General features: G+C 45.0%; 2 protein-coding genes across 3 annotated transcripts; both read left to right on the plus strand.

The window, feature by feature from the left end:
- Positions 1 to 14,812: 14,812 nt before the first annotated feature.
- Positions 14,813 to 43,474, plus strand: tncb (tenascin Cb). 2 transcript variants are annotated; one of them, XM_070903957.1, is made up of 22 exons: positions 14,813 to 15,299; positions 16,083 to 17,303; positions 18,792 to 19,055; positions 19,147 to 19,262; positions 19,803 to 19,956; positions 24,029 to 24,298; positions 24,661 to 24,846; positions 26,923 to 27,012; positions 28,004 to 28,267; positions 32,449 to 32,724; positions 36,224 to 36,496; positions 37,881 to 38,003; positions 38,851 to 38,994; positions 39,153 to 39,272; positions 39,513 to 39,656; positions 39,777 to 39,907; positions 39,986 to 40,118; positions 40,645 to 40,796; positions 40,938 to 41,034; positions 41,357 to 41,518; positions 42,592 to 42,755; positions 43,364 to 43,474. In XM_070903957.1, the coding sequence occupies exons 1-22, from the start codon at positions 14,813 to 14,815 to the stop codon at positions 43,472 to 43,474; spliced, it is 5,082 nt and encodes a 1,693-aa protein (XP_070760058.1). The 2 variants fall into 2 exon arrangements, with proteins under 2 accessions (XP_070760058.1, XP_070760059.1); XM_070903958.1 differs by lacking the exon at positions 36,224 to 36,496.
- Positions 43,475 to 45,652: 2,178 nt separating this feature from the next.
- On the plus strand, positions 45,653 to 48,874 carry b3galt8 (beta-1,3-galactosyltransferase 8). The gene has a single exon (XM_070904505.1). It carries the CDS (start codon positions 45,737 to 45,739, stop codon positions 46,703 to 46,705), a length of 969 nt encoding a protein of 322 aa, XP_070760606.1. The 5' UTR covers positions 45,653 to 45,736; the 3' UTR covers positions 46,706 to 48,874.
- Positions 48,875 to 60,948: the final 12,074 nt, after the last annotated feature.

The following is a 60,948-nucleotide window of genomic DNA, read 5'->3' on the forward strand; positions in this document are numbered from 1 at the left end:
AAAAAAATATCTTTGCCCCCGGACTGTATAGATTTCCTCCCTCTCCCTGGGGAATGGGGATGAAAATGAATTTAAGGCCCCTCAAGTCATTGAATTTGCTTTTTATCACCCGATAGCTGTGCTACATATGTGCCATTGTGCTGTATATAGGATTAGAGAGGATCTTTTCTGCCTGACTGGCTACCGGCTCTCAGCAACAAGATGGAGATCATTTCCCCTGCTGAGAAAAGCTCCACTCAGCCTGGACGAAACCCTCAGCGCACACGCCCCGCCGATGTTTGGTATTTGGTATGGATCCTCACTCACACATACCACCGATCTTTATAAAAACGGGGTATTTGAGATTGGGAAATGGTATTTCCCCAAAGGCTGTTTCACATAAGTTTGAAAAAGGTTAATTTATTAATATATATCGGGACCCTCATCATTAGCACCTTTCGAAGTTTGCAGAAGAAATGACACATCAAGCAAAAAAGAAAATCTAAATCTGTGAAGGTCTTTATCCCACCATCATCCCCGCCAGCAAAGCCCTGTGTGATCAGTCTGAGAGGTCATATTCTGACTTAATGAGTGTCACGCCATCCTCCACACTGGCTCTCTTGGAAGATCTTTTGATGCGCATTTCTCTCACCCTTTCATCAAGACGAGGGGTCGAAAGGAGCTATGTGGCGCAGGATCCTCCTGCGCGCTTTGTTCCTGTGTTTATTTGAGGCGGTTCTGCCTGTTTACGTCACATTCTCGAGAGCAGAACGGCTGGTAATTGCAACCAGCGTGCGTTCGGTACCCCGAGCAAACTCTAAAGAGATGGTTACTGAAACCACTGTTTGATTCTACTTGGTGGTGGTCGTTGCCTGAGCAGTTAAATGGATGAGTCAGTGGCAAAGGAGCCACCATTCGGCTATGCCATCAACATAATCATCACACATCTGAATTTGTTGGACTTCTGACATTCGAGAATTGACTATGGTCGGTGAAGGCCAAACAAGTATGCAATTTTCAGAATTGAAGATTTTCATTATATGTGGAGGATTTACGATGTTTTGGCCTTCCCTGGCCGAGTTTATGGTCTTTATGCCACAACCCTTAGGAGGACATGACACTCTTCCTCGCACAATTATTAACATGGCGGGCGGAAGAGGAATGATGTCGTTAGTCCCTGCCACCACCTACACAGCTGATGAATGTCAGCAAGCTACGGTTGGTTAGGGTCCAGAATGTCTGTCATGTCTCTTGGCCTGGTCTCAGCAAGACTTTATGAATCTATTGTCACCTAATCTGACACAGTGACCATCAGGAAAGGCTAATATATAGAAATATGACACGATAAATCCACTCAGCCCATGGTAAGTTGGTCTTCTGTTGCATTTCTGATAGACTTGTCCTCAAGGCATGTTTGCTGCCTTCAGTGGTCGATACACATGCCATCAAACTTAACTCTTGGTACCTGTATTATAGAGGTCTTCATAAGTCACAGTCCAAGACCTGGCCCAGTACCTGTGTCCAGCAAGGGTCCAAATGATGTTTAGTCTGATGGGAAGGTAAATGGTAAATGATCTCACTTATATAGCGCCTTTCAACCTTCACGGTTAAGCGCTTTACAGTTAAGTCTCATTCACTCACTCATTCACACACCGATGGCGACCGAGCTGCCATGCAAGGTGCTGATCTCCATCAGGAGCAGCTTAGGGTTCAGTGTCTTGCTCAAGGACACTTCGACATGACGGGGGCAGCCGGGGATCGAACCCCCAACCCGCTCTAACCAGCTTTACCTCCCGTGCGACAGTGCTAACCACTGCGCCACCATGCCGCCCAAGGTTTGTGATCGGGGTAGATTGGGACATTGTATGGCAGTGGATCTTGGGTGTGACAGTATGTCTAATACAACAAAAGCATCCATGCAAATTTGAAAGCTTTTGAACCCGACCAAGACCTCACTTGGATTCACTTGCCAGGGTGAAATAAATCTGCGTGATCAGTTTGAGCCAAGTTCAACTTCGGTCAACGGTGACACACAAAGTCACACTGTTAGCCGGTAGCAAACCAATCTTAACAGTGCTAACCTTTGAGGGTACGAAGAGCCCACAATTGAGGAGAGTATCATTTCTTTATGAGCTATGTTGCACTGTCCACTTTCATTTAATGCGCCACACGAGTCATGTTCTTTAGATAGGGGACGACAGGTATGTGAGATGTTACAAATATATCGTTTTGAATAAGCTGTGAACTCATTATCCAGTAAGCACCACAGCTAACTAGCATGTTAGCCATTAGCTCGTCAGCTGCAGTAGTTCATCGGCTAGCCCTGCGAGTAGTTGCCACTTTGGCGACACCACTTTCTGGCATAAGCTGGCTTTTACGCGAAACAACAACAAACAAACAAAATAGCAGCAATGAGCAACTCAACATTTTCAGAACTTTCACTTTGGTAACACACTTTCAACATTGGTTCAGAACTTCAATGCAGTGAATATTCAGTGTTTGCTGGGATCTGCATCCTCATCAGTCTCGCAAATGGAGTGAGGCGGTCCCTGTTCACTCCCTGCTTTCAAGTTCTTAAATGCTATGTTAATGCAGGCCCTGCATTCACTCATATCTTGCTTTCCATTGGCTTGCCTGCTGCAATTTGCTGCTAATGGTCCAACCACCCCGCCATCAACCCCCCCCCCCTTTCCTCTCCCACTCTCTTTCTCTCAGTCACTCTCTCTCGCTCTCTCTCCCTCTTTCCAGCCTTGAGGCGTCCCGTTTCAGCTCCTTCGCTTTCAGTCACAATGCTGTTGAGAGGGTGAATGGGTGGGGGTGGGGGGGTGGGGGGGGGGCATTTAAGAGAGCAGTAGGTGGGAGTGGAGTCTGACCGCAGAGGGTCTACTGTTTAAGAGAAAGGGAATTCTCTCTTTCACTCACTCTCTCCCTCTCTCTGCCACTCTCCATCTCTCTCTCTCTCTCTCTCTCCCCCTCTCTCACCCTCTCCCACCCTCTCCCTCTCCCTCTCTCTCTCTCTCTCTCCTCACTGGCTGCACACAACATCAGCCGGCTCTCTAGGTAGACTCGAGTAAACACTCTGAGAGAACAGAGAGAGGAGGGAAGATGACAGAGCTGTCAGCGCTCTGAGAGATACAGACCCGGTGAGAACGTTTGTCAGGGCTGGCTGATAAGGCTCTCCTCCTCAGTGCTGCATCTGCTTCCTTTTTCTCGTCGGTGGAGAGGCTGTGAGCATTGTGCGTGAGGTAAGTCACCTCCTTTACCTGCATGGAGCCTGTGTGTTTGAATGGGAGCAGAGAATGAATGGGAATGATTGCTTCTAATTAAGATCATTGAGGAAACTGAATGACAGAGCTTGGCAACTTGATAACTACATTCTCTCAGCCCCCCCCCACACACACACACACACACTTTTCTATAAGTTGACATTAAAACTTTCTGGAGGAAATATTTTACGAAAACGCACGAAACGCACTGCCGAGCTACAACTAAGGATTATTTCAATTAGCTATTTTTCTGTTGATTAGTAATTATTTAGTCTACAAAATGTTGATAAATTGTGGAAAATGCTAATCACAAGTCCTGAGTGTTATCTTCAAATGACTTGTTTTGTAATATTCAGTTCACAATGATAAGAAGCGTAAGAAAACCTGCGAATCCTCCCATTTGAAAAGCTAAAACCGACCAACATTTGACAGTTTTGCTTGATGTAATGACTACTGATGATTGATTGAATAGCTGTCAATTAATCAGCTAATTATTTCATAGCTAACACACTGTTTGTGACTCCGAGGCTGAAGGCTGTACTCTCATCGCCAGCGAAGAATGTGGGCGATGTTCCCAATAAAAATATTACTTCCATTCATCAAAGCAGCTTCTGTAATTCATCCTCGTGTTTTACAAGCGAGGACTTCAGGGACTGTCTTAATTTTGCTCTTTACTGCATGCACCTGGGTGCCAATTATGTTTTACTGTGAGTTTTACTGAGAGTTTTTCCTCTTGCTGGCTATTTTCTATTTATTACCGGAGCAGGTAAAAAGAGTAGATGTCTTCAGAGATGGAAGTCTGTGATGATCTGTTGAATTATTCCGCTTGCATTAAGGCTGATGATGAGTTGTGGTCTGATGGGATAGCAGAGGAGAGATGGGTAGGGTTAGTGTGTGTGTGTGTGTGTGTGTGTGTGTGTGTGTGTGCTGCTCGCCGGAGTAGGTCCAGCTGTACACTTTATGGTTGCCAGCAGACAGTAGGCTTGTGTAACCCAGGAGACAGACAGCTGCTCTGTATTAGATGCTGCTGGTTGGTTCCTCTCCCAGATCTCCAGCATGCACACTGCCGGCTGTAAACTGGCAGCTTCACTGACACACACACACACACACACACACACACACATACACACACACTGAGTGACTGTTCATCTCCATGTGCCAGTCTCTTCTCTCCAGATCAGCTTGATTTGTTTGTCAGTAGTGTCCCACAAAGAGAAACAGTCAATATGAAGGAGAGGATGTTTGACGGATTAGTAAATAAACTGGTATTCACTGATATGGCTGTTTGACAGCCTTCATTTCTGGATTGCTGCCAATTGCAATTTGGATTTTTAAATGTTCAATTAAAGCCAGCCTATGTAACTTTTGGTAAAGTGTCAATTACGGAATAATGGAAAAAGCTAAAATATGGCATAAGAAGAAGTAAAGAAGAGCCATAGCTAATGTTACTGAGTCAGCAAACTGACTCAGGAGTATCAGTTACATGGCAATATTTGTGTGAATTAGTCACCATAAGCCACCATACCAAGTGGGGCTGTAGTATGACCCCCCCCCCCCGTGTATTGAATCGAGGAAAGGGTGCTTTTGCTGCTTATAGTTTCAACTTTTCACTCGTAAGAGAACTTTCTGTCTCTTTAAAGTTTTTTGGTGGCAAATCTTATTCTTGTGCAAGCCTCCAAAAACTGTATCTAGACCACAGTGGGATTCTCCACTGAAAGCCAATGAAGTCCTTTAAGGCAGGATCTTTTTTTTATTGCAGGTTTCTCAGATTTACACTGTGTACCCCTGAAGCTGTTTGAGGGGAAAATCGTATCCTCATGGTGATATCGCGACTCCTGTGTACATCTTGGCGAGAGAGGGTTGGAGGGAAGGGAGGGAGGTAAACGGGTGAGTCAGTGAGGAGAGAGAGAGAGAGAGAGAAGTGGGTGTGTATGAGGTGGGCCGGGATGGAGGAGACCCACAGGATACCAGGGCAGCGTCTGCTGGATGGTAATTGTGTATGATGAGGAGACACAATGACTGTGCCTGGCTGTGTGTTCACCAGCTGGGACTTCAGGTTCACTGCTGGCTTGTCGAACCACCTCAAATATCTATTGGAATACGTTTGTCTAATTTTGATTTATTCTTTAACTTTATCATATACAGAGTATGTCAAACATGAGCTTCTGCTCACACACCGGCTGCTTCTGCATGACAGGCGTGCTCTGCGATCGTAGGTGGCAGCACAGGCTTGGCGCATTAATGTTTCATGATGCTTTGGCTACGCATATGAGTGGCCACTGACGGTGACACTCGGCATAACGATGAGTGGGAAACGGGCCTTTGTTTGGACAGCTGTTAGCTCCCAACGCCCCATGCGCTGCAGAGCTCTCTGAGAGGGTGACTGTCTTTAACCCCACTTAGCTCCTCCACTGGTGATCGAGAGCAAACAGTAATCGTTTGTGTTCGAGTTGACCCGCGCTGGGCAAGACCCGGGAGATAGGCAGAGATGTTTTTGGTTGGACTAAATGAACGTCACCTTTAGTTCAGGCTCATCCAGACTCCCATTGCTGCCTCCTCTCCTGCCCATCCTTTTGTCTCTCCTCTTTAACATTGCCACTGGTTTCTGGTGAAATGTCTTGCTGGCTCTAGATACTGTATGGATTTGACATAATTTATGGACACATCTTTGGGTGATTTCACCTGGACTGTGCTGCCCAGGGCACGTGACCGCCTGTCGTCCAGATGGTTCTCAAAACCTTGAAGCTAGTGAACCAAAAGACACATTCAGCGCAGTGGACACGAAGATCTGAGGGAGGAGCGCACTAACATGCTAAACTAAGATGGTAAACATTATACTTGCTCAACGTCAGCATGTTAGTGTTGTCATTGTGAGCATGTTGGCCTGCTGACAATAGCATTTAGCTCAAAGCACTGCAGTGCCCAAGTACCATGGATGTATTGAGACTCTTGTCTTGTTAAAACATAGAAGGAAAATCTGGTTATGAAAGAGTAATGCTGTTTTCTTAATTCTAGGATTTGAGGCTGAACTTGAAGGATTGCATGAAAGAGTGGTGCCACTTTTTTTTTCTCTAGTGACTTTGTGTTTAAATGGATGTTTGAATGGCTCGGAATCTGCACACACAAAAGTCACCACGGTCTTTTCCTGTGTCCCACCCCAGTCAGATTAGTCATCTACACAGAAGAAAGACCCCCCTCGAAGAAATCCAGTGGTTTAAGCATCCCAGATGGTTTTTAGTGTTCCCCCGATCCTAATGTGTGATGGGAAAGGAGTGGAAAGTTTTGGAGCTGTAGGATCCAGGATGCCTTTGTATTGCCTGGCCCTCCATTGGAGGCTTCCAATAGACGAACACATGTGGTAGACACTTCGCTCTGACACTTTGGCTCCGCCAGTGACCCCGCGCATTGGAATGCATGAGCCATAATGTTCTTGGAACAAGATGGGGGCCCTTTTGAGAGGGACAGACGATTTAAATTGGGGAAAATGGTAAAAAAAAACGGGGGAAGCCAATGAAGAGCCGACCCCGGGACTGGGGTCATTAGGCTCATACAAGTGTCTGAATGGAAGGCACTCCCAATTTGGACACGCAACACGCTTCAGGCTTTCATCACAGACAAGGACAAACAGATGTCCGGGTATCACAGCCAACATGCTCGCTTCCATTTCTAGTGGAGAGAAGAAAAAAAAATCCTCCCCATCCTGTTTGAATGGAAGTAACCAATAAACCTCCTGTGTAAAGTGCTGAAATATGCAGTCTTTGAAAGGCCTTGCAAAGTCCTCTTATGTGTTCACTCAGCATTCTTTGGACTTTATCGAGAAAATATCTCCTCCAATGTCCATTCTAGACCATTGTAGTCACTATACGACTATATAGACTCTATATAGACTATAGACTCTAATGTCTAAGATATACATATAAATAAGGGGGGGGGGGTTCTATTCTCTAGATTAAAAATAGTTTCCTTTGGTACAAAGAATAAGAATCCAGACAATTCTGGGTGACTAAGTATGTTCGCTGGTACTTTCTTTCAGTCTGTAGGTCAACTGATTCATGCTGTCGGACAAATTTCCACCCTCTGTGTTGTGTCTGCTGTTGTGCCACTTGAGAAAGCGCACTTGTGGTGTTCAGAAGCTCACAAGAAGTGACGCTCGTTCAAAATAATCCAGCCCCAAAAAGCTCTTTTGAGATTGTGTTCTCACCTTGCAGCCGATCACCTGAGAGGGAAGGTGTTAGTTACACGGTAAGTTAAGACGCGTCCCAGAAGTCGACATCAATACCTTTGAGTAGCATTACGACGTAGGCGGCAGCCAGGTACAAGCCAGATTTTATAGTAATTGCAGTGCGGCGTGAAAGCCGTGGAGAGGAAGTGAGTAGAACGGAGGGCTGCGCAATTACAAGTGTCTGGCGAAAAACAGCAGGTGGATGTACTGTAAAAGCTGCGTATGAGGCTGCCAAGCCTCCACACCATGCAGGGGTTAGGCTCATAAACAGTAGGTCACCGGCACCCAGCATGTTAAAAAGCTCATGAACAATGACTAGCATCCAACCTCTCCATCTGGACCCAGCGAGAACAGCAGCACGAGACGGAGGCACCGCAGGGGAAAGAGCCATAAAGAATATTGATGGGCGTCACTGCGAGGCGCGAGTCAAATCACAGTGGAGTTAAAAACTAAATTAAGATTTGACTGTCTGCTGTACCATTGACCTGGTGAGCACCCTTGTTTGCTACACATTTGTTTTCTCCGTATCTTAGTGTCAAAGTCGGAAATTGGTTTTGGTTGAAGAAATAGCCGTTTTTTTCTGGGCCGGTATCAGTCAGACATGTCAACCCTGGCTCCAAATCACTCTGGCGGTTCTGTGAGCGTGATAGGGCTCAGCCTTGGCAGAGAGCTCTCTCCGAGCATTCCAGATAAGTGTTTCTGCCGGTATCTCAGATCCAGCCTCCCCATCCGCCTTATCAGCCGTGAACACACTAACCCCCACCACTTCCACCGCTATCTGTGTCATCGGATCCAATGGGGTCACAGCGGAGAGCCAATGAGCGCAGCCTCGGTTTGATGAAACCAGTCTTCTTTTCATCCATCAAAAACAGCGTATTCCCCATTTCACTTCTGTTTAGCAAGTCAAATTGTTTTGTTTTTTTTACCATACGGGAAATACTGATAGAGAGTGTTGTAGTGAAAATATTGATATGCTTTATTGATTTCACGTCAGTGCCTTCAGTCAGATTTGCTTGGTGTAAGAAGGAATGGAGAGATTTTATTCTTCAAAGGCAAAGAAACCTTTGAGTGGAACCTTTGTCAAGAATAGAATTAGAGTTATTACATACACTCATCAATACAACCACATTGGCCTAATTATCCTAAAGTGACATCAGTGAGAATAATTCTATTGGGCAGCCCAAGCATTTACAGTAAAGTATGGAAGTCTGTGCATTGGAAATATTTCAGTTTCCAATAAAAATAGTCCCCGCTTGTTTCAAGAAAAAAAACACTTAAAAGCACCAGTAATATATTTCTTTTTAGCCACTTAGGGGTAGCAGAACAATCTGTAAACACAACACTGACATATTGTCAGCTCATAAAGGGCTTGTAGATGACGCGTTTAGGGCTGCAGTTAATGATTATTTCCATTCATTTCATTGGATTGATTCATATGCCGATTATTTTCTCAATTCTTCAAGTCAATTTTGGTCAATTAAATATCAGAAAATAGTGAATAATGCTGCATATTGACGCATTAAAAGTCCTTGTTTGGTCCCAAACCCAAGGATATTTAGTTTACTATAGTGACAAACAAAGAGAAGCAGCAGGTATTCACATTTACAAATTCTGTATAAGAAAAATTGCAGTTAATTTTTAGACCATCGACTAATCAGCTAATTGACTAACCAATTCTGCTTTAAACGCGTTAGCCAACAGGTGCCTGTTTACACATCCAATGGACACAGAGTGGTCGTGTCTCTGGTCACCTGGTGAATGCAAGTTCGGTATTCGCTCTGCTGCTTCCTTTTGTCTCCACCAGCTCCTGAGGAAAATATCTGCTCTCTGATTTTTGAGCTCAGATCATATTTTGTCATGGCCATTCATTTTGGCCAGTGAAGCGCGCACTGACCCGCTGGACCTCGCTTGCCTTTGAAATATGCATCTGCCAGACGAGACAGAAGCTGGAAGATTTTCTGAGAGGAGGAGGCTTGCCTTTACCCAATTAGCAGTGTCCTGATGTCGCGGCCTGACCACATCTCCGCCGTAACACAGCCTTGCCTGCTCTGTCATCTCCCCCACTTGAAATGAGTTGAAACTGATTGCCTCTCTGTCTCGTTTCCCAATGCTGCATCTCTGCCAGCCATTAAGCGAGCAGTTTGCTTCTCTGCTCTGCCGTTGGGGTTTTGTGTAGTTCAGCACAATGGCGATGGCAACATCGGTCATAAAAGGCGGAAAGAGAAAGACGGCGTGTGTCTCCCAGAGCGTGAGGTGATAAAATTTGAAAAACCCTTTCTGAGAAGCGGCAACAACTCTGCCATCGATCGCGCGTCGAGCAGTCTCAACTCACGCCGTGCCTTTTCCTGGAAATTCATTTCTGTGTCTGATGATTATAACTCATAGCCGCAGTGCTGTCCTCAGCAACTCGCTATCTCTCTCCAGCTATGACCTTGGCGGAGATACAGGATCCAAATCAATACTCACCTGCTCTAGCTCGGGACGTATGTGGGAGGCTTCTTTCTCCTTGCGGGCGAGTTGATTGTGATAAATATGTTTATCGGCACATTTCAATTCTAGTGGATTTGTGGGACATAAGATTGCTCTTTAGAGCGGGATTAGAAAAAGACATTTATTTCATGATTCCTGACATGGCAGTGAGTGTCCGTGACTGAGGCCCATTTTCTGGTCATTTTCCCCCCCTTACAGTGTGGCAGTGTCTCAAGGTGAAAAGAGCCCCAGACAATAACCCTTCATTAAGTCCTTATACCAGCGACCCACATTTGGATTCTGTACCAAAGAAGGCAAGCTGGGTTTTTGTCATGGGTGACCTACAAAACCAGGCACGCTTGATAAATTCTTCAGAAATGAAAAGAAAGCATGTGCATCCTATCAGACCTGTTTAACATGCAGTCCTGGGACTTGAGTTGTAGTTGGAGTCATCGAATATTTACGGCTTCTACACACCAAGTGGGGCACGCTGCTTCATTATTCAGTTTGTTTGTTGTCGAGTTATCAGACGGATGATGCATTGTCTGTTCACACTGCTGCCATTATCCACTAATAGTTTTCTTTTCCCCTCCTGAAAAGCACCGACTGCATGTCCATGTTGGTCTGCTTTCAAATAAGCACAATGCCGTTGCAGACTGATAACACTTGCCTTTATTTTGTGCCACAGCAAATAACATTTTCTCCTGCGCAGATAACCGCTGCTGAACGCTCACCGAGTAATAGTTTTCTTTCCTGACTTATCTTGGACCAGCCAAGTCTCGGCAAAGGTGAACTACAGTGACAATTAAGTTTGTCAGCATGGGGCCCTGGCTGAGTTGGAAAGAAACCCCCGAATTCTGCGTGTGATGTCTGCAGTCGTCCCCAGACAGCAAGTCTGCTCGTCAGTCTCTCAACCAACTCAAAGTAAAACTTGTGTCTAGAAGATGGGAGACAGTTGGAGGAAAGGAACACTGGTAAAGTAATCATCCACCGGGGATTTATTTATTTCCATTCGGACAGCACTGTCCGAATGGAAACAGGATCAATGAGAAGTGATAGACCACTATACGAAGAAAGACCTTTGCATGCCATGTTGGGTTGGGGGTATACAGTAGCTTATGGGGATTTGTGCTGACTGGACTGTCCTGGTTTTGCCCTTATCTTTATCCCCTTGGCCCTCCTTTCTGTGAAATGAATGCATTCGCTTGATTGAGCCGAGGATTAAGGTTCTAGACTTGCACAACATGGAAGTAAGAAAAGAAGCAACATCTAGGGGACATGCTGAAAAACACTTGTTCTTGCAAGGAAGGAAGGAGTTACTGCTGATTCAGCTGGTCGGAGGCGGAAAGTTTTCTGCATTAGACTAATGGGAAAATCAGGGATGTATGAGACGACATATGTAAAGAGGCACATCTGTGGATTGTAAATTCTGGACTCGCTGTTCCCTCTGGCCCTTACACGTGAACTTTTGTTGAGGAAGGTTTGTGCATACCACTGACATGCATTTTAGCTGCATGTACGAGGCTGTAATAGCATTGGTCGTTTGGTTGTGCACTTAAAACGGCGACAATGTTAACATTTTGCACTTAACGGATGTTAACGAAAAGCAACCTCATGTGGCTGGAATATGCTTCTCCGGACTGCACGTAAGTAAACAGGTTCGAGGGTCTTTTGGAGACACTCGAGTGGCTGTTTCTTTTATAGTTACATAACAGATTTTCAAAAATTTTTTGGCAGCTTGTATGTTTGTCTTTTCCATTTTGAAACCTCGTCCTGACAGGAGTTGGGTCGACCAATCGGCTTGTTGGACGCCCCGGTTCTGCAAACTGATTTGTTGAGGTTTTGGGAGGAAAAAAAATGTTTCTTTGTGTAGACCCACGGAGACGTTGACATGTCTCTTTGGAGAACCAGAATTTCAACCACGTGGTTGCGCAAATAACGAAGTAGCGTGATGTTGTTATGAAGCCACAGAACCTCTTAGGGAGAAGGTTGTGTGGACTGGGGTGGTTGGGTGTGCAAAGCGTCAGACTTGGACACTTCTTTATCCATGAAATAGTGAAATAGTTATATTTACCACTATACTATATATACTCATATGGAGTTAAATAGTTTTAGTTGCTTATACTTAACAGAACCATAGAAGTGGCAGATCAGAAAACCATCATGTGAACCGTTTTTGTAGTGGTCAAATGAATTTTGGAAAACGCTCATATGGGTACATTTTACATATTTAATTTGGGTTGATATATTTTTGGTTTTAATGCATGTTTAGTGAATTTGAAGCACAGATAAAACCACAATGCATTGTTTTCTTGGGCTGGAACAGGGTCAGGGTTACGGTTGAGGGTTGGCTGTTTGATTGGCACACCCCTTCACTTTAATTGCGCAACAATACCGGTAAATTAATTTAACATTCCTGACTATGAGAGACCTAATCACTTTTAAAATGGACCCCAACTGGAGCTTGAAAGCATTTCCAGCTCTCCACTGTGAGTTCCCCTTGCAATCATTCACAACAGGGTAATTTGGATCAGTTGCACCAAATGTGTGTGTACTAACAGGTCTCCCCTGGTAGAATTCACCTCACATTCGATCACAAGGCGGGCAACAAGCTTTGTTGCAGTTTGAGAAGCTAACTATAGAGCAAAACCAAGTGAGGGAATAACAAAACAGCAGCAGTCAGATTGTATCAAGTCCATGTCTAGAGTGCCAGCAACCAGCTGCATTAGCATAGTGCCAGGGCCACAGGGTGCTCATGAAGGAAGTCCAAACAGAGGGATTGGCTCTGCGTTTCTCAGGGTCACACTCAGATTCTCTTATTGTGATTGTTCTGCTTCATATTAAAGAGTAGTAGATGGCAGCTAAGAGCAGGAAAAAAACCCAAATCAGAATCTTTCTCTGACTGGAAGTCTCTTCTCTTCATCTATTTCTGAATAAAGCCTAGTATTGCCAGAGCCACAGATCCTCACACAAAGCCCGCTTTGGTCTCTCAGGGTTGCCTCGCTCAGAGGTCCATGTGGAGAGCAGCCAGCCTTCAAAGTGAGAAAGCCAACCATCCGCCCAGAACTAAAACCTTAGCAGCAACTCAAAGCAATTTTCTGGCTATTTTGTTGATTTAATCCCTAGTTTGTGATGCTTGGGCACAGCGGTGTGACTGTATTGGTGTGTGTGGACATGCATGTGTGACATAGTGTGTTAGAGAGTGAGACAGGAGTGGGGGGGGCACCCCTGAGGGCCCAGATCCTCAGCACTCCCATCAGCAAGCTACATTAGCGCTTTTACAGTCTACCCATCATGGAGGCGCTCATCCCTGCCTGTCTAATCAGGGGGCTGGTGAGGGCTGGGGGGGTTGGGGTGGGGTAGGGGTTTTGAAGCCGTGGGATCCCTTCAAGCTGAGCTCATCTGTCAGCTTGCCTAATCACACGTCAGGCCCGGGATGAGGAGACCAAGCCACCTCTTCCCGGAATATTACCTGCTGACTGTCGGCCTCCCTGTTCCTGCACACATGAAAAGGGCCTGCAAAGATGTCCTGTTTTATGACTGCGTCCACATCAATCAGGTGTAGCGGAGAAAATTAAACTCCTTCATACATATTCCACCACAGGGTTGGAATACGCCATTTATGCCTGCAGTCATGCATTTTCCTGTCTGCTTATCCAGACATTTTCGTGTTGGCTGCAAACAGCTGCTATTAGCCTTTAGAGCAGCCAAGGCCCACACTGGTTTTATTAGGAGGTAGAAAATGAACAACATCAGCATCTCTGACCAGGTGTGGTAAAAAGTGTAATTATATAAACTCTATAAACTCAGGCTGAGCCCGAAACAGGAAGTCTGTTGCTGTGCACAGAATCTATATTCATAAATTTTGTTCTCCCCTTTTAGTTCTGGCAGGCCAAGAAGAGAAACAACATGCTTTAAGAATCAATCCTACATCAAAAATAACACCTGATGTTAGATGGAATGGGCCGGGGACTTGCATACAGCAAGGGCATACCTTCAACCAACCTGTGCATTTAATTTAACTCTGAGATCAAAAAACAAGAAAGAAACCTACAGGTTTTAAGCTCAGCACATTTTTCCAGCAGACCTTTTAGAAGAATCATGTCTCAGAAACGTTTGGAAAGCTGACCTGCCAGTTTGCTGCTAGCAGGGAAGTTTCTGCAGACCTCTGTGCCTCTGTTAGTCCACAGATGGTCTAACCATACACGGGTATTAATTTGTCAGCTTGGGTTGTGGTCTGGATGGCGGAGAAAAGGGGAGGCTCCCCACCATGCAGGTGTTACCGGGCTGTCTGTGGCAACCTGTCTCAACGTGGTCAGAAAAAGAAAGCTCCGGATCCCCAAGGTCACACACCGCCCACGCAGTAATTGCTGCTCTTGGTCCTCAGAGGAATTGTGAAAAGAATGCCCCAATGTCATCCGCTGAGTGTGTGTCTACTCCGCTGAGAGCAGAGGGGCTAAAATGGGTCAGAGGCAGCAACAGGATTGGAAGTGGTCTTTTGTTGGGGGCAACAGAAGAAGGTTAATAGCTTTTTAGTGGGATACTATAATATTTCAGTCCAGCTATGCTCCCCAGTGTGGATATATATGTGTGTATGGTGGGACTATGTTAATGAATCTATCCCGAATGGCAAGGGCAAACCAGAAAAGTGAATATCCAACAGAATTCTGTATGGGTTGCTCAGTGTTATATGTCTTCCTCATAGAGACGAACTATGTGACAAAGTTATGTGCCAGGAAAGTAAATTCTGAATCAATTGTCCTCATTTTTCCCTATCTGTACTTTATTTTACTCCAGGACTCAAGAATACCTATTTGATTCCTGAATAGACTCTATTCTGCTACTTCCTGAGAAGCTGCAGTGCCAGTGTGTCATCATGGGGATGAAAGGCTTCCTCTTAGGCTGCATGACTGTGGCCCTGCTCCTCGAGCTCTCCACCGCCGGCCTGGTCAAGAAGGTCATCCGCCACCGTAGAGAGGCCCTGATGCCTAAGAAAACCCAGGAGAACCTCACCCTGCCCCACCCCGACCAGCCGGTAGTGTTCAACCACGTCTACAACATCAACGTCCCCTCCACGTCCCTCTGCTCCGTGGACCTTGACTCGCCCGGGGGCACTGAGCTCAAACACAAGACCGCCCCGATGGACATGCAGAACACCGAGCACATGGAGCACACGGAGGACGGCGACAATCAGATCGTCTTTACGCACCGCATCAGCATCCCCAAGCAGGCGTGCGGCTGCGACAACCAGCTGCCAGACATCAAAGACATCCTGAACAGGCTGGAGATGCTAGAGTCGGAGTTGTCCAGTCTGAGAGAACAGTGCGGCAGTGGGGCCAGCTGCTGCGGAGCTCAAGTTACAGGTAATTCTATGCCTTTCACTGTGTGTGCTGTTGTACTGTAATTAATGGGTTACAATGGCAGTGTGTTTATAGTTTACCATACATGAAAATCGATTGAGATAATTAATACAATACAGTGAATATATTGTCAGTTATTGAGCATAGACTTTTTTGAAAACATGCTGTTTCTGCATTGAAGGACCTGATATGGGACTTGTCTGAATCCAACAGTGAACAGCCAACATTTTAATGCCAACAATAGCCAAATTCTTCTTCAAACGATCCTTTTGAAGATGTCTAAATTTGCTTATTGTTCGTCTCCTGTCCTATCCGTGCATGCACCACCGAAGAGAGTTCGTGGACTGCAGTACCACATGACCAAAGTGTAACTCTCCGGAAGTACATTTTCATAGTTTGTCAAAATGGACTGAAACCAATGGCCGCCTGCAAGTTAAGCATGTGGCCAGAAACGTATTTGATACTTTTGGGAGAAGGTGGTGGTAAAACTATTTGTAGTTGCTGGTCTTTTAACATTTAGAATTAGTGGTAAAACTGAACATATCAACATACATCACAAGTGCAACTAGAGAAAGGTACCACATCTCCGCTGAATGCTATGGTTTCATCCAGTTTGCATTAACAAGGTTCACGCGTTTAAATCTAGTTCTCACCTTTGTTTGAAGGTTGACGGTTGTCCTCGTGGTACTCTTCTCTAAGTTCCCTAATGCAGCTCTTAGACATGAGGCTAAAGTCTGTATGCATTGCACACATTTTCAGAATACTTCCTTTTTTGCCTTTCCCCAGGCGAAGTGTCCACAAAGCCCTACTGTAATGGTCGCGGGAACTGGACCACTGAGACGTGCAGCTGCGTATGTGAGTCTGGATGGAAGGGCCCCAACTGCACAGAACCTGAGTGCCCCGGCGACTGTCAGGACCAGGGCCGCTGTGTGGATGGTAAATGTGAATGCTTTGAGGGGTTCGGAGGGGATGACTGTGGCGTTGAGCTCTGCCTGCTGGACTGCGGCGACTACGGGCACTGTGTCGACGGGTCCTGCCTCTGTGAGGAGGGCTTCATCGGTCAGGACTGCAGCCAGACCAACTGCCTCAACAACTGCCTGGGCCGTGGACGCTGCGTGGACGATGACTGCGTTTGCGATGAGCCGTGGACTGGCTTCGACTGCTCCGAAATCATCTGTCCAAACGACTGCTACGACCGCGGGCGCTGCGTCAACGGCACCTGCTACTGTGATGAGGGCTTCACTGGGGAAGACTGCGGTGAGCTCACTTGTCCTGGCGACTGTAACAGCCGCGGCATGTGTGTGAATGGTCAGTGCATGTGCCAGACCGGCTACAGTGGAGAGGATTGCTCGAAGCTCACCTGTCCCAAGAACTGCAATGAGAGAGGCCATTGCTTCAACGGGAAGTGCATCTGTGACCCGGGATTTGAGGGTGAAGATTGCTCCATCATCTCGTGCCCTGACAACTGCAGCAACAGGGGCCAGTGCATTAACGGAGAATGTGTATGCGACTTAGGGTACCAGGGCGAAGACTGTAGCGAGCTCTCCTGCCCTAGCAATTGCCAAGACCGCGGCCGCTGCGTTAACGGACAGTGCGTATGCGACAAAGGCTACGCTGGGGAGGACTGTAGCATCAAGACCTGCCCAAAAGACTGCATGGGACGTGGAGAGTGTGTGGATGGCAAGTGCGTGTGCTTCGTCGGCTTCAAGGGGAAAGACTGTGGCGAGCTGACGTGCCCCAATGACTGCCTGAACCGTGGTCACTGTGTGAACGGACAATGTGTTTGTCATAAGGGTTTCACTGGTGAGGACTGCAGTGAGAAGACGTGCCCCAAGAACTGTCTTGACAGAGGTTACTGCGTCGATGGCAACTGTGTTTGTTATGAGGGTTTCACCGGGCCTGACTGCTCCATACTGACCTGCCCGGAAGACTGCCAGAACCAGGGTCGCTGTGAGAACGGAGTGTGTGTTTGTGACGAGGGCTTCATCGGGGAGGACTGCTCCGGAGGTAAGACAGACCATGCATGCGCACTGTGCAGCTTGACAGGATTTATATTCTCTCTCCTTTAAGCTCTGTTTTGGTCTCCTCCACCACCTCCTGAAGAAAATATCTTCCTCTTTAGCTGCTAAATGTCAGAGGTTTTTTTTGCTGAAGACAGCGACATGTGGAAAAGGGGGTGTGTGAGAGAAGCAAGACTGAACCAAAACATTAACATTGCTGGCTGTAAAAACACAGAAACAATTAAAGCCTAAAACAGGCTAAAAATATTCTGTAGAGATGTGGGGCACTAAGTTTGAGTCATTTGACCCATTGCTCCTTTTATTTTATTTTTTTATTTAACCTTCATTTAGACAGACAGTCTCATTAAGACATGGGGTCTCATTCTCAAGAGAGACCTGGTCCTATAAAGATATTGGTTAGTGCAGCTCTTCAGTAAAACAACATACGCACTGCTTGATTCCAAATAGACACAACCCAGGCTCCTTTAGTAACTAACCTGCTCACAATGCTACTCGTACTTTTGTTGTCTTTTAACTTTTATTTTTAGAAATTCCTGCAGTTTTTTTCAACATCACAGACACATTTAACAAGATACAAAATATCTTTTGTTTAGATTGAAATCTAAACATGTACATTAGGGTTTCACTTTCCTCTTCAACAGAGGGTACAGAGGTACCCACCATGTGACAGAGCCATTTTATATAATTTCTTTACATTTACAAATATGTTCGAGGAACATTTTCAATTGACAAATAAGGTCGGTCTCCTTTTCTACATATGAATGAAACAGCTAGCTATTTTCTATAAAATCACATGGAAAAAAATTGTGGTTTCGAACATGCGCTGATTGGAAAACTGCCCTTGGTGACGGGTGAGGGGTGAATCCGCACCAAGGGAACAATCAGAAAGTTCCAAAGATCTCGGTTTGTTTCACCTTATAGGGAACAAATTGTGTACAGCATAGGGTCCCGATCAAGCAATGCATGAAAATGTATTCCACTTCATGTGTTTCATGTGTCATATTAAATAAATGTTGTGTATCATTCAACTTAGTATCACTGAAAATGGTTTAACGGTTACATTTATGTATGAATATTGCCACTCTGTACATTTTCCCCATCTTAGATTAATGAAAAAAAAAACCTGAAAATCTTTAATTGTCTGTATTATGTAACAACATCAGCCTTCAGTGACATTTACTAAAATGTCAACATGGCTCTGAATCCTGTGCTCAGTCTTCAGATTATATCTATATGTCTGTAAAATATGAGTTGAGATGAAGTCACTGGTTTCTACAGAAAATCAATTACCAACTTCGAGAGGCATCAACCTGATGTTATCTTCTCTCTTCAAATGTCACACAAAATGTTCAGCAAGTCGATTTATTTGCCCATCGGCACATTTCTCACCATACAGTCCTTGGGTGAAACCCATCACTATGTTACATTTTAAAACTCTGAATACAGATCACTGATTTTCAGTATCTCCCCACAGTCTCACCACCCACGGACCTAAAAGTGATGGAAGTTACCCCAGAGACGGTGGACCTGTCCTGGGAGAATGAGATGCGTGTGACTGAGTACCTGATCACCTACGTCCCCACGGCCCCTGGAGGTCTGGAGCTGGACATGCAGGTTCCCGGGGACCAGAAGATGGCCACTATTCGGGAGCTCGAACCTGGCGTGGAGTACCTGATCAGCGTCTACGCTGTGCTCAGCAACAAGAGGAGTGTTCCTGTCAGTGCTAGGGTGGCTACACGTATGTCGATCCTTTCTGTGGCAGTTTACAAAACCCCGCATGTAGTTCTAGATGGAATGTAGTCAGAGTTTTGTTCTATGCCTCCTCCCAGATCTGCCTGAGCCTGAGGGACTCAAGTTCAAGTCAGTACGGGAGACATCAGTGGAGGTGCAGTGGGACCCGTTGGACATTCCCTTCGATGGCTGGAACCTTATTTTCAGAAACACAGTGAGTCCTGCTACCCAATATATTAATGGAGCTTCTGTATTCCTGGAGGTGGTTGAACTCTGGAGCCTGCCGCAGTCTCTATCATTATCCACATTTTCCTCTGGTAGAAACCATATACGGCCCACTGCAGACCCCCTACTTCAAATTCAGTAATTGCCTAATGTGCATACATGAGGATCAGGGTGGGCATCCTGTGGAAAGTAGTTTAGCCAAGCCAGAATGCAAAACCACAGGAAACTGAAACTGTTAGCATGTCCTGACAGCTCCAATGACCATACAGCACAGAGCGAATGTTACTTTGTTTAATGCTTAATTTTCCTTTTTGAGTGCTCATAGAAACGTTCCCAAACGGTTCTACTGGGATCTACTCAAAGCCACACTCTATTAAACGGAGTCCCCTGTCAACTCTTAAGTCTGAACACCACCCAGAGCGCCATTATGTATGATTTGGCAGTTTTTCCCCCCTCCCACTCCACACATTATGCCAGGACTAGCCTTTGTAGTGGTTGATGACTGGTATTTTTTTTTCGATGCTGGCAGAAAGAGGAGGATGGTGAGATTCGCAATCCCCTCAGCCGTCCGGAGACCACCTTTGAGCAGTCGGGCCTGGGCCCCGGCCAGGAGTACGAGGTCAAACTGGTGGTGGTAAAGGACAACAAGCATGGGCCGCCTGCCTCCAAGAACGTCGTCACAAGTAAGTGTATACATTCACACTGCTAATGGGCTTATCATTCTTTTGTTTTAGACTTACTGGAATGGTTTTGTTCCAGTAGATATACTCAGTTTGCAATGGGTTCTGTAACTTAACCCTCCACTGCATGAATTAAACCACATAAAAAACCCAAAAAGCATATTGTGCCCTGTTACAATGTGTAGTACAGAGTTAAATTCTGTTTATGAAATAGTTTGTAGTGGAAATCTTCAGGTAAGCCAGAGGAAAAAGAGACGGGAATGAGGGGGTGTGATTTTCCAGAAATAGGGGTTATTATTGAATAAATTGTCACTTAGAGCTGTCAAAGTTAAATACAAACAGGTTGTCACCTTCATACCTTGCATAGGTTCATTGGTTTCCATATCTGGTTTATCCATCCTGCAGCCCCCAACAGAGTATTGAAAACAGCCTGACACGTCAGCCCTGAGTGATTAGCTCATTAGATTTCATTGCATTGTTGTGATTTAGCGGGGGCAGTAAAGAGGGATATGGATTTCCAGCCCTATTGGCAGGTTATGAGATATCTTCATAGCTCTGTGAGGCTATAAAGCCCAGTGGCTTGAAACACACCAAGGAACTCAGGGATGCGGATCAATATAAAGAGAGAAAACAGGGTTGAATTCTCGACTTCACCTGCCAGAACAACCACCAACCAAGGCTGTTTTTAGATGTCTTTTAGGTGTCTTGACTGGGGGAGTGGGTAAAAACACTCCCACTCTCACTGTCTCTGAAGTTGTTAAATGTGTATTTTCTTTAAAAGTAAGGTCCAGCGGCTTCCGAAGCTGGAACTTAAACCTGGGCTCAAACTGTGCTAGCTGTTACCCCTGGGAGACTTCTGTTTCAACAAAGCAGATTCAAGAGGCGCAGCAATGTTCGCCACATTCAACACAAAATTTAATAACTGGCAGAGGGTCAGGCCACGTCTTTGCTTATTTATGGAGTGAAAATGGCCTGCACTTTGCCAGGATAAACACAAGTATGCATGGAAATGCCATTCGAGGCCCATCGTGACCTTATAATACGCGCAGCAGTGAGAGCAGTTAAGGTGTTTTTTTGTTCAGCCTCTTTCATGTCGTCTATACAGTTAAACCACAGAAGACGAAGCGCAGTGATAATGCCTGTTCTCTAGTGTCATTGTATTTTGATGGTTGGGCCCCTTCTTCTGAGCACACACTTCTCTGCGTTCCAAGGGAAAATGTACCCTACACGCTAAACCCCCTTCTCATGAAGTGAATAACCTGGAAAATTCCCTTCTTGTCAGAAATCTAAAATTGCAGAACGTTTTGAGAAGAAAATCCTTCACAGTTGCTGCCACCATGATAAAAAAAAAACTTGTCGAAACAAGAAAATGTTCTCGTTTTAACAAAATCCTTTTCATGTTATCACAAAATATATAGCCTCAGAGAGGTACAATATGTGGGTGGGATGCTGATGATATTGAGTACACCTATTGTACCATCGACGACAAGCAGTCCGCGAGTCAGGACTGAGGTAGGCCTGGCCTGGTTATTTTATTTTAGGCCTATCTGAGGTCTGAAAAATGTGACTACAAGTTTCCGTTTTGTTAAGCTGTCGGCTGCATTTGATAATTCATTAGCCTATTACAAAAGCCTGGCTCCTGTTGCCTACCATGCCCACAAAATGTTCTCTACAGCGGCCTCAGCGCTGGAGGATTCAATGTGTGTCAGCGTACGATGTGTGCATCCTCATGTTCTGTTGTTGTTTATATAAAAAGAAACCCTTTCTTTAAAAAATAATCTAAATAGTACATTTTAATCTTGATTGGTTAACGAGGGTCGCTATCGGTCAGAGCAAAAATGAAAAATTAGCATCTCTAGTCATGATGTATGCAATTAGTGTGTTTGTGAAAAGGGATATGGCTGTTTTGCACACTGACATTCGACGTTGATGTAAAAATAGGGAAATTTCTTTGTTAAATTATTTCTGTAATGGATTATTTCCTAATGGATGTACTTGTAACGCAAGAAAAAGTCAAAGCGGGGTGAACGTTTCTTTGCACGGTTTATACATGCACTCATGCACACACATGTGTGTGCCCACGTGTCAGCACTACTTGGATTATGAGGTTCAGAGTTCTCCGTGTCACTCAGGCTCTCTTAATGTCTCCCATTACATCGGCTTGCGGGTGCGCACTGTGGGATTTGCATGCTGAGGGGCTAATTGCACCCCCCCCATCTCTCTCCTACCCCTCCAACCCAACCCACCATGTGTGGGAGGCACCAGTCAGTCAAGCAGTCAGGCTCAGAGGGACACCGGCCCTCCCAGGAGAATGGTATCGTGACACCCGAGTGACGCGCTCGCAGCCTCCTCAGAAGACAAATCTGTGTTAAGCTCAAATGCAGATTCTTCATTTTATCAGCGCCGCACAGAGGGCTGACTTTCCTGAAGTTGCTTGCGTGTGACAAATCAATTTCAGTGCCGGTGAAAAAGGCGCCCTTCATTTGATCCGTAAACAGTTTGAATAACCTCATAAATGCAAGGGGGTTGTCACATTTTTGCAGCACCTGCGTTGCTGAAATGATAGTACTCATGCACGTAAACGCCCTGACACGTTCTGACTCAATCATAGGTTCAGTTTCATCACTGAGCAGGGCAAGGCACCAACACTAAGTGACAGAACCACGATGAAACTCGTCTACCGCTGCTGAAACACAACTTCTAGCTGGGGAGATATAAAACTGAGACACAAACACAGTCCAACAGTAAGACGAGTGCGTTTTAAAATCTGCCATATCCAATCAGCATTCAAGCTGACCGTGAGCATGAACAGCTTCTCAACTTGCAGATACCTTACAGATATCACTGAACTGTAATGTCACTGTGTTAACTAGAGCATGCCCCTCCTGTCCCACTACACGATGCAACCAGCAGCTATATCCAGCTAATTTGCGGTGGTCGTCTTGATTCTGCTTAAAATAAGACAGGGCGTGAAGCGAATGCAACGCCTCTGCAATTATCACCTTAAAGATGCAGCTTGGACCAAAATGCGTTTTAAGTCAACAGGGACATGATGTGGCAAAGTGCAGCTGCTGCACCTAAACTATTATAATAGCAAAAAGACACTGTCTTCTATTTATCACTGTATTTAGACCGTTATTAGACCGTTACATTTATTCAGGTACAAAGAAGTTAAGTTCTGTGAAATATGTTAATTGATTTGTGTTTCACTACTTCCAAATAGGAACACAGCATGTGTTCTTTTGTTGGAGACTGATTTAGAGGACATGTCATGTTATCTGAGACACTACATAAGGAAAGCATGCAGAGATTCAGGTACTTTTCAGTGACTTAGTCAGCTTTGTTACTGACCCTGGCCCCACATACTGTTGTTAGGTTGGCTATGCATGGTGCAACTCGAACGCAGCTTCAGTTTTGTGCAGCACAGTGTGTGGAAAAATCATTCGTTAGGATTTTCAGAGCAACGGTCCATGTTCCTTTGCTGGTTTCAGTGTTGAAACGTGTTTAGTCTTACTGTAATCGTTTGTACAGGACATTAAAAAACCCCTTCCTAATGCGCTTTCAATGTACTGTGCATTTTGTCCCCCAATCAAGTGGATATCTTCCGTTGTAACAGTTTTTCTTTTACTGTCACAATCCCTTGTTGTGTTTCCCAGGACAATGCTTCCCCATTGAGCTGCATCGGAGGGACAGTAACACAAAGACGGAATTTTGCTCCGAAAAGACTTAAACTTTAACGATATCCTCTTGATTTATCTAACTCCCGACAACCAGATAAACCTTTAAATGTTTGGAGGGAGGGCTGCATGGAGGAAGGGCTGCGTATTTTGTTCCGCGCGCACCTCTTAATGGCCAGTGTGAACAGGGGAATTGATTACAGCAAGTAGAACCTGTTTAAATGTCCATATGGGGACCTGATTATTATTTTAAGACAGACTTGAAATAGTGTGAACCTATGCTTTACCTCTCAGCAAATACCTTTGATCATATGTGGTATTCAACTAGAAAGACCTTTTGCCAGTAAGGGTCCTTTCACAGCCTTTCACCATGTTATCCTTTACCCCTCCCTACCCAGTGATCGATGCCCCCAGCCAGATGGACGTGCGCGACGTGACGGACACCACGGCGCTGGTGACCTGGTTCCAGCCCGTGGCCGAGGTGGACGGTGTCACCGTCTCCTACGGGCCCAGCTCGGACCCGGCCGACCGCAACGTGGTGGACCTGTCCTCCACTGACACCCAGTACCACCTGGGCAGCCTCAGCCCCGACACCCAGTACGAGGTGTCTCTGATGGCTCGGAAGGGAGAGCGGACCAGCATCCCTGTCTATGAGTCTTTCCTTACAGGTACCGTATGTGCTTTTGTGTTTTTAGGCTAAATAAATATAATTTCTGCCTGAACTTTTTACATCAAATATTACAACCTTCTTCCCACATGAAAAACAGTCACAGCCATTAAGTGTTTATTATAGCCAAGTTTAATGAGCTGTGTGTCAGCTGGGGAGGGGGCTGGACCACACATACTTTACTCATGGCACTAAGTTTACGAGGAAGGATATCCTGCTGATGTGTGTACGTGGATGTGTGTGTTCCTTGATGCACCAGATGCTTCCAAAAGGAACCACTTAAGGCTTGGGCCTAGATTAGAAGCACAGTTAAATTCAGGTTCACTCAGGTACATCCATCAAAGGTCCATTTCTGCGTTGTAGACCTGGATGCCCCCAGAGACCTGCAGATGGTGGAGCTGACGGATGAGAGCATCACTCTTGAGTGGACCAACAGCCAAGCTCAGGTGGACAACTACCGCATCAAGTACGGGCCTCTGTCCGGAGGCGAGCACGGAGAGCTGCTGTTCCTCCCGGGACCCAAGGACACCACCCAGGCCAAGATCACCGGTACTGGATCCCAGAACCACACACACACACACAAACATCCATTTGGGTTCATTTTACTACTGTACAGCATGCAAATGTGCAGACAACTGTGTTACACAACGCTTTTACTTAGTTACGCTTAACTCAAGGTACACTTAACTAGTTTTCCCAAGCTTTCAACCACATCTCATGGTCTTCATCAGCAGATAGAGTTGTCATGGATATATACAATATGTATCATGGCGTTATATATATATATATATATATATACATATATATATATACACAGATATATACCCAGTGGCCACTTTATTAGGTACACTTATACAGTCTAATGCGATCCAATACAACTACCATAAAGCCTACTTTTATGATGCCTATGATGTTCAGGTTTTGTTGACACTGGCCAGGTTGGGAGAAATCTAGTTGGCAGGTGATCCTCTCAAGACACTGCTTTGTTTTCAGACGTTGCTAATGGCTTTTACCCGATCTATAAAGCATTCGTAAATGATTTATTAAGCATTGCTAAAGCCATTAGTAACGACCGGCGTAACAGTGTTTTGTTAGGAAGTGGTATCGTGAGTTTTCCTCACAACCTGGCAACCCAGAAGTTCTTATTAATGACTTATGACTTATACAGAGAGAGCATCAGTATATGTTTGTTTGCCGGTAATAAAGCCATTAGTGCTAGTCAAAATATCCTATGAAGTCACAGATATTTTCATTTGGAGGGATTTCTTTGGATTTATTTCTGATTATCTAAGACATTTCATTAGGCGAGCATGTCTGACATTGGTATGTATCAGCGTTCAGGGGTTAAGGGATTGTGCAGTGACTTCGTGTTTAATTAATTTATGACCCTGCTCCCATTCCCCATCACCACGTCCTGCTCAGCAAAATGAACGGTCTGTCTCACAGCGGACATATTCAGTGTTTCCATTCTTCTGTTCATTCTGCTTCGAGTTCACATTAGCCCATCACCACTTTGCATCCAAATGACACAGCTGAAAAGCGTCTGTGGGAGGGAAAAAAAAAAAAAAAAAAAAGGTTATACAGTGTGAAGTGTTTATTCTCCTAATTCTTCGGGCAAGTGTTTGTGGTGCTCCCTGTTAAATGGTCAGTGTTATATTCAGCCCGCTCATTTCCAAAATAGGTTGCCTTTGTTTTGTGCCGCGAAATGTTTGCCCGTCTACAAAAGGCCCACTTTATTAGAAAACCACCCGAGGGGTGGGGGAGTTGGCATTCAGACTTTAAATGGAATAACACCGCTGCTTGTTTTCACTGTGAGACTCTCTCGCTCGAGCAGGACGAGCGGGTGCGTTTTCATCTATCTGCACCGCTGACATTATAAAGCCATGCTTTGAGGCGGATGTGGTTTTTTTTCTCAGTTTGTGCTGTGGCATGGCAGGATTAGACACCATGAGAAACAAACAAAAAAAAAGCTTCCAAAAACGGGCTAATAGTGTCTTTGTCTGGCCCAATTCTTTGTCCTTGGGAGGCCCATCCCGTTGAAATAAAGCACTGTGTCCATTCAGCCGACGTCCCCCTCTGCTCTGCACACACCTCGCCACTTCTTTCACACAGTTATTATCTGTAATTGCCTTCACGCTCGTGATTTTATTGATAATGAGTTTCCTGGGCATTAGGCGTAATTTCATGCTGCAGGACTCGGTGTGTGATGACCTCTGTGGGAGTTAATAAAGGAATTAGAGGCGATCAGGCCAAGAGAGGGCTTAATTGTGGAGACCAAAGGGCCTCCAGAGCCTGCTGTATCATAGCAAGTAGTGTTTCTGCTCCGCGACAAGGGCCCTATAGATCCATCAATGCAAATGCAACGCCGATGTACCACCGTGAGTGCAGGCCTTACCGTGAAATGCAATTAGGCCGCAATCTATTGTGCAATCAAGCCACATGAGAGCGGTTTTGTGCTTGCCATAGGCACTGGAGCCCTTAGCCGAAAACAGCTGGCCACCACTTGACTACAGAGCCTCCCCCATCGTTCATTCGGTGGCGGCGCAGTGGATTTGTAAAGACAAAAACGTGACATCGCTTTTTATTTTCTGCATCACGGTGTTTTCATTTTTTCCTGTTGTGCAGGCCTGAGACCGGGCACAGAGTACGGGATGGGCGTGACGGCGGTGAAAGATGAGCGGGAGAGTCTGCCGGCGACCACCAACGCAGTGACCGGTAGGACGCTTTCACGTACACAGCAGCTATACCATCACAATTATATATGTGCCTTTTACTTAAGTTTGACGCCACTGCATGTCTTCGTATTATACAGAATCTTTTTTGTGATTTATATGTTATTGATGTTGCTATGTAGACAATTACAAGCATGATATGTACATATTTATATATATATATATATATATATATATATTTAAAGAGAGAGAACACTAATACAATATAGACAAAACATTTAACAAAAAAAACTTGTTCTTATATCATTTATGAGTATTTATCATAAGTGTGGTGCATTCAGAGTTCTACCTCCAGGTGTAGTTGGGCAGAAAGCGAAGCAAATTCTTGCCTCAAGTCATTCGCTCACATTTGACCGCTGCGCCATTTGTATTTATTCGCCCCCAAACAGCGAACCGGCCGTGACCTGTGGGAGTGTGAGCGAGTTCGCCTCAGCCTCCGACCGGTCTCAGAGCTCAGCAGAGACTCTGGTTCTTTCCTTTACCTCCAGTCTATCTGCTGTTCCCTCCAGTCTCTTCGTGAGACCTCCTCATCTGAACACATAATGTGTCATTCTGCTGATATTTTTCAAACAAGACAATAAGTCCAAGGGGCCATGGGATCTGAAGTCTTCCAGTCCCTTAACAAAATCTGTCTCCCGACCACTATACCAGCTTGGATTATAGTCGGCTATCGTGAGATTTTCACCCTTTTCATGTAGAAAACATCCAATTTCCTCTTTATTTTGGGACTGCTGGCAAATCTCCAGCAATCAAATTCCCAAGGATCGTTTGGTTGGTGTTTTTTTCCCCAGTACTTTGTCACCTTATCTGTAGTTAGTCAGTGTGACAGGTATGGTGATGCTTCCTTTGACTTTGCAGCCACTGTGGCTTTTGCTGTTCCAGCTAACTGCCCAGTTTTCCTTCTCTCTCTCTCTCTCTCTCTCTCTCTCTCTCTCTCTCTCCATTCACAACCTCTCCTCTACCTCTCTAATTAGCCCTGGATGCTCCCAAGGACTTGACTGTGTCAGAGGTGACAGAGACCACCATGGTGTTGGAGTGGAAACGCCCCCTGGCCAAACTGGACTCCTTCAGGCTGGTTTATGTCTCCGCTGACGGCCACAGGGCTGAGGACGTGGTCCCGGGCAGCTCTGAGTCTCACACCCTGAGGGGCCTCACGCCCGGCATGCTGTACACCGTCAGCATCACCGCCGAGAGGGGCCGCAGGGCCAGCGCACCCACCACCATCTCGGCACCCACAGGTTAGCGCAGCAAAAAACCCCACAAAAAGCTGAAAGAAATTTCCTGACGAAGCGGTAGTGCCTTGTTTGACATCATAGAGTGTCTGAAATGTCTGGGAGGAAACAGTGGAAGACAGAGGAAGCTTTTTTGGCCCAAAGGTCTGGAGGTTTATACTTATCGGGCTGGCATTTATTCCAACATGAAAACACTGACATTTCAGATACTTTACTCTGTATCGTTGCCCAGATACGATTTCTGGACGGTGCTACTTTTTTTGCAAAATCCCAGCACATCTCAAATTTTAAAGGGTTGATTCATCCAAACTACAAAAACCCTTTCACCTCAAGTGGTAGCCATGCAGATAGTTCTGGCTTCCCAGAAGCACTGTCCTGGTTATTGTCCTGTCGAGGGTAGTATGGAGTCGCAAGAACCCAGAGAACGGACTAATACAAGTTTAGGTGTTATTTTTCAGTGTTGTATTGGGCTTAGAAATGTTAGCGGTGCTAGCCCACAGGGCAATGAAAGGAAGTGGTCCTTGCTACCTCCAAGACATGGTCGAACACTGGCCGTCCCAATACTCCAGAGCTCATATCTTAAAATCTGGGCAGACAAAAACAGAAGCTATCTGCATGGCTAGACACCACTAGTAAGTAAGTGAGAATAAGTTTTTAGAGAGGTGGTGGAAGGTTTGCCTTTGCCTACATTAGCAGTTAGGCTGAGAGAAGTCTGTGAAATGTGTCCGGGACACAGAAGCTCCTCTGAATGTGGCCCACTGTTTCCATGAAGTTCCTAGCTGGTAGGCGCAGGGTTAGAGAATAAGAGAAGTTCTCATTAACCACAGGTTCATTTTTTTTTTGTCCTCCAGTACTGCAGCCAAACCGAAGCAATGAATTGAATTCATTGTTAGCTTCGCAATGTAAGTCACTCTGTCTCTACCCCCCCCCCCCCCCCCAGGCTCATTTATAGCATGTGGGATTCTTTTTCTTCCCCCCCTCCTTTTTTTATAACCAAAACAAGAAAAGACAAATGAGGTGATTGTGGCATATTTTTCGTGCTGCGGTCGGGGTGCCTCCGAGCCCAACATTTCACAAGTAAATCTTCCAGTTATGCAGCGGGTGCCCATTAAATGCATGGCTACGGGCAAAAAATCGATACGGCATGAGGGAAACATTGGTAAGCATCTTTTGTTGCATTATTTTTTTTGGGATTGTACGCTGCTGGGAAGAACAGGATACAGACTGTGTGTGTGTGTGTGTATTTGTGTGTGGATGTGGGAGGGTGTGTGTGCACGTGCATGTGTCAACTCCTTGTGTCCACTTGCCTGTGTGGTCATGTGTGGCAACGTATGATTGAGAGACTGAGTGACTAAAAAGACTGAGATAAAGTGAAGCTGTGTGTGTGTGTGTGTGTGTGTGTGTGTGTGTGGGAGGCTGGGGGTTTGTATGGACATGTGTGCACTCGGCACAATGTTCATTCATGTGATAATTGTTGGCGTGAGCCCCGCTCCCCTCTGGTTTTGTGCGATTTGACCACGATGAACTGTGGGTCTGTCAGATAAAAGGCCACATGCTGGGACTCCTGTTACAACGCTGTCTCCCCGAAAACCAGCAGCCCTCTAATCCACAGCCCGGCCAATCCGCGGCCTTTATCGTCCCCAGACACGTAACGCAAACACAGAGCGCACTCGTTTTACAGGAGGGATTGAAGGAACGATTAGGGGTGGAGCGAGGTGAGCCGAGGTTCGGAGGGAGGTTGGGGGGTTCTTACTTGTGCCCGACAATCATCGAAAGGATTACAAGAATTTGTTTTTGAGTGTTTGGGAAAAGCCGCTTAAGTGACCTGCTGAGAGTCAATACTAAGCCAACATGTGCTTCTAAGAAAATCAAGGTACTTTTAGAAGCAGAATGAAAGGTGTAGAAAATAAAATAAATAAATAAAACAAATCAGGAGACAAAAGCCCGGGATTATCATAATTTTGACTAATCAGCTGACTGGGCACAGAGTGGAAGAGTTGCGCTGAGGGAACAATGACAACAGACATGTGGAAATGATAATAATGTCAGCAGTAGTCCCAACATTCACCCAGAGGAGTCCAGAAAGTCGTACATACACGATATGCAACTTGAATCACACACATATGATGATAGTGCATGAGCAGCTGTTTCTCTGCAGAGAGAAACTGAGAGCATGAAGCATGAAAAAAAAAGCAAGATCGTTGTCCCGCATGCGCCGACGCGATCCGCGCAGAAGCGCTGCGAGAGCAAAGGCGTCGCCTGGGTCGGGGGCCCAATCTCACCCCGAAGACGCGCGCACTTGCGATGCAGTAGTATGATATGACTGTGAGTGTGTATCAAATGGCAGATATCAGAGCGAGAAGGCGATATCTCGGGGGAACCATTTGATCTAGTCTATGGCGCACTGCATGTGACAACCAGAGCTGAAGCTGAGTTTAAGGGTTAGGGTTGGTTCATGTCACTCTGAAATTTCTGCCCTCACCTCAATCCAATGGAGATCCACCGAATTGTGTTTGTGGCGCTCACGGTATTGAAAAGTAACATTTTTAAATTGTATCTCTTTCCAGAAGAAGTGTCCCTTTTACTCCACATATTACTCCGTACTCCACTATAACCCATAGAACTCATGGTCGTCTTTTGTTTTAAGTGAATCTACGTTCTACGGGACGAAAATTTCCCATGCAAATTCTCGAGAGTGGAGAGCTTGCTGCTGAATTGTTTGAATGGCATTTTTTTTTTAAATGTTGTAAGAACTGCAAACCAAAATCCATTCACCTCCATTGTGCAGGGGCAGAAATCTCAAGAGGCGGAACTCGCTAAACCTGGACTAGTAAAACCAAAACGTTAAATAAAAGTCAACACGGCACCGAGATACTTTTAGGTGAGAGCAAAAAAAGTGTTGGGGAGGAAACGGAAATACTGCCATAATTCAAACAGAAAAAAATTGGATTATTTTTTAGCTAGCTTCTTTAACATTTCTACGTTTCCCTTTACTTTCTCCAAATTGTAGCTTAGACCTTCTTAAAAAATTTGTCTAATAATAGTCTAAAAAAGTCTATTCATAAGAATTTAACTAAATAAAATGTTTGCCTTAAGGGTAACAGCCCTATTTAGCAGTTATAAGCAGCATACCAACATTTGATAAAGGGTTTATAACGCACTATAATGTAGTTGTACACAGTTGGCTAAGCTGATGCTAATTAGGGGGGGGACTATTGCTGCAACTGTGCTGCAACCTCTGGAGCAATGCTTGCAGCTAGGGGCCAGAAACTGATCTGAAACATCACACAGTAAATGCCTTTCTTTGTCCATGTGGGCTCTCATAAGCCCCCCCACCATTCCCAACCCAATCCCATTGTCTACCATCCCATTTGCGCTCCACTCTGCCACACAGTGAAAAGAGGATAATGGGAGCCTCGATGTTTACCTGTGCCATCAATCTCCATCCCTTTCTAATCCACTCTCTGAATGCTCGCACACTCAATGGACTCCTATTACAGGCTGCTTGCGCGTGGCTCTGCACAGCCTCCCCATGGGTTTGAAGTGGACGGCGTACTTCTGCCATTCTGGCCGGGCTACGCTGCACCTTCAACTGTTAATGGCTCATTCACGGGCCATTAATGCGCACAAGCTGCATCAGCATGTCTGCCTGCTGCTTTCTATCTTCAAGTTTTCCCACTCATATGGTAATATAGAGGAGATGGCTATAGGCAGCCATTGATAATGAGGCTGTTTTTTTCCCCTCTGTCAGGAGTGGAAATATTCCCTTATTTCCACTACAAAAGGCCAAAGTGAAGGCCTTTTCTCTCTTTTTTTCTCTTGACAGCAAAATGAAATGATTGAAACACAAATGAGAGATCATCAATGTCACCCCTCCCCCTTTTTTTGCAGCTGATATTGTCAAGGAGGACTCATCCACTGTTGAGCAGAAGCTCACTCATGTTTGTTTCATGTTTCTCAATGTTCACTGTTGTCAACAAGAACGGTTCAAATAGAACCCAAGGATTTTCCTATATCTGTGTATGTTCGTGTGTTGTAAGGTTGGACCGATATATGGAGCCAATTCCAAAAAAAAAGAAATTCCACGAGTGGCTTTGAAAAACCTGTATCGGTCTAACCTTTTGTCTTCATTCTGTATGTCTGTCCCAGTCCTGTAACGCCATGTTGATGTGTTTGTCATCACCCAGAGGAGGAGAAGCCTGAGGTGACCAACGTCACCATCAGCGACATATCATGGGACAGCTTCCTCCTGTCCTGGTCTGCTGAGGACGGGGCGTTCGAGGCCTTTTTGATCGAAGTTACCGACGCGGAGACGGGCGCTGAGTGGCAAAACCACACGGCGCCCGCCGATGCTCGCAGCCTCGCCATCTTTGGCCTCTCCCCCACCACCTGGTACAGGGCCAGTCTGTACGGGGTGTACAGGGGGGCCCTCTTAGACCCTGTCTTTGCAGAGACCATCACAGGTATCAACGCCGTCAACGCTGGGGTCTTGCTCTTTTCTCTGCTTCCTTCTTCTTCTTCTGCTGAACACAGTGAATTAATCAGTGTTTTTCCGTGTGGACGTCTGATGTGACAGTTACTTGCAGTTGTCAAATGGCGTCAAATGGTCTATTCATAGAGTTCTGGTGTGGTTGTCCAGCACTGTCCGACAGGTGTCATAGAAACACTCGTTCGTGTTTGTTCCCACACTGTCACTACACCGTCAAACTTAAATCAGCGCAGTTGATACCCTTCAAAACATGTCCATCTTAATGATCATCTTGATAATCTGCCACCTCCATTGGCTTCAGCAGAACTTCAATTGATTTCAAGAAAAAAGAAAGTGATCCAGCTAAAGTGGAAGCAAAATAATTGGAACCAAAACAATCAACTGAGCCTGGCTATTTTTTGCATGGATCTCAAAGACCTTAACTTGACACATCTTTGTGACTGAAACCGTCTTTACGCCGCACCCGCAGGGATGGAGGCTTGTTTTGTTCATCTCCAAGGACATATTTTAAGGCAACAACTCAGCTTCCATTTTCTGTTCCAAAAAAAAACTGTTTACCTTCAGCATTGGAAGTGCATTTCAGAAGGGTGTATATAAAGACAATCTATCAGCGGATGGAAGTTATTCTTCATGGGGTAAACAAAATCTCCTTGCCATTCAGACAGCGTGCACAATCCCAATCCCCATATAACCCCCCCCTCAGCCATCCATCGCGCACATATCCCTTCCTTTGATGTGGGGGATTGTGAGACGGGCTAACACTCAAACACCCAAACAAAACCCATTCAATCTACATTAGCCCAGCCGCAGATCCCGCGTTTGATCCACCTTTAAGCTGTCAGTCTGCCTGTTGGTACGGGTCCAGCCTGAAACCGCACCTGGTCTGTTATGTGAACAGGCAGGAACATGTAAAAACAAAAAGGTCAGGGTGCTGTTTAACCAGGCCACAACAGGTGCGCTGGTTTCCCCACCCACTGCACCAATCACAGTCATTACCGGTGATTAACATGCTGTGAATTACAGTATTAGCCTAATAAGTGGGCTGTAAACACTGACACCAAAATCTGCTAATGATGCCTTGAGCCTCACCGTCACTTTAGAAAACCATTTTGATTAGACTAGAAGGTTAGAAATAATCAGTTTCGGGTTGGTTGACAATTTTTTTTTTTTTAAATATCAGCTATCAACTATTCCAGCATTACCATTCAGCATTTCACTGATGAGGATCAGTCAAGTGGAAGAAAGATGGGAGGACTGACAGAGGACAAAAAAAAAAACCCTGAGGCGCTTTTGTCACTTTGTGAGAGGCCTCTCTTCTGTATGCATCCCCAGTTCCCCCAAGCCTGGACCGCTCTTCATTCTCATGCTGCCATTGCCCCTGGGCTCTGGTGCTAGGGTGCCAGGGGCTTCTGGGGCCACGCAGAATATGGCATGCGCTCAACGCGGCCCATTGTCTGCATGCTAATGGCTGGTGGAACCATCTTAACATTTTTCATTAGCATCACTTAATCCATAAAACACTCCAACTTGTGAATACAAGCGCTGACTAATTTGATTATGTTATGCACGGTGGTCATCGTCGGCCTACCGGAGGAAGACGTCGTCGTAGGGAAAATAAAGTCCTCCCCTGAAAGGGGAGCGAGGAAACTTTGATTAACAGAGGGTGTGTGTGTGTGTGTGTAGGGGGGGGGGGGGGGGGGGGGTTATACAATGAATGATTGATGGAACCACAAAGAGATGTGGACAGCGCTCAGAACAAGCTAGACTCAGTTGTGATTCATATCACCACAAGCTGCTCTCGTAAAGTTATCAGGCGAGACTGGAACCAGCTCAGGGCTTCTGCTCGCAGACCCCCTTTTCAGCAGGTTAGCTGGCGCCGGCGCCTACCTCCTCCAATAACAGGCTCCCTTTTGTGAGCAGGGATTGTGTTCCCTCAGGTCTTGGGAGTGTTGGCGGGGGGGGGGTGAAATCAGTAGCAAGCTAGCACATGTTAGCTGATGGATGTGGCCCTCCCTCTCTTCCACTGACCAGCTAAAGCTGCCCGGCGGCTAATGAAGAGTGACAGCTCCCTGGGATTTGTCTGCTCTGCTTCTCATTTCCACCGCTTCTTCTCACAACAAATGCCTCATGCGCTTTCCCTCACAATAAAAAAAAAAAAAAAAAAGGGGGTTTCAGGCTAGTTCAAGGACCCCTGAGACCCTCACATTTGGTGTAGTGTTTTAATGAGCCTTGGCGCTGGGCTTTATTGAGGCTTTCCTGAGCCCACTTATATCTGCTTCTATCCAGGCTGCTTTAAAAGCTCTGTCCGGCCCCGTGTTTCCATCTGCGCTGCTACCGGAAGTTTTTCTGGCTAATTAGCTTCAGCGGACTCATCCTCTGGAGAAACAGAGCTTTTTCTCCAGCAGCTGTAGGCTCCTGCTGTCTCTCAGCCACTCCTCCTATCACCGCCATTATTAGTCGCTGCTAATGACTGCTTAACTACCAGCTTTTTACAGCACCACGTGCACACGCTCCCATCTGTATGCACAGTTATATGTCTGCATCGTGCTGCATTGGAGCAGTATTCCAAGAGAAGCAGCTGTTGTTTGAGAAAGCCTCTTTACTTTGAAATGCGCAAGAACGAGATTGGTCAGACCAGAGCTGTCACTTTTTAAAAACAAAACAAAATATAGTTTGAATTTGAAGAATCATGTCATTTATTTCATTCGATTTATTTCAAGTGCAGTCCACGCAGCGGATCCTGAAATACCTTGCAGAAATAAGGGACTGGACACGTACACCAGCGTAAAATGGCGAAATTCTTTGGAGAAATCAATGAATTCTGAGGGAATTCGCTGTGCTAACGGATTTGTTTGCAGGCGCTAACTGAGTCTGCACAAAATCTGTTGTTTAAACGGCTCCACAAAAGAGGAATGGTTTGCAGGCAAGTTATGCAACAAGAGCCGATGCTACAAACTAACTGTGCGCCAGTTCGTTAGTTCAGGGAGCTGTATTTCCTATTTTGAATTACTAGTGTAATGGGTCTGCAGCGAATCAGGCATTAGACATAGCAGCTGTTTGAATTTTGAAGGAAAAACTGGCAGCCTACGTCAGGCTAATGTGTTGCTTTACTAAAGTTCCCTGTAAATGGATTCTGGTCACAGTCCCGATCTTGACTGGATCAGTTTTTCAGCTTACTAACCACAGTGGCTTTGATAGGTCTGCTAACTAAACCTGGAGACTTTTGTTTGGCTCAACAACCGATCCCCTGTTCATTTCTTCCTTCTGTGTTGTTCACCAGATTGCAGTAAATCTCTAATATTTCCGCCCTGCAAACGCAGGCTCTTCATTTGTTGACTTGATTCTGAGCTTCCTTATAACCAATGCCGGCATTTTGCCACTGATACACTCTCTTTGGCTGCCATGTTCCTCAAATGTCAAAGCACTCTTACGTTCCACAGAGGCGGAAAACTGACTTTCCCCCTGTCACTCAGAGGCCGAACCAGAGGTGCAGGCGCTCCTAGTCTCCGACGTCACTCCCGAGAGCTTTAGGCTGGCCTGGATGGCTGAAGAGGATTCGCTGGACACCTTTGTCATAATGGTGAGCCAGGCCCAGGGCCCAGGCCAACCAAGGGAGCTGGTGTTGGGCGGCGAGGAGCGAAGCACGGCCGTTACGGATCTCACAGAGGACACAGAGTACAAGATCGAAATCTTTGGGCTCATTTTTGGAAGACACACCAAGTCTGTAATGGAGGGGGTGAGAACAGGTACACGGTGAAGGGGCGGAAACCATCGGCCTTGTCCGCGTAGTCAATGTGGAATGACGTCATATCAGTGTCAGTTTCGTCTTTTATGGTAACAGCATGAAAACATGGTCATTGATGTTGGTGTCTAACATTTGTCTTTTGTATCGCAGGTCTCTTTTGTCTACTAACCTGGTGATAAAGCGTCATGGTATTCATCCAAGGCACTTAACGCTGCAATGTGACAAAAAAAAAAAAAAAGGTTATCTTTAGAAATTAATCAATTTTAATGATCTTGATGATGATGATGACCAGCTACCGGCTGCATTGTGTGCCTTGTGTCAGCGTCCATGTGTTGGGGTGTTCAGGGTTTCAACCCGTCTGTCTTTGCAGCAACAACTCTCTGGGTTCGGACTGACCACCTGGCGGCTTACCGGGCTTCTAATCTCAGGGTTCCCGACTGCTGCTGGACCAGAGTTATGATCTGATCCAGGATGGGTTTACTGATATGAACCTACTATTAAAATGGGCCAGTCATGATATGATGGATATGAAGCAGCTATGTCAGAATTTAGTGTCCCATGATGGTCTAAATGCTGTTTGGGATGGTTGCTCATCCTCTAATGAATACAATTCTGTGTACAGTAATGGTCCAATTTAAAGACACTGAGTATCTGCACAAAATTGGCATATCAGCATAGCAGCTTCAACCCAAAAAGAAAAGGCCTTGAAAACTCATATCAGTCGCCCCCCACTCAGGACATTTACTCAGCTCTTTACTTTGCGCCTTACATTGTGTCGTCTCCGTCCGGTCCTCCTCCCAAATGTTGTTTTTGACTGCCTGGCCCCATGTGTTGGAGTCGCTCTTTGTAAAGTGAGAGGGGGGGTGGTGCAGTTGTCTGTGTCACCACAGAACGGGTGTCTATGGCTGTGTCCCCTGTCCTCCCTGGGGGTAAGGCTTTACTCTTGGGTTGCGTGGCGCATGTTTCACTTTTGTGTTGCCATGAAATGAGGGCAAGTTAATCTCCTCAGGTCTGTCAGGCAAGATACTGTGGCTCGCTGTGTGCCGGGAAGGGTCTCTCTCCGTGAGCCCGGGACTCCCCGGGCCCCCTTTGTCTGTCTACCTCTCTCTCTCTTTCGCTGCATTCTAAAACGGGTGCCTTTCAGTGGTGGATCTGCCCTGGCCACAATAACTGAATATGTGTGCGTCCTTTCTTGTCTGCTGCTTAATTCTAAGGCAGAAAATAGTCACTAGTGTATGTCTGTTCTGTGCACTTATATCGTTCAGTGGCACACGTGCTATATGTTCTGCTTTTTCAGTCCTCACTAGTCCAAGAAAGCCGCACACTCACTGACTAAACCTTGTGCTTTTTGCCCCCACCTGCTGTTTCTGTCTTGTTTGCGCCAGACCTGGGCTCACCCAAGGGCATCCGCTTCTCCGACGTGACTGACACGTCCACCACCGTTCACTGGGTGGTTCCAAGAGCTCGGGTGGACAGCTACAGGGTCACCTATGTGCCTGCTCATGGAGGTCAGTGTCCTTATGCATGAATAATTCAGTCCTGAAACGGGGAAGATCTGGCCACTTGATCCCCACACAGTTGAACTAATCTGGGTAAATAAACTGCCCCAAACCTGCTTACATCAAGATCATCACAGAGATTCTAAGATTTAATGCTTGGACTTCTTCCAATAAATTGATTTCGAAATCAGCTTACAGTCCAGGTTATGAATGACTTTATAGCCAATATGGACACTCTCACTGCTGAGAGGGCAGAGACTCTTCTCTCCAATGATAGACTGATTCTGCCCCCTAGTGACTCGCTGTAGCTATTTCTACTGAATGAGGGACTGAGAAGGCCAGAGCGGAAAAGATTAACACAAATCTAATATAATCATTAACCTTTTTTTTCAGTTTGATGAAAAAAAAAAAGATGAAGCTACTCAACCTCTGATTTCTGACCAGATGGTGACCAACACATGGGTTTCCAGAAACTCTGCACACTGGAGGATGTCAGAACCCTAATTGGCCTAAAATGCCTGTAAAATGAATACAAATATAGAGACAAAACTGCTAAAATGACTTAAAATAACAAAATGCAGGTAAAAGCTACAAAATTGCAGGCCTGCTCCTGTGTATAGGTAACACAAAAAATGGTTAAAAATCCATTAAAAATAATCTATATTGTCTCTCTTGACTATAATGAATTTGCAAGAAATATAATGACACAAATTTACACAGAAATCTAGATTCAGCCTCCTCTCCTCAGTTAAATCATCAGGCTTTACTGACTATCTAAATAACCACTACTTCAGCCAGGCGTGTAATGTCTCAACTTTATATTCACCCAAGTGACGTGTGCTGCTCTGACTCCCAGGTAATGCCAAGACGCTGACAGTGGACGGCTCGGAGTCTCAGACCGTGCTGCCCAACCTGACCCCCGGGGTCACCTACGAGGTCACCGTCGTCGCCATCAAGGGCCAAAGGGAGAGCGAACCTGGATCAGACAGCGTCACCACGGGTAACACACACACACACACACACGTTCATTATCTTCAGAATGGATGTAAAAATGTAGATCTTATTTGTCAGTTTTGTGATGCTGTAATGGGTTGCTGCTGTATGCAAAACAATCACTGAGAACAATTCAAATAATACACGCGAGTGTGTGTGCTACAGCTCTGGATAAGCCCCGAGGTCTGACTGCAGTCAACATCACAGACACTGAAGCTCTGCTGCTCTGGCAGCCCGCCATCGCTACCGTAGACGGCTACGTGATCACCTACAGTGCAGACTCAGGTATCTAGTGTGTTGAACTATGACTGAAAACAGCCTTTCAATGAGGAACTAATGAGAATTGACTATTGACAAGTCTCCAGAAAGTTTTCCGGGGGGGGGGGGGTTCGTTCATATCTGAGTGGGACAACGTGGCAGGGACGTTCCAATATTGAGTTGTAAATGAAAGAGACACGTCTTCATCCTGCGTGTTTGTTCCCCAACGTGCTAATGGAAGGCCGGCCTGTTTTGTGTCGTTTCCAGTGGCCCCCGTGATGGAGCGCGTGTCAGGGAACGTGGTGGAGTTTGAGATGAGCTCCCTGACGCCGGCGACCCATTACACCGTGAAGGTCTACGCTGTGAGGGACCTGGCCAAGAGTGCAGCCACGACGACTGAGTTTACCACCGGTGATGATGATGATCATGTCATGTAGAAATATGTGAATTAAAGACGAATCAAAACATGACTGAAAGGGGCTGGCTGAAACATTTGAACAGTAAAATATGAAACGGCTGTTGTGCTTTTAGATGTGGACGCCCCTCAGGACCTGGCGGCCAGTAACATCCAGACGGAGAACGGCATGCTGACCTGGAAGCCGCCTCGCGCTGACATCACCGGATACATCCTCAGCTTCGAGTCTGCCGATGGCACCATCCGGGTGAGTAGGCGCCAGCTGTGCGTCACATCGACAGCATGGGCTCAGGAATAAAATGTCTGAACATGTGTCCTGCTTCAGGAGGTGGTCCTCAGTCCCACGGCTGTCTCCTACAACATGGCCCAGCTCAGCGCCTCCACAGAGTATTCAGTCAAGCTGCAGGCCATTGCTGGTCCCAAGAGAAGCCGCGTCATCACTACTGTCTTCACCACCAGTGAGTGGACCTATATGCACGCCGGACAGGCCTTCAGCCCTGGTGGGCTGTGTGTCTGTTGCAAGATATCTCAAAAAGTATCACACAGATTTCAGTAGGTGTATTTTCACATTAGCACTATGAATAATTCAAATTCATAACTCCTGAACTAGAAGCACGATCCAAACTTTAAGGCCCTGTCTTTGCACAGCAGAACAGTGGCGTTTATCTGTGTTTGGTATTGTGGTAACCTGGCAGTGGTAGTGACCTTATTGTTAGGGTTTTGTGATAGCACTGTCGCCTCACATCAAGAGGGTCCCGAGGGACGGGTTGCCTCTGGGTGGTTCAATTTCCTCCCACAGTCCAAAGACATGTATTTTAGGTAAACTGGGAGCTCCAAATTACGAGCAGGTTTGAATGTGACATTCACCTACAGTCTTATCGTTGTGATTGGCTGGTGACCGTTCCTTGTCACAGTCTGTTTAATCCGCTTTGTTGATTATTCCATCGTATCATCTGTTTTGCGTGTGTGTGTGTGTGTGTGTAGCTGGTGTGCTGTACAGATTCCCCAAGGACTGCTCCCAGGCCCTACTGAATGGCGACACCTCATCAGACCTGTACACCATCTATCTGGGTGGAGATGAGAGCCAGCCAATCCAGGTCTACTGCGACATGAGCACTGATGGAGGCGGATGGATCGTAAGTCACAGACTAACAGGGACATGTATACATAATAGGCACTAATCAAATGACTATGTGTGATGTGAAGGTGTCGCTCGTAGTGACGAGCCCACAGAGAATTATCACATCACTCATTTCTTGTTGTCTTTCTCTTTGCAGGTCTTCCTCCGACGCCAGAGTGGTAGACTGGAGTTTTTCCGCAACTGGAAGAATTACACAGCTGGCTTCGGCGACATGAATGATGAATTCTGGCTGGGTAATTTCTAGCGAACACAAAGAGCACAGCACAGTATTCCACAACATTTACGCACAGGGTCATATATCACTCAGGGTGATTTATACAATGCGTGCCAAATGTATCAACACAGCCCCATGGATTGAATTTGATCAGACTCTACAAAAGTATCATAATAATTGTTATTATGAAGTCCTGTTTCGTTTTAAGTATGTAATTTAAAGTATGCTGTGTTACTTATTTAAATGTAAAATAATGTGTTATCTTGCAATAATAGCCAATCACTGAATTGTTATTATTGCTGTCCGTCCATCTTATATATATAATCTCCTCTCTCACTCAGGTCTTTCCAACCTGCATAAGATCACAGCCGGAGGTCAGTACGAGCTGCGGGTCGACCTGAGAGATAAGGGAGAGACAGCCTACGCGCAGTACGACAAGTTCTCTGTCTCTGAACCTCGGTCCCGCTACAAAGTCCACGTAGGAGGATACAGCGGAACAGCAGGTAAAGCTGACCTCCGTGGCCTGCAGCCAAACATGTCGTCTCTGGATGCTTTCTGGCCTCCCTCGTCTGTCTGCGGCACTCAGCCCCAAACCCAGTGGTTCCTACTGAAGGCTTACAGTTTATAAATCTTAACAAACATATAGTTTCATATATATTTGTGTTTTTACAAAAGGGTTCAGTAATTTCCCTCAAACAGCTGGTCACTGTAGAGTTTAGCAAACGCTACTCAGACAGGAGGAATTAGTGCATTCGTTGGGGACTATTTTCAGCTGCGGATTGATAAACATTTGGTGAGTGTTTGGGGCAGCAGGACGGTGCATGTGGGATTGAGTTAAAATAAACTAGAGTGTGCGTGGGAGGTAGTAACTTTTATTACCACAATTAATAACAATATAAATCATATAAATACTTTGCACAATGGCATTAAATCCCTCCCTCTGAGTCCACAAACATCTTTTGAACAAATTCTGTATACAAACTTCAAATGTAAAACCTACTGGGATTAAAAAAAATGTATTTTATTATCCAAATTCTTTCTACAGTTAAGGCTACACACTGCATACTAAATCATTTCTCCCTATTTTAGCTGTGTCGGGTGACCGGGCCCCCCTGGAGCTCACCGTCTACTACCTTGTGATGTGTTTGGGTTCATAAGTGATTAAGAAACTGCCTAAACTGTGTTCGGGCCACATGCGTGTGTTTGAACTGCATACAGAATTTGTTATATGCAATTCAGAGTGGGACCTCGTGTCACGGTGCAATGCGTGTTCGCCAAAAAGCACCAGGATAAGAAAATGACATTGAACTAAAGTATTGATATTTTCTAGTGTATTTGAAGTGCTGTTATCTATTTGTTCTTATATTATTTTATTATAGAATTGTTTTGTGTTGAGTTTCTTATTGTTTAGATTTTATAAATGTATGGGGGAAGACTTGGTACCCTTTTGAAAGGTATTATTATTTACATGATTGTATTCTTTATTTATATATAATAAGTGTTCATGTGCCACATAAATGTAACGGAACTGCAGCTCATTCGGTCGACTCTCTCTCTCTGTTGTGTGTCTTTGTAGGGGACTCCATGACCTACCACCATGGCCGTCCGTTTTCCACTTATGACCACGACAACGACATCGCTGTCACCAACTGTGCCCTGTCCTATAAGGGGGCCTTCTGGTATAAGAACTGCCACCGTGTCAATCTCATGGGACGATACGGAGATAACAGTCACAGCAAGGTACAGCACGGCTGCGTACCGCATTTTCTCAAATCAGGCCCCCCCGAGAGGGTTTTTGGGGTCACTGATGGTCCATTAGTCTTTGAGATGATACTCCAGGATTCCTGAAGAGGGTTTTCAGCTGTATTTGAGGGGGTTCCAGGGGTCCCTAATGGGGTTTCACTGGCTTATGATCAGAATCCCCGAGTCCTTCAGGGGGTTTAGAGAGTCTTTGTTGGGGTTCAATCCTTTCAAAGATTCTGAAGATTGAATTGAATTGAATTGTTTTGAACTGCGAGGGATTGTCCTAGTCCAGAAACCATTCCCTTCCCCCCTTTATTTACTTTGATCTGATCTACATACAGTCTGTTTTCACTTCAAAATCAGAACTAACAACAAAGGTCATCTCATTATGGGTCCTTTGGACAATTTCTTACAAAAAGGGTGTCTTCGGCTAGCCCAGTATCCCTAGGAATTCTGTCGATATTTTGGACGATTCCGCACCTCACGGTGTACCTCTGTGCCAGGGTGCTTTGGCTGTAATGTGAATCTGTGGCGGGAACGTGGGCGAGGACCTTCACTTCGCTCCTGTTGTGACTAACATCGTTTGTCCGTCTCTTCCTCTCCAGGGCGTGAACTGGTTCCACTGGAAAGGCCACGAGCACTCAATCGAGTTCGCTGAGATGAAGATCAGGCCATCCAATTTCAGGAACCTGGAGGGAAGGAGGAAACGATCATAAATGATCCCCCACCGCCGCCGCCACCACCACCACCAACGACAACAACAACAACAACACTGCTACTACTCCGTCTGGACTCCCCATAAACCACCTCGACTCCCACACCCACGCACCCTGCAGCGACCAAAGCCACTGCCAAGAGCCCTGCTGCCTCCACACAAAAAACCCAACACACCTCCCCCGTGCTCCCATTCGCTCTCCGATCCGCCTCGACCCCGTGTGCCCCCTCCCACTGTGATACGGCCGTGGAAATGCTGCCAGTGCGGAAATTGATGTGCATGTTACAAACTGGACTTAAATCAAGCCCACACAGAGTCTACTCACGCGCCAAAGAGAGCAAAAACAACTCACCCGATTCTGAACCTGATTCTCTTGTGTTGCAGCATTTGTGGGGAGGCGAGCGTGCAGCTTGGGCATTATGTTGTGTACAGTAATTAACACAGATCCCTATTTCACATCCAAGCCACGTTTGGGGGTTTTACAGAAAGGACAGGCTGTTTCTAGTACAATGTGGTCTTGTTTAGGTTCAGGGCCTCTTTGCTAAACCCGATAATACAGTGATAATTCAACTGGATTGTCATAGAAGTTCTATTCCTCGTTCGATACTGCACATGTATACATCTGATTTAAACATTTGCAAAAGGGATACTCCTCCGATGGCACTGCTCAGATGTCAGATATCTCCATCTAACTTGCCATTTTGTTTGTCTTTGTGCAACTTAACTTGTGTCGGTGTCACTTTATCCTCCCCAGGTTCCCTCATCCCCCCGCGACACAAGCCAAACACCCGACGTGACAGAGATGGAAATGAAAAGAGGAAAAAAAAAATACATTAAAAAAAAAAGTTGTATGGAGAGGTATTTTACCCCACGTCACGCCCCATACGCCCACGCGGATGGCAGTGTTTCCATTCATTATGTGAGCGCCTGAAGGCGTCATGCTACAGCCACAATGTTGTGTTTTAAAAAGCTAAAGAGCCGAGAAAAGAAAAAGCTGATGTGTTTGGATTTTGTTTTGTTTCTCTCATGAATCCGAGGCAGGACCTGTTATTCAGTTATATAATGAGATGCGGTGATTTTTTTCTTCCTTTCTTTTTTTTTTTTTTGCAAAATGTGAATACAGTACATATATGTGGAACAAGAGAATGTTACGTGTTGTTGACACAAAAGATGTTGATGCTCAAAACGTAAAAAAAAAAAAAAAATCCAATTGAACTCCATTTGATATAGTAAGGTCTCTATGCTTATGTTGATGACAAAAGTGTTTGAACAGGCCAAAACTAGAGAACTAGTTACTGTTTCTACCCTCCCAGCCCCCAGCACCCCTCCCCACCCCCTGCTACAGCAGCATACTAAACCACTGACCTTCTAAAGAATACCTGTGTAAATTAAGTTTGTTTTTATTGTTTTTGTTTGTTTATAACTGGGTGAACAACAGGTGTTTCTCTGTGAACTGTATTACAATAAAACAGTTTGTTTAAAGGGAAGATGTTCAGGCGTCTTTTAATTTTTTTTAATTTTAAATGAGTTTCAACAAGCCTTTTAATCACGTTCAGACCACATACACATAGCTGTTCACGCCCATGTCGTATTCTGTAGCGTTAGTGATGCTGGCATGTGATAATAGTATGTGGAGCAGATAAGAGCATGGGGCTGTGTGCAAACAAAGGCAGTAAATGCCAACACAAACTGCTTCACAGAGTGTATTGAGTATTTATTTATTTTTTTACGAAACCTCTCAGCATCTGGCAAAATAATTAATAGTCTAGTTACTAATAAATCCATCAAAAATAGAAACAAATATGTTTTTTTTTTTTACTATCCATAAGCTTAAGTGTCCCACTCAACCTCAAATCAATTATTATTATTATTATTATTATTATTATTATTATTGTTGTTGTGTTGTTTAAGTTCATCACAGGCTCAGTCATGGGGGAAAAAACAAATCACTATCATTATAACTAGTGTTTTTTTTCCCAGCTGGAGAATAATCTACCTGAAGTCCCGCCTTCCGTCATAAATATACACAAAACCCACCAATCACAATGAGGCTCTCATCATCGTGCACACCGGGCTTGGTTCAGTCGGATATCATGCAACCCATCCGTCTTTGGCAGATATCCATTTCCTGGTTCTCCAAGCTGGGAGTGGCCGCTGCCCTCCGGACCGACATGCCGTGCGACCAACTGCGACTTCCCGGATTGTACGGTCTCGTTTCGGGCTTCAGCCGAGGGCTGCGGGCTGAACGGGAGACTTCGGGGCAATGAGGATAACTTACTCCTGGAGGTTAGTGAAGTTACTCGCCGCTTCGGCCGTGCTCGTCCTGTCTGCTCAGGTCTTGGTGGGCAGAGTAACACAGAGTAGACACCAGCCGAAGCCAAGTCCACTTCCTGTGGAGGAGTACAGGGTCATATCCCCTGAAACATACCAGTATATTCTCGATCAGCCTGCTGCATGCAAGGACAGGAGCCCCTTCCTGGTTTTTATGGTCCCAGTTGCCCCTCCAGAGGCGGCAGCAAGGGAGGCCATCAGGAAAACATGGGGCGCTCCGAGTCAGGACACCCTGACTCTGTTCTATGTGGGGCTCCCTGAGGGGGGCCAGGTGTCGAGCATCCAGGGCAAGCTGGAGGAGGAGAGTAGGACGCATGCAGACATCATCCAGATGAGCTTCCAGGACAGCTACCAGAACCTGACAATCAAGACCATGGTGATGATGAACTGGCTGGCCACCCACTGCCCGAATGCCACCTTCGCCATGAAGGTGGACGCCGACATCTTCGTCAATGTGTTCCATCTCATCAGGCGGCTGAGGAGCTCCCCCAGGCAGGGCTTCATCACAGGGTCAGTGATAAGTGATGGCAGGCCAAGGAGGGACCGTAACAGCAAATGGCACGTGTCAGAGGAGCTGTACCCCGAGGACAGCTTCCCCCCGTATGTGTCTGGAGCTGGGTACGTCTTCTCTGCGGACCTGGCCGCCAGGATCTCCTGGGCATCCAGGTTTACCCGGGTGATCCCCCTGGAGGACGTCTACGTGGGGCTGTGTCTGCGCGTGCTGGGCGTCCGGCCGGTGTACTCCCGCGGCCCTCTGCTGGCCCTCAGGAACCTGTTTGAAATCGGCACGCTGGCGTATGACAGGTGCACTTTCGCCAAACTGGTCACTGTCAACGGATTTGAGCCATCGCAGCTGCTGCACATGTGGCGGGACTTCTCCGAAGGCCACACCAGCTGCTGACAGCAGAGACTACCAAGCATGAGAGGCCTTAACAAGGATTCAGGTCATGTCATAAGTCGCCTGCTGTGAAGGAAAAACAGCCATCAGGGTGTTCAGGTTGGAGGGTGGTTGGAAGTGCAATTCAGCAAATGGAGCACTTTACAGAGGTATAAAAGAATGTAGTTCTGAACTACTTGATTAGTTGATCAGCAAGAAATGTATTGACAACCATTTGGATAATCGATTAATCCTTTAAGTCAGTGGGTCCCAGCCTGGGGGTCAGGACCCCCCTAGGCGCGGCAAGACAGGAAATAAACAGAAGACATTTCGCAGCAGGAAAAGTACAGGGGTAAATTATAAAATGAATGATGGCTGAATTCCATTTAGCTGGTCCAGTTTCAGGGTGCTGGTATTGTGCATGCTGCAACAGAGCCATCATCAGTGTTAGCAGCAGCACCTGTGCTTTTCCCGTTAAGTTTTACCCCCCCCCCCAGGCTTCTAAAACCCATTCAAATGAAACAATCAGAGACGGTAGCATTTCTCTTGTACAACGTATGTACAACCGGTCTCACAGGTCAGCACGTCGACACACCTTTGTTTTTAAGCTCACGTGCCAAAAAGGTCGAGAAACAAGTTGGTCCACGAGCAAAAATGCAGGAAATGTGCCTCTGAAATTATCAGTCAGTTCTGACATTGTAGACTGAATGATTCATTGAAAACACAAACGTTGACATCTTCATATGTCTCGTCTTGTCTGACCAACACTCTAAATCCCCCAAATATTTTAATTTATGATATAAAAAGCAGCAAATCTTCATGATCGAGAAGCTGGAATTAGAGAATATCTGGTTATCACAAGAATTGCAGGTTCATTTTCTGTCGATAAACAGGTCTAATTGAATATCAGGGAATTTAACAAGTGCGTCGTTTACAGACATAAGTATGCTGACAACTTGCTGGTTCCAGCTTCTGGAATATGAGACTGTGTTGCTCTTCTCTGTTTCATATCATCGCAAATTGAATATCTTTGTGTTTTAGACTGTTGGTTGGATAAACCTTTAGGCTAAGCAATTAATCGAAAATGAAAATTAGGGCTGCAACTCTAGCCGATTATTTTCTCAACCAATCAATTGGTCGTTTTGTCTATAAAATGTCAGGAAATGTAGAAAAATGGCCATCATAGTTTACCAGAGTCCGAGATGACGTCTTCAAACAGTCCAAAACAAAACAGTCCGTATCATATTTTATTTGCACCCGTGAGGCACCTTGTAAATCTATTTTGAAGGGTGCCGTAGAAACGAAAAATGTGTTGCCACTTGAGAAGCAGGAGGTGTGTGAAAATGGACATGAAGCCATTAATCGATGATCAAAGTAGTTAGTACGATTGTTTCAGCTCTAACTGATGATGAAGGCAACTGTCTCCCACGGCCTCAAAAGAGAAAGACGCGAAACTCAAGCCATTTACTGTGCTTTAACTTCTGTATCCAAAGGGCTGGAAAAGTCATGTCACTTTGTCTACTTGCCTTTCTGTCCGATGACGTAATGTATTCTCAGAACTTGTAGTTTACACCAAAGACTATTTGAAAATAGATCAATTTCACAGCCGTTGCTCTTATTCTTCAGTCAGTGCCTAGTAGATTACACAGAGCCGCGTTATGTTAAAATGCTAAGTGGCACTGCCGCTATATAATATAAAGAGCTTTGCATAATGTAGCCTGTGTAAAATAACCTGCAGCTTATTTGCCAGGTTCCTGTGCCTATTTATTTACTGCATGTATCTCACTTGTGTTGTAGTTGTACATGACAGCCAGCTGGTGGCAGTATATGCCAGCAGATGACATGTAGGCGATGCTTAAAAGTGAAAATGAATATTGCTGGAGATTCAGTGCCTAATGCAGTTGCGCTATTACCTTTTAGTCGGTGATAATTCTGAAGACAATAATTAATTTTGCTCTCAGAAAAAAAGCATTTGATTCTGTATTTTTATGTATTTACCAGAATGCCTCATAGATTTATACCTCATCACTGGATATTGAAGCTACAGTTTTTACTGCATATTAATGACAAAATATACTGCATGCAGTTACTTTTGCATAGTGCAATTTAGTGTTGGTATCACCAGGAGTTTGCTATGCTGTAATAAATGCTGTTTCCATCCAGACAAAATAAAAGTCTTGGGAAAACATTGAACTCATTTTATTTCATTTATTTATTCTTTTTAAAAAATGTTGTTGTTTTTTTACCACTTTTACATTTAAAGATGTATTCAATTCAATTTAATTTATACAGCGCCAAATCACAACAAAAGTCACATCTCATGACTCTTTACATATAGAGCAGGTCTGGACCGTTTTTCTCTTTATAATGTATATTCATCATGTGATGAATATACATTATATATTCACACACTGTCAGACACAGTACAGTAGGCATTGCAAGTGCTTACGTACTTAGTTGTTTTTGTCAATTGGGGCATTATGAAGAGCAAACTATGGCAAAAGAAAAACAAGAAAGGAACAAAAGCGAAGTACGTACAGTGCAGTAGGAAGTAGTTTGAAAACTACAGGCGCTAAGTTAGTAGTTCTAATGTGGATATGGGATATGAAATATGCGTTGATGGAAGAAGTATTTTGGTCATTTACAGTGTAAAACAGACTTTGCTACAAGTGAAGGTCCTGCATTCAAAATTCTACTTCAGTAAGACTGCAGCAAAATGCACTTCAGGTATCAAAAGTTAAAGTAGTTGTTATGCAAAATGATCCCTTTTATAATGTTAGAGTCTCAAAGTCCAGAAAAGAAATGTTTTTCTATAAATATATCTATATATATATATATATATATATAGATATATTAGCAGATATTGATACGTTCAAATGTAAGCAGCAGTTCTGATACCCTGCACACCCATGGTTCATCCCTGCAGGTGTTTCTCATTCATTTGCCTGATCGGACCTCTTCTCAGGACGGTGTGGGGTTCAAAACCACGTGGTAGGAGAATGGACCTGTACAATCGTTTTCACATATAATAGAAAGTAAAGTGCAATAAACAGTCATAATCAAGTTGAAGGGGCTGAGATGGTTTAGAAGGCTTCATCCTTCGTATTGGTGCATGAAGTTTGGTGTGCGGACTTGTGTACTGCAGCTGAGGTCCGCGAGTGTTTTTCCGTCTTCCTCTGGGCTGGGCAGCAAACCAAACAGATCATTGTGTCTTTATCACAGGGACGAGAAGACGGATACCGTGCGCCATGCCAGTGTTGGCCCTTTATCAAAAACATCAAACCCCGTCAGAAAACACAACACACCCGCTTGCTGGTTGGTATTCCTCAGCGCTTGTGCAACAAGGCTGTGAACAAGTTGAGTTTGTAACTTTAATGTGAATAGTGTCTATTATAAGTATTTCATAAATGTATTTTTGTCGCTATATCGGATTGTCCACGCTGAAGATCCTTTGATCCATCGTTAATATTAAAATATTGATTAGCGCAGCTTTAATGGCTGCCGGTGTTTTACTGCCACCTTCTGACAAAGAGAGGAGTTGGATGGATACAGCCTTTTGACAATATCTGCTTGGTCTTAAGAATGTGAAGCCTCATTTAGAGATATGCATTGTGTCAGTATACCATCACGAGCTAACACTAGTGATCACCTGGGACTCTGGTTGTTAAACTGATTGCTTTAACCGTGGCCAAAGTGTACAATTTGGCTACTTTGACAAAAACTGGAAAGCTCTTGGCTACTTTGTAGTGTCTGTATGAGTCATCATATCACCTGGCCTCATGTAGCTGGAGGTCCTAAGGTCAGAGGGGCCTGGAGAAAATGCCATTTTAAAAAAATAGAGTAAAGAGAAACTTTACACAAGAGACATTAAGTTTAACCAGGGTGACTTGTTTGCTATCTCTCATTGAACTTAATGGCACTTGATTCATTTGAATATTGCATGTAAATTCATCTTTAAAATGCGGTTTTGGAGAGAAAATGCTTCTGTGGTGACTAGCTTGCATGCCTTGTATATTGGAGACTGTAATTCATTTTTAATATCACTGGGCGCTAAATGTGTCGCTGACAAAAATCCTAACACTTGCATAACTGAACTGACTCACAAACTTATACAGAATGTCTACAGACTATTGGCAGTTTATGAGCAACATTTGGGAACAAATCTAATATATATATATATATATATACATAAATACACACACACACACACACACACACACACACACAAGCATGCATGTGATATTAAAGGAGTATTCCAGTGATGTAGTATTGCACTTCCGCAACAGGACTCATGGTCACAAGTGACTTGTTAAAGCTCCTCCAGAGCCACAGAATATATTACACAGGTGTTGTCACAGACTGAGCAGCACGCCACAATCCAAGTCAAGTGATCTGCATGTGTAAAATAATTGGATTTCCCCTGTAATAAGAATACAATTTCGGTGAACCCCTGACTTGCTCACTCCCACAATGATTTAAATCCTGTTTCAAATACTGACTAAATGGCTAAATGAACACATTTGGGCATGTACTGCAGTGTTTCCAATTCTACGGACCTTTGTTGCATGTTGCCCCCCCCCACACACACACACACACACACACATTTCCTGTCATCTGTCAAACCAATGCAAAAACGTGACAAAAACTTGAAAAACAAACAAATATAGGCTAACAATGGATTACTGACACAGTCGTTAAAAGGAAGGTCAGCTTGTTCGGCGCTTTTAGAAACGTTCATAATTTCACATGAGGTTTGGTTAGGGCACCGACACTGATCTTTTGACATTTATTTACATTTACAGTGTACTATGCAGGGCTTTCTTTAAAGCAGCGGCTGTCAACCTGGATGACGGGATCCCTGTGGGGGGGTCCAAAGAACAATTTGAGGAGTCACCAGAACTTTCTGTCACATAAAAGAATGTATATTTGTCACATTTTGTTTTTGTAAAATACTGGATACATTTGAGGACAATCTGAGAATGAAACAATGAAACAAATGAATTTTGTTTGTTTTTTTGGAGGGGGGGTGAACTCCTCATGAACCTGATAGACATTACTTTACTTTAAGGGGGTCACAAGCCCAAACAGTGTAGGGACCACTGCCTTAAAGAATGATAAATACATATTCTTCTGCCATGTTAGTGTTCGGTGTGCACAAGGCGTCTTTGGACACACTTGAAAGTGACAGCTCCCGTCATGCTCAGGAGCACTCACGAGCATCAACTTCTGGCTCCTCTGGCTTTGCTGTGTCCCTCTTCCCCTTTCCACCATGCAACACTCTCCTCCATTCTCCACAGAGTGCCCATTTGTCTGTTATTTGTGTGCCTTCTGTTCCAGTCTATTCATTTCCCACACGGACTGAGTGGGAGTCGATGCTCGGGGCCAGAGCTCCACATTGTTCGAAACACTCCCATCCCTGTGCTGCGCTGTATCCAGATACTTCTGATCAGCACAAACAGCTTTCATGAGGGACTTCTCATTTCATGCATGTCATTGTGAGGCATTATGTTTTGTTGTTATGGGCCGTTCCTATGAATACATAAAAGATCTGTTAAAAAACAATCAAACAAAACATGGCCGTGTGAGCGGCTGCGTCGGCTCAGCTCGGTGCTCCTGACAGCACCACAGACTGCCGAGCTGCCTGCGTGCTGCCGGCCTCCTCTCTCCTCGTGGGTGGAGTTACATCCACCGACGTGCCGGTGGAAGCCTGGTTCCTAAGACAACCCATAAAACATGCATTTGCATTAGCGAGGCTTGTTTTTTTTTGTTTGTTTTTTTAACCACCGCATCCACAGTGAAAGCGAGACGCAGGGAACCTGAATGCACCGCCCGGACGCTGCAAGAGACGCGTTCAAAGGGAAGTGTTTAAAGCGGGACTTCCTGCACAGACTGACACACACTGCAACGGGAACTATGATGCACAGCGCTTCTGCGAGCGTATAAACCTGAGCTGCCGGTTACCGACAACGACGCTGAGGCTGAATCTATGTGAGTAGACGATTTGCCAGCCCGTGAGGCCTTCTGTGTTTGTAGGAAGTTTGAAATTGACCGCAACAAAAGTGAAGAACTGGAATGCCTGCTTTATAGAAATATTCTTACCTAATGTGGGAGCAAAATCTGTCAAACCATAAGTCTAGTATTATATTTAAGCATGCCGCAAATCACTAGGCATTTGCAATTGAATAGCAAAAACTCATAGGACATATTCCAGGAAGAGCTCCAAGTACAAAAAGCTCATAAGAGTAGTGCAAATGTGCAGTTGACCACATAGACACTCAAATTCACACGCAAATGATACCTGGCAGTGGTTCCCAACCTAGGGACCGCAACCCCCAAAGGGGTCCCAAAATAAATATGGAGGGCCACCGTCAATTTAAAGGCCAATCTGAACTTTGTTTTGGTTCTCGCAGCTCTAATCAACACTGTTTCCAGCAGGCAGTGAAAAAAAAGGTGTTAAAAACCCACTTCCCTGGTTAGCGTCAGACGGCAGACAGAACAACGTTAGCGACCAGCTGGTGAACACAGTGGAGCATTTGGCAGCTAAAGAGCCAGATGTTTGCCCCTATGAGTTGAGAATATTGTGAATATTAGACTTGTCCGCTGGATGTGTTAGGTAGGCAACTGTCTGCAGACACATCAACAACGATAGGGGCCCACAGTTCACTTTTGGGCCATCCCTGTGTTTGTCACAAATGTTCTTGGACGTTTCTCTAGTTTTTGCTTTTTGCTTTCTTGTAAAAGTGCTGGATACTTACTACCCCTTCAGACCTCCAAAAATACCTCTAAAAAAAACAGCCAGAGAGGGAAGAACGTTCCTCTTTGGTTGAATTTGGTTGGGAACCACTGCCGTAGTTCTAAACAATCTGTGAAGTGCAGGGTTATGTTGTTGTGCTGCACGTATTATAACCAGGGAGATCAATTTGTGGATTCGCATTGTGTTTCTTTGAAGACAGTCAACCTAGTTTGACTGCACAAACCTCAGGGAGCATTATATTACTGTCGTCTGTCAGCGCCATCTTTGACTTATTTGAAAGAAACAGTGTTAAATGTCTGAAATCTCCTGTCTTCGTGTTAGTTTTCAATGTGGCTTGCTTGCTTGACGACCCGTATGTGTTATCTCTGTGGAAAGTCCCGTGTCTTTGCTTTTTTCTCATTTGCTGTTGCATGTATGTGGTTCCTCCTCAGTTTCTGCACAGAGACTCCTGGGTTTGTTCCACCGTCCGCGAGATGCATATGAATAGCTTGTTAAATCAATGGAGTAAGTATTGAAAGATTCACATACTTTTTCCAACTCTTCTGCACAGTGTTCACGTTGCATTTCTGACAGCTGACAGCGCACATTTCATGGCCTGAAGAGAAAGTGATTTTGATGACTTATACCTGTGTGCTGCATGTAGACTCACTCAGAAGTAAGTAGGTGACAAAGCGGAGCTCTCTCCGACACTGAGCCGAGAAACCACAGCTCCGTCACTTGTCCTGAGCTGTGATCTGTGTGTGCAGTGCTGCATTGCTTCATGTCAGTGTCTCACATCCATCACAGCGCTCGCTGTACATGTTAAATCATTACGTCTCCTGTGTGTTGCTGTGTCTTAGATGAGCCGGGGGCTTTTAGCAGGTGAATCCGCCGTGCAGTAATTGTGTTTGTCTCATCATCGTTCTGAAATAGACAGACCTTCGCTCAGCATCCTGCCCTTCTGAACACGCTCCAAAGATGGTGTGTCAGAGAAGTGTCCTGTTACCTGCCCTCCATGTTGAACACGTCCTGCACAGGCTGTTATGCTCATGCTAGAGTAAAAAGAATATTTTCGAGTAGTAGATGAATATGTTATTAGGGTGATTAAGTCAACCAGCTAGAGGCTGCTGCTGTAAAGAAACAGACACTGTAACTAAACCTTTAAGCCTTAGCTGAACAAGGCTGCACATGTACAATTTATTTATATGACTACTTATAATTACCTATTTCTTTAATATTGAAATCCTAGGGGCTCTGTAGATACATGCTAAATGGTTGTTTTATTCTCATATACTAATTTTCCTGAGCTTGAGGGATTGTTCTGATTGCGGTTTGGCCCAGAAGGTACCCGATTGTGCTCATCCCAGGCCCAAACAAACACACCTGCATCCGGGAACCTCCATTTAATATGTAGGACCGCACGTAGATAAAAACAAGACAAAAATCATTTTTGCCGCGCGTGCACACAAAGTACACTGGAGAATGCACATCTGAGTTTTTGTTGTTTCTACTTGTCATGTGAAATGGCCCAGATCAGTAGTCTGTGATGTGGTTTAGCCATTTAGCCTGGGTCAAATTAAGTACAGTCTAAGTATATATAATAGTAAGTAATATCAAACTGGTGTAAATGACTCTATGGCTATGGAAAACACTGACGCCTTTGTGAAAATATGACAGATTTTTATCTCTGTTGGTGGCTGTTTGCATTGTAATGAGAACTGGCTGAAGGTCACAATTTGCCGGGTTTTTATTTACACTCACGCCACTGTTACATGCCTGGGAAGCTTGGCTACAAGATTTGTGTTTGCACTGGCTGTGTAGGTTGCTGCAGGCCTTTTAAGAACAGTTCTTAGCGAGCCATCTGTGTCGTCTATGTCCACCCCTCACCGAGGACAGGCGGTCGGATTCATGCGCAGACTTGTTGTGAGAGTCTGTGCATTGGAGGGCTGCAGGGAGGGATAGAGAGGGAATCCTAATGAATCCTCTCCGCCACTTCGCCTGCTTTTGATGCTGATGCGCAGATCTGACGGGGATTCCCTCTGGCTGGGGATCACAGTGATCATCACCAGTGTCGTGTCCTCTCGGCCCTAAGCCCTCACCCCACAGATGGTAAATGCGAATAATCTCACCATGAAATATGGACGAATCCTGTGGACTTCACATCTTAGCGTCTTTGTGATGTCTCACTATGCGCCATCTGTTTTTGTCCATGAGGGGTTTGGGTGTAACCCATTACAGGCACAGCAACACCCCACCCTTAATGGTGTGGTGGAGAAAGTATGCTGCTATAGAGCAGTCTATATAGGGCAGTCTATTGACAAACCACACTCATCAAAGACACTCATACAGTAGCATTAAAGGGATAGTTCAATATGTTTGGAAATACACTTATTCCCTTGTTTTCTGATGGTGAGATGTAAAGGCTCCTGGCTCTATGAGGCAGTACTTAAGCATAGCTGTACATTGAGCTAAGTGCTAACGCCAGCAACATGCTCACAATCACAACGCTAACATGTTGATGTTCAGCAGCTATAATGTTCATCATATTCACCATCTTAGTTTTGCATACTAGCAGTCAACATTCGTTAATTAGCGCCAAATACAAGGTGCCGCTGAGGCTGATGGGAATGTCATCAGTTTGGCAGGTATTTGGTCATGAACCAAAGTATTTGGCAAACAGAAATGTCGACCTGATGATGGCGCTAGATGAAAAGTTAAGGGATCACCGAAGTGATAAGAATTCATCCTGAGGGGGACATGACCAAATTTCATGACAGTCCATCCAATAGTGGTTGAGACATTTAACTGTGTTAAATGGTCCCGTGTACATCGAGGTCGTGGACATACTACACATTCCCACCACAAAGGAACCGCTCCAGAATTTGTTTGTGACTGGAACAAGACCAGCCCCTGTAAAGGGTCTCGATGATTGTTCACATCTGTCCAAACAAATGGCACCAAGGGGGGTTTGAAAGCGCCCTTATTCTCATAATTGTGTGTATGGGTCGTGCTAACTTATCTTTGGGGGGCACTTCCACATTTTTCCTACATAGCATGAACTTGACAAACATCGAGGCTTGGCTCAAACACTGGATGAGCTCAGTGTTGTGGTGGTGGTGGGAGGCAGTAGAAAGGGACAGAGATACATTGTGCTGTTTCCACATTTTGTATGACCTCCAACACTGTTTCCAGCCCACTCGCCCCATCTCTACAAGCGGCATGTTGTTCTCGAACGGCACTTTTACTTTGCAGGAAAAATATAGAGTGAAACATCTCACTCAGCCAATGTTTCCACAAGGCCTCAATGCATGTGGAAAAAGTCAAATTATTTAAGTTGTTTACACACATGAACATTACTTAAGGGTTTTAATGATGGCGTACTATCCTTTTACACAGCAACACCCCCCCCCCCCCCCCCCCGCATGTTGACCACACAGTTAGTGCTTGGTCTCTTGTGTCACATGTGCCAATGAAGGGGCCCAGTGGATATATGATTACGGTCAAGCAATAACAGTGTTTGAAAGCTTGAGGGAGACCTGAATTCCTTTTGAATTATTCACTGTTTCAAGAGGTAGGAACAAACATTTTTAAATAACTTTAATAAACATTATCAGGGGCTGAGGATGTTTAGTGATGTCATTGCTACTAGGCGATCTAATAGGTGTAGAAAGCCTGGTCTTTGATGACATGACCAACATCACTGCAACTTTAAGAGCCAGCTGGTCTTACTGTTGCTGAACACTCCTATTTTAAGATGTCATATTAATATACAGTATGCTGAGGATGTTATACTGTACGTTGGCATGTCCAGTGCTGTTCTGCTAGCTCAGTGGTGCAAACAACAATCTAGTCACTCTCTGGCTCTAGGGATGGCAGTGTTGGTCTGTTGGTCTCCCACTTTGGAGTAGACTGAAATACCTCAAAAACTATTGGGTGGACTGACATTCATGGTCACCAGAGGGTGAGGCCTTTTAACATTGGTGATTCCCGGACTTTTCTTCTAGTGCCACCAGCATGTCCAGTGAAATATCTCAACACCTATCAAGATGGACTGACACAGAATTTTGTACAGACACTCATGGTTTCTGGAAGATGTATCTTAATGCCTTTGGCAATCCGCTGGATTTTACTTTATCAGAATCAGAATTAGAAATACATTATTGATCCACAGTGTTTGCATTGTGATCGTGAGCCTGTTGCTAACGTTAGAAATTAGCTTCATGCACAACAGCCTCATAGAGTCGTGAGCGTGGCTGTAGATCCTTGCTAAACCGAGACCCTGCTAAAAGAACAGTTATTATGACTGTTGCTACGTGAATGAGCAGAATGGGTACAGGCACCATCTCCATGGCTACCGAGGGGCTTAAGCCCATCTAGTTTTGTCGCCTCACACTGGAGTCTAAACAATAAAAGCAAATCAAAATTAGACCCTTAACACGTCACTTCTCCAAGATCACCCTTAAATCAGCTGTGACGACTTCTTTCTTGGAGCTCGGTGTCAGGGATGCAACAGTAACCACATTACCACTTCACCATGGTATTGGGAGGTGCACCGCAGGGCAGAGCACATTACAGAGAGTGTTTCCATCCTCATGATGGTTATGACCTAGGTGTTGTGCAAGACAACACAGAAAACATTGTGTACTATTAGTTCTCTAAATGATCCTATTTGTTTGGTTTGAGACTTAGATGTTGCAGCATAAAGAGACGGAGAGGAAAACAGACAGTGTGGGTTAGCTGGTGGTGACCACAGAAATAGTTTCCAGGGAAGAAAAAAAACAAAAGCGTGTAACCTGAGTTTGCTCGCAGTAAATGAAGACAGTGAGTGAGGTCAGTGGAGCGGAAAGACACAGAAGAAACAAATGTATAAGGTATCGTTTACTGAGTGACAAGGGATTGTTCCAAAGAAAAACCTCCAAGTCGAGCTGGTGTTCAAAACAGTTTTAGCATTTTCATGAAGTGGTTGAATCGCTGCTGTGAACTTCAATCAGTGACATTTATTTATACGATCATTTCATGATTGGTTAAAAAGATTTGCAAGAAACTGGTGCTGTTGTTTCACATTGGAGCTTTACTTGGGCCAAATGTTGCTTTCGCATACACGTTCTCTGCGAACATCTACACGTCAAAGCATGTTGCTGAACTAAAATTCGATCTGTTGAGCTCAGACTGCAGCATTTTAACTGAGGCTTGTTTACAGCAGCAGGCCCAGGCCCAGGCCCAGCCTCGGCCTATAACTGCATGCTGACAGACTCAAGAAATCTTTACCTCTATATCAGCTGAAGTCCTTGCCTTTAAAACATCTATTCCAGTTTTTATCTGACTAAACAATATAACAACAGAAAAACAAAATGGAACTAATTTTCTCTATCATTGAGATGGCATACTGGCATGTCCATATGATGAATATGAAGTTACTTCTAGCAGCCAGTTGGCTTAGCTTAGCATTAAGACTGAAAACTGTTGGGGGGCACTAGCCTGGCTCTGTCAAAAGGTAACAAAATCCACCGAAAGCACCTCTAAAGCGCACACATTATATTTTGTTTTTCTGCCATTCCCAGTCTTTATGCTAAGCTAATCTAACAGGCTGCTGGCAGTAGCTTCGTATTAACCATACAGACATGAGGGCGGTATCGATCGTCTCGTCTAACTCAAGAAAGCATATTCATTTGACCACAAGCCTGGGATTTCTTTATCCCAAATCAGTTTGCTTCTATATTAATTCACAGATGCCATAACTGAGCTACACATATCTTCCAGCAAACCGTGTTCCAATCCTGTATACCCCATTATAGCCAACGTTGGTGCATGTTCGTGCACACCCAAAAATATCTAATAGCACTATTTCGCACTGGTTTATGCATAGAAAGATTTCTGTATCACCAAACTCTGTCTTAATAGTCAGGTACAGAGGGCACACAGACTACATGTTAATCTATTTGAATACTGAGTTAAGAGGACTTTCCCATGGAGGCTTGTTACAGTGTGCCCTGGTGGTACATTGGCAGCCTTTGTGAGTACACTTGCCACATACAGTAAGCCGGTCATGGTGAGCAGTGATTGTATTAGCTGTGGCTCTGCCTCATGCTCTATTCATTATCTGAAATGAAGATTTACTTCCTCACCTCTAAATGACACAACATGGACCTGAGTGGAGTTCTGTGGAAGTACAGGAACAGTGCTTTGACCTCCTGCATGTATTATCACGCTGATATTGTCATTAATATTCATTGCATACCGTTTACAAGACCAAGTCAATGTTGCATTGGTTGGGAATGGATTTATAGTGAGTGATCTGCGTCACTCCCATAGTCACTCCCAGTAGCTCCCATAGATCCTCATACATACAGGTGGACACTGCCTCAGGCTCATAGCACAGAGCGTGGGGACTGCTATTTTTAAAGCTTTCACCCAAATTAGTAATGCGGTGTGATTTTTGGATGACATCAGCACGGAGGTCTCGCATGCCAAATGGCTTCACCTAACGTAATGTTGATATGTACCCTGTTGAAGCTGTCGCGCCGCCCCCCGAGCTCATGTCAAAGCAGTTCAGAGGGCCACACTGGTGACAGGCCAAGGTATGGGCCGGAAACGCTTCAGAACGTCGCTGCTGTCTTGCAAAATCATGACACTGTACTAAAGTGTGTTCAACTGTATATTAGACCCAGGCGAGGATGCGTTAGACATCATATTAGATGAAACTTTTATGAAAATGTACTTTTTAGCAGCAGAATGCATGACAAGCACATGAAAACATTTAGACAACCCACAATGGCCCACAGAGAATTATAACCTGATGTGTGCACTTTCCCTCAACTCTTACAGTGTTTTAGCTTCTTTTAGCTCATTATATTGGTTTTTACGGCCCACGTTATTGTTTTGGTAGACCACCAAACAGCAGACAGACAAAGTTAGCGACTAGCTGGTGAACACAGTGCAGCATTTAGCAGCCAAAGAGCCAGATATTTTTTCTCTCAGGAGTTGGGTGAATGTTGGACTTACGTATGTCAGGTGACTAGAAACAAAGCTCAGAATGTTATTGTATTACTTGCTGTGCTTATGTATGATTCTAGATTGTAGTATTTAGTGTGCACTGATTGTGCTTATTGCGTGCTCAAGATCACTAATAACACCTTAGTAGAACCACTTTAATTAAAGAGTCAAGTATCTTTGCTGAATAGACTTGCATATGTTGTGCATTTGTGCATTGCGTTGCTTTCAGAGGGACAGTGTTATAACTTAAAGTATTTGTATCATTATTATAGTATTTGTATTTGTAATGAAACAGGCACAGTGGTCTTTGGGCGCTATTGTGTAAATACGTAGTTCATGTTCTGCAACAGTGGCGTAACTCACCATCGCTGCGTCCACCACCAAGTGTGGTCGACGCCTGTGGGGAGCCACAGCTATGTGCGGTCTAGCTCCGTCCGTCCCTCGCTGTTCTGATGCCGACCTGTCCGACATATCATTGACCACCCCCAACACCCACAATTGCCTGCCATCTCTGCCTTCAAAATCCTGCAGACGAAGGCAG

Source organism: Enoplosus armatus, chromosome 4, assembly GCF_043641665.1.
Source record: "Enoplosus armatus isolate fEnoArm2 chromosome 4, fEnoArm2.hap1, whole genome shotgun sequence".
In the NCBI taxonomy this organism is placed as follows: domain Eukaryota; kingdom Metazoa; phylum Chordata; class Actinopteri; order Centrarchiformes; family Enoplosidae; genus Enoplosus; species Enoplosus armatus.

Bases quoted from the DNA above. Each gene is read 5' to 3' on its own strand.
- tncb (XM_070903957.1), top strand. From the start codon at position 14,813: ATGGGGATGAAAGGCTTCCTCTTAGGCTGCATGACTGTGGCCCTGCTC. The intron at 38,004-38,850 runs GTCAGTGTCCTT...TCTGACTCCCAG, and splicing joins CTATGTGCCTGCTCATGGAG to GTAATGCCAAGACGCTGACA. The intron at 39,908-39,985 runs GTGAGTAGGCGC...GTCCTGCTTCAG, and splicing joins CTGCCGATGGCACCATCCGG to GAGGTGGTCCTCAGTCCCAC.
- b3galt8 (XM_070904505.1), top strand. From the start codon at position 45,737: ATGAGGATAACTTACTCCTGGAGGTTAGTGAAGTTACTCGCCGCTTCG.